At 39.1% G+C, this 68,855-nt stretch overlaps 3 pseudogenes; 2 read left to right on the top strand and 1 right to left on the bottom strand.

Moving 5' to 3' along the window:
• Positions 1-2,794: 2,794 nt before the first annotated feature.
• On the bottom strand, positions 2,795-12,328 carry LOC149255858 (putative carotenoid cleavage dioxygenase 4, chloroplastic pseudogene; annotated as a pseudogene).
• A 23,305-nt stretch (positions 12,329-35,633) lies between these two features.
• Positions 35,634-46,638, top strand: LOC149255857 (putative carotenoid cleavage dioxygenase 4, chloroplastic pseudogene; annotated as a pseudogene).
• Positions 46,639-66,719: 20,081 nt separating this feature from the next.
• LOC149255856 (putative carotenoid cleavage dioxygenase 4, chloroplastic pseudogene) lies at positions 66,720-68,503 on the top strand (annotated as a pseudogene).
• Positions 68,504-68,855: the final 352 nt, after the last annotated feature.

Below are 68,855 nucleotides of genomic sequence, written 5' to 3'. Positions count from 1 at the left end.
TTGCCAATTTCCATAGCCATTAATTAATCACAGGTGAGACCCATCACTATGTTTTTTCCCAACATTCAGCTTGGAATACGTGCCTCATGACCACGGTTATTAATTTTCCTTTATTAATTTTATTACATTGATTTTTGACCAAGGTTGTTACATGCAAGCACGTCAAGGAAACACCGATTTTTTTCTATGTGGTTGTTCCATTATACGCGACACCAAATTTTGCTCATTATGGAAACATCAAGTTTCTTTTCATCTTATCTACTATGCCCTTTGTTTCCTTTGTTGCTTGATTTGAGTTTGGATCCACTTGAGCCTAAGCATCCTTGTGCACTACAACACTTCCTTTAATGACCATACTTTACTACAGACTTGCACAACTCTACCCTTGATATCAAAGACATTGCAATTGACATCAATCACAACATATATACAACACTTATGGCACACTTATTTGGGTTTCAACTACATGATGAATTGAATATTGTAAAAGGGAAATTTTTATCATGTAATGAATACAAACCAATAAAATTATAATTAATTTTAGTCTTTATATATTAAATGAAAATAAAGAGAATTGGTTCTTCAATCTTATTTATAATCTTCATCATTACTATATAATACTAAAAATATAATGCTAATTCAAAGACCAATATTTAGTAATCATAATATTTATAAATTGTTAAAGAGAAAACCCTTCTTTTTAAAGGTCATAAAATTCTTGTTTTAGATGATAAAAAGATACCAACTATTTCAATATAAAACCAAAAATACATATAAAGGAACTATATGTTCATAATCATACAAGTCTAAATCACATAATACCTACAAAATCATTCTATATAATTCATTTATTCTTCGACATAATTATTTTAGCATAATCATGGCATCTCAATATTAAAGCTATAGCTATAACAAAAAACTTCACATATTTGCTTTTAGAAAATATAGCATAGCCATGTGGCTTATAAGACTATGAAGTTGCTATTATGACAAGGAATCATTTGATCATCCTTGAATTCATGAATGTATATGTTCACTAGAAATATCAAGGCGTCCTTAGATTTAGTATCAACCCACAAACTCCCTAAAGATATGTGTAAATTAATTTTTTTGATATTGTTACACAATTGATTTTATGGCACAATCTAACTCTTCTACATTTTAGCTTTCTATTTAGAATCCACAATATTTTTTTTTTGAGAAATCATGGGTTTTTGTTCTTTAAGATGTATCCTTCAATACATAAATAGATTCAACACCTTGAAAAACCTTTGTACCACTCATATTATACAAAGTTTATAACTCAAATTTGTGATTCCAACAATTCCTATAGTATATCTCGCAAAATATATCATAAAATATGCCAAAAGAAACAAAAGCATAAAAAAATTTATATTGATTTCAATAGTTATACAACTTGAAACAAGCTCAAATAATAAAATTACTAACCTAAACTCTATGTAACATGCAATGGCCAGAAAACTCCAAAATACCAAATATGTCGAGAGGTTGTATATTTCTTTCAACCACACATCTAAATATATGTGAACAATGCATTGAATACCACCATTTTATAATGCTATATACCCAAGTTAACCTTATAGAAAAGTGATTATTTTAAAAATTGTTATTTTTCAAACCATCTTAAAATTTTATTTTATTTTTATTAAAATAAATGATAAATTCTTTAAAAATAATGGGAAATTCAATTTTAATCGTTATATATTAGCATTTGATAAATCTAAATAATAGAAAATTTCTATCAAACAAAAATGAAAATAGATTTAATCGTTTTAATTTCAAGCGGCGTGATTGTTCCACTGCGAATTTGATAACTAAATTATGATAAGTTTTCCCTACTGTATAGTGATTCAATCATTTTACAACTTTCAAGATACTACATCTAGATAAATAATTAGTGGTCACTCAAATAATTAAATTAGATTATATATTTGTAAAACAATTAGGAAAAAATAATCAAATAGCCATTTTAATATTCTTGTTATGTATTATTAGTGTGTCTATATATGAGATTATTAAATGAATATATTCTTAAAATTTATTGAAATTTGTAAAAAAATTGTTTAAATATAAATATAAGACTTATTTTGAGGAAAATATGTCTTACATGTATAGGATGATGTAAATTCAATAATGTTTAAAGTTATTATAATAATGTTTATTTAATAGGTTAATTGTTAGAAATCACCCTAAAAGAGAGGGATAAGAATTATAATTATAATTAATTATATATATATATATATGATTTTGAATAAATGGTCAATAAATAAATGGTTAAAATATTCTTTATAAACAAATCATTAATTCAAATTAAAATAATATAATTATTATAAATTAATGAAAATTAAAAATAATATAATAAAATATAAATTAAATTAAATATTATATATATATAAGATTTTGAATAAATGGTCAATAAAAATAATTATAATAATATCATTATTATAAATTAAAATAAATATAATAAAATATAAATTAAATTAAATATTTTACTAATTTTATGAATAACATTTTGAAATTTTTCATTCCACATAAAATTAATATAAAATTTCACAAGAATAGTCCATGCTAGCTAGGACAAATAAATTCGACATAGATTTCATCATGCTAGCTAGGACAAATAAAATGTCATTTATATTTTTGGAACACATTATAAATTTAGAAGTTTCAAGTTTCTCATTAAAAGCCTAAAAATTATAGTTTTTCCTGGCAATATCATGAGATGTTTTTATTTTTAGTGAAAATTAATCTCCATGCGAGCTCGGAATTAGATTTAGTTTGCCAAGTCAGCATCGCTAACGAAGAGGCCATGAAAGCTATACGGAACTCTGGCACAGAGCTCAACGGAGGCCACGATTTCAAGGGTCAGAGATTGCGCGTCCATCACCAGAGAACTGGAAATCTCGGTGCCTTCGTTATGGGTAAAATCCACGATGTACCCGTCGTCCTCCTTGGCATTTGGATCCGAACTCTGGGGCACAAAGAACATCTCACCGTCAAAGCAACCTTCGCCATACGACCTCGAGGCAACCATGCACTCCATGGCAGCCATCGCGTCTACCATATCAAAGTCGAGTTTAACGACCCCGCAGAGTTTAGGCAACGGTGCTCCTATCGACATGTATGCGTACATGTTCTTCTTGGCAACGAACCGGGGATTGATGACGCCCAACTCCAAACACTTTGAAGACAATGGCTTTCTGGATACAATCCTATTTCTCAAATTTATGCGGACCTTCTCTACTATGGAATGGACCAGATGAGTTCTCTCCACAACGTGCTCCACCGGCCGTACAAGTTGGCGACAATCAACACGATCTCGTCGCCCTCGTCCCACGCTTTGAGCGAATGGAAGAAATTGAGGCCGGGGATATCGAACAATTTCATCGTGGCCTTATCTGTTGCGTAGTGCGGAAGAACGCCGAGCTGTGGGACCTTAGCGGGGTCGCAGCCCATGGGAGAGCTGTCGCCGACAATCATGTTCATGGGGTCCACCACGATCTGGGTATCGGGAAAGATGGAATATTGCTTTGTTATCGTAAAATTGTGAATAAACGATGGTTGCAACATCGACAGGATTCCGTTGTCCAGTTATTTTTCTCCGGCAGGCGACACTCCGAAATAATTGAGAAATGGAGGAATGAAACTGCAACGGAAAGCGAAAAGCTCTCGCGTCTCGGGTTTGATATTGGGATGTGCTGTCATGGCCATGAAGAGTTTCCCGTCGAAGTCATACTTGTCGACAGTGATGATGTCGCCGGATTACGTGACCTTCATTGCGTATGGCATATCTGATTCCTCTTCAGCCATCAGTGTGCCATTGAAATATAGGAGACTGGTATTTCCCAATCCCGCGCTGATGAAAGGATTAAAGAGGTCGGGAGCCACTCTAGCGTTGAACAGGATTCCCTTGGCCAATCTGACGGCGAGGCTGTAGAAACCGGAAAAGAAGTTGGGCACCACCTGGCCTCTCGCTGTCTCTTCTTGCACGAATTTGTGCGTGCGGATGAAACGGTTGCAGAACGTTAGTCTTTGATCATGAAGGCGTGAAGCATTCCGTTAAGATGGTGGCCGCTTCTGGGGACGTATCTCGGATTCAGCCCATTGCGGATATAATCACCGTCAATGCAGGCAGGGAGATTGCCCTGTTTCTTGTCGCACACCACTGGTGCAGTGTCTTGCACGGCAGTGAAGTTTCCAGCCAACAAAAATCTTGGATCCACGGAAGGCCTCAGCGGATTATCGATAAATTTATTTATAAGATCATCCACAACATTGCATAAAACTTCCGCTGAAGCAGCAGAAATGCCATTAAGCGGATTTTCTGAGGGAAGTGTAGCAGTGGGCGTGGGCGTGGATTTCAAATCATTACTTTGAGATCCAGTGCCATTGACAACGGTTTTGTTCTTCTGATATCTTGGATGACTTGAATATGTCTTAGCATGAAATTCCCTCAAGATAATCTTCTTAAGCTCACTTCCATCTGGAACATAGATCCGGTCCTAAAACTTGACCAAGCCATCTACTGTGAGATGATAGTCCCCATTCCAATCACCTATACCATGTTGATAAAATCAATATACTTGTCATCCTGTTGTCCTTCCTGGAAAATCTGATCTTGTAAATATGTACCATAAAAACTCATAGTTGTTATGTGATTTACCTGTATCCTCCTGCTAAGAGCATCTACAACCTTGCCCTCTTTACCTTTAATGTACCTGATCTCAAAGTCGAACTCACTGATCGTGGACAACCATATGGCTTGCTTGGCATTCAAATTAGGTTGGTAAAATATATACCTCGATCCACTGTGATCACTCATCAAGATGAACCTCCTACCAAGAAGATAATGCATCCACATCTTCAAAGCATGGATGATTGCTGCCAACTCAAGATCATGTGTCAGGTAATTCTGCTCATGCTCATTAAGTTTCCTTGATTCATAGCATACTACCTGTCCTTCTTGCATTAGGATTGCACCAAGCCCTCTCTTGCAAGCATATGTACATACCACAAGCTCTTTGTCCAGATATGCAAACAACTGCTTCAACTGCTCAAAACTAATTACACATTCCTCTATCCATTCAAACTCCTTACCTTTCCTTTACAACGATGTAATAGGATAAGAAATATGTGAGAAGTTATTGATGAACCTCCTGTAATAACCTGCTAACCTCATAAAGGACCTTACCTCATCCACATTCCTAAGAGTCTCCCACTCCATGATAGCCCTTATATTTTCTGGATCCACTGTTATGTCTTCCTTGGAAACCACATGTCCCAAGTAATGTACCTTTGTATGAAAGAAACTTCATTTATTGAGCTTATCATACAACTGATGTTCTCTTAGCAATCTCAATACTGCTGCTAAATGTTCGACATGTTCTTCCTCAGTCTTAGAATATACCAATATATCATCAATGGATACAATAAAAATCTTGTCCAGATAAGGACACAACAGACTATTCATCAAGCACATAAAGTAGTTGGAGCATTAGTCAAACCAAATGGAACTACAACAAACTCGTAATTCTCATACCTAGCCTAGAAAGCAATCTTGTAGATGTCTTCTTCTTTGATGCGTACCTCATGGTATCCTGATCTCAGATCAATCATCGAGAACACTGTTGCTCCCTTCAACTAATCAAACAAGTCACCAATCCTCGGAAACAGAAACCTATTCTTGATGGTCACTTTGTTAAATTGTCTGTAATCAATGCATAACCTAAGAGTATCATCCTTATTCTTCACAAACAACATTGGTGCACCTTAAGGCGATACACTTGGCCTAATGTATCCCCTGTTAGGCATATCCTTCAACTGCAACTTCAACTCAACCAACTCTGGTGTGCTCATCTTGTAAGGCGCCTTTGATGCTAGCCCTGCCCCTAGTACCAACTCAATAGAAAATTCCACTTCTGTGTGAGGTAGCAACTTTGAAATATCTATCGAAAACACATCCTAGAATTATTGTAGAACTAGGTACCTTCTCAAGACATTTGCATCCTCAACTTCCTTACCTTTGTCATCGAAAATATGCAATGCGAATAACACACACCCTTTCTTGCGATTGTAACTGATGTTTCCTTCTTCTTACCATGCAAGAATCTTTGTTCCCCATTGTCATCCAGACACTCAATAGCCTTGTCATAACATTCCACCTTGGTCCTACGAAGATACAACTAGTTCATTCCCAACAACATATTATATGATCCTAACAACAATACATTCAAATGTGATGATGTAGGCATACCATTAAAATCAAATCTAAAAGCTCCTACCTAGTGATAAACTCTCTTATTTGTACTTGTATCCAACTGCACTAACCAAGATTTTGCATGCACTTATTTATTCAAAACACAGTTATCCACCAGGTCAAGATTAACATAACTATAATTAGCTCCAGGGTCAATAAAAATAGAAACAACTTGACAATAAAAAACAAAAGCATAAAAAAAAATTATATTGATTTCAATAGTTATACAACTTGAAACAGGGTCAAATAATAAAATTACTAACCTAAACTCTATGCAACATGCAATGGCCAGACAACTCCAAAATACCAAATATGTGTAGAGGTTGTATATTTCTTTCAACCACACATCTAAATATTTGTGAACAATGCGCTGAATACCACCATTTTATAATGCTAAATACCTAAGTTAACCTTATAGAAAAGTGATTATTTTAAAAATTGTTATTTTCCAAACCATCTTTTTATTTTTTATTTTTTATTTTTTTTTATTTAAAATAAATTATAAATTCTTTAAAAATAATGGGAAATTCAATTTTAATCAATATATATTAGCATGCGATAAATCTAAATAATACAAAATTTCTATCAAACAAAAATGAAAATAGATTTAATCAATTTAATTTCAAGTGGTGTGGTTGTTCCACTGCGAATTTGATAACTGAATTATGATAAGTTTTCCCTACTGTATAGTGATTCAGTCATTTTACAACTTTCAAGATACTCCATCTAGATAACTAATTAGTGGTCACTCAAATAATTAAATTAAATTATATATTTGTAAAACAATTAGGAAAAAATAATTAAGTAACCATTTTAATATTCTTGCTATGTATTATTAGTGTTCCTATATATGAGATTATTAAATGAATATAATCTTAAAATTTATTGAAATTTGTAAAAAAATTGTTTAAATATAAATATAAGAATCATTTTGAGGAAAATATGTCTTACAGGTGTAAGATGATGTAAATTCAATTATGTTTAAAGTTATTATAATAATGTTTATTAGATTAATCGTTAGAAATCAACATGTGTAGGATGATGTAAATTAAATAATGTTTAAAGTTATTATAATAATGTTTATTAGGTTAATTGTTAGAAATCACCCTAAAAGAGAAGGATAAAAATTATATATATATATATATATATATATATATATATATATATATATATATAAGAGAGAGAGAGAGATTATTTTGAATAAATGGTCAATAAATACATGGTTAAAATATTCTTTATAAACAAATTATTAATTCAAATTAAAATAATTATAATAATATAATTATTATAAATTAATTAAAATTAAAATAAATATAATAAAATATAAATTAAATTAAATATTTTACCAATTTTATGAATAACATTTGAATTTTTTCGTTCCATATAAAACTAATATAAAATTTCACAAGAATAGTCCATGCTAGTTAGGACAAATAAATTCCACCTAGAACTAATAAAAGATTTCACCGTGCTAGCTAGGACAAATAAAATGTCATTCATATTTTTGAAACACATTATAAATTTAGAAGTTTCTCATTAAAAGCCTAAAAATTATAGTTTCCTGGCAATATCATGAGATGTTTCTATTTTTAGCAAAAATTAATCTCGATGCGAGCTTGGAATTAGATTTAGTTTGCCAAGTTAGCATCGCTAACGAAGAGGCCATGAAAGCCATAAGGAACTCTGGCAGGGAGCTCAACAGAGGCCACGATTTCAAGGGTCGAATATTGCGTGTCCATCACCAAAAAACTAGAAATCCCGATGCCTTCGTTATGGGTAAAAGCCACGATGTACCCGTCATCATACTCGACATTTGGATCCGAACTCCGGGTGTCACGCCCCTACACTGGCAGTACTCTTCCAACTGCACTATAGCGAGGTGTAGCACTACCAACCATTTTCTTTTCACTAATACTTACGATTGTAGACTACGCCTAACATTCCATAGTTTATTTTTCATTACCAAGTATTATCTTCATCCTTTATACAAATGAAAACCCATACATATTCATCATCAATAGCAATTAACACATATACAATTGCACAACAGTATAAAGGGAGGGGCAAATCCCTCCAATATGAGTCTGCCCGATATCAATATATATAATCTTCTTTTATAAGTACAAGATAAATCTTGGGAAACCCCAAATTTACACTTAGCCAAATTTCCAACTTTCGGCAAACTCGGTTGCCCAGCTCGTCGGCGCCTCCGCATGGTCGCTGCACGACTCTCCAACCCTTCGTTCACCTCGTCGCACGATTGTGTCATTTTCCCAACTTGGGCACGCCTCATCGTAACCAAGTCGCCACACACGGGTGCCTTCGCACGAGTCACACCTCCGTTCACAACTCCAACACTTCACCGCCGTTTCGTTGTGCACAACGTGCCGTACTCGAGTCGCCCGTCTACATGATTCTTCGCTTCAGTGTGCACGACGCGCCCTCGCCCAGACGCCCATTTGCACGTCCACCCGTTCACCCAAACTCGTTCATCCGAACAACTTCACCTGAGTCGCCACACGACTTCACCCAGGTGACCACACGACTTCCCCCGGCTCGCCTGAACGACTTCACCCGGGTCACCCGACGACCTCACTCGGCTCGCCCGAATGACTTCACTCGATGACCTTGCCCGGTTCGCTCGAACAACCTCACCCGAGTTTTCTGCCCGATGACCTCACCCGAGTTTTCTGCCCGACGACCTCGCCCGAGTTTTCTGCACGAGTTTTTCGCCCGAGTTTCTCACCCGAGTTTTTCACCCGACTTTCCTGCACCATTTTTTCACCTGATTTCCGCCCGTTGTGCGGGCTCATCCACGCACCATAGAAATCTTTGTTCGAAATCGTGTTGGCCGAATGATGATGGGTCATCTCCTCAAACGCTCCACCAATATATATGGGTGGGTGGCAGGTTATGTCACTCGGCCGACCCACGCCCAACGCCCAAGTTGACTCGTTCAACATGTTGCCTTCGCCCGAGTGGAGGGTCGGCCCGCCCAACTCATGGGACCGCCCTCTCAACTCGCCCAACATCATATAAACTCGTCTCTTGGTTGTTTTACTTCGCATTTTGCACAAGCTCCTCGCCTGTCCTTCACATGGTGAAGGTGACCCGGACCACAGGTGCTTACATCCTCCCCCACTTGAGGTCATTATCTTCCTCGACAATATCTCATTCCAGCAACCATCTATCACCAAGATCACCATACTAAGGCATACACCCCATTGGTATGTCATACATCGGAAAATCATCTCAATCCATGATCATAAACCACCCTGTCACAATATCCACATGCCGCTCCCCATCATGGAAGGCTGGCCCCTCCATCTCAAACTACATGCTTCCTGCAACATATTGTGTCGACCTCATCATGTGTCGTCCTCGTGTGAACTGCTGCCATGATACTCCAACACAATGCTAACACATCTCTGCACACTACGCATCCCCATGTTTTAACTAGTTGGGTAGCTAATCCAACCGTCACGTCCAAACAATGAGAGTGAACATCCTCATGCCATCATCAGTTATTTCTCAGAACATCCCGTCACATGCTCAACTCGATCAAGAATCCATTTCCATATAAGTATAAGCCATGCTCAAGTCCATGAAGTAGCTCTCATCTCATCTGCAACATGTTGTCCATGATGTTTGGTACCAATGTGCTGCATGAAATCAACCGCATCTATCCCAACATCATCCATTTGTAAAACATCCATCTCCTCAAAGTGAAGAGATCATCTCATCAAACTCCGACTCTCGATGCACCACATCCAGGTCCATGAAGCAACCACCATCATATCTGTATGTGCCATCCCTCAAGTCTGCCATAGAAACAAGTATACCCCTGTCTCATCTATCCATGTGCTGCCCATGATCATAGATCAATCAGCTCCCATGTGTCAAAAGTGGTTAAGTCTCGGCTCAACCCATGCCCAAGTGTTGCCACAACCGCATCACCATCGTTGTAACTCCATCACTCCTAAGTGTCTCATATCGATCCTCCTCATCAAGTCATTCTTTCAAGCTACACCCATACATGTACTCGAAAGTATGCATCCCATTCTACATCAAAGTCTCTGACCTTAGCTCCTCAGTGCCTCAGATCCTCCAAGTCCACCATATATGAAGTCTCCAAAAGTCACAACAATCTCATGTCATTGTCCTTGATTCAGTTCACCAAGTTTCCTGCAAAACTTGGACCAGCTCTGATACCACCTGTCATGCCCCTACACTGGCGGTACTCTTCCAACCGCACTATAGCGAGGTGTGGCACTATCAACCGTTTTCTTTTCACTAATACTTACGATTGTAGACTATGCCTAACATTCCATACTTAGTTTATTTTTCGTTACCAAGTATTATCTTTATCCTTTATACATTCCATACTTAGTTTATTTTTCATTACCAAGTATTATCTTTATCCTTTATACAGATGAAAACCCATACATATTCATCATCAACAGCAATTAACACATATACAATTGCACAACAGTATAAAGGGAGGGGCAACTCCCTGCAATATGAGTCTGCCCGATATCAATATATATATATATATAGATATAGATATAGATATAGATATAGATATAGATATAGATATAGATATAGATATAGATATATATATATATATATATATATATATATATATATATATATATATATATATATATATATAATCTTCTTTTATAAGTACAAGTTAAATCTTGGGAAACCCCAAATTTACACTTAGCCAAATTTCCAACTTTCGGCAAACTCGGTTGCCTAGCTCATCGGTGCCTCTGCACAGTCGCCGCACGACTCACCAACCCTTCGTTCACCTCGTCGCACGATCGTGTTGTTTGCCCAACTTGGGCACGCCTCGTCGTAACCAAGTTGCCACACACGGGCACCTCCGCATGAGTCACACCTCCGTTCACAACTCCAACACTTCACCGTTTCCATCGTTTCGTCATGCACGGTGCGCCCTACCCGAGTTGCCCATCCACACGATTCTTCGTTTCGGCGTGCACAGTGCGCCCTTGCCCGGCCGCCCGTCCGCACGTCCACCCGTTCACCCGAACAAATTCACCCGAGTCGCCACATGACTTGACCCAGGTCGCCACACCACTTCACCTAGCTCGCCCGAACAACTTCACCCGAGTCGCCCGACGACTTCACCCGGCTCGCCCGAACGACCTCGCCCGGGTCACCCGACGACCTCGCCCGAACGACCTCACCCAAGTTTTCTGTCTGATGACCTCGTCCAAGTTTTCTGCCCGACGACCTCGCCCGTGTTTTCTGCACGAGTTTTTCACCCGAGTTTCTCACCGGAGTTTTTCACCCGACTTTCCTGCACGATTTTTTCACTCGAGTTCCGCCCATCGTGCGGGCTCATCCACGCACGTCAGAACTCTTTTTTCGAACTCGTGTTGGCCGAGTGATGATGGCTCGTCTCCTTAAACGCTCCACCAATATATACGGGCGGGTGGCGGGTTATGATACTCGGCTGACCCACACCCAATGCCCAAGCCGACTCGTTCAACATGTTGCCTTCGCCTGAGTGGAGGGTTGGCCTGCCCAACTCGTGGGACCGCCCTCTCAACTCACCGAACATCATATAAACTCGTCTCTTGGTTGTTTTACTTCGCATTTCGCACGAGCTCCTCGCCCGTCCTTCACATGGTGAAGGTGGCCCGGACTACGGGTCCTTACACCGGGGCACGAAGGATGGCTTACTGCCGAAGCAACCTTCGCCATACGACCTCGAGGCAACCACGCACTCCATGGCAGCCATCGCCTCCACCATATCAAATTCGTGTTTAACGACCCCCAGACTTTAGGCAATGGTGATCCTATCGACATGTATGCATACCTGTTTTTCTTGGCAACGAACCGAGGATTGATGACGCCCAACTCCAAACGTTTTGAAGACAATGGCTTTCTGGATACAATCCCGTTTCTCAAATTTATGCAGACTTTCTCTACTGTGGATGGAATGGACCAGATGGGTTCTCTCCGGAACTTGCTCACTGGGTAAGAATTGGCCACAATTATTACGATCTCCCTAGTCTCCATATAGGATACTAGAGGCATTCGATATTCTTCTTTCTAATCGTCCCTGTACCAGTATACTTCTGAGCCTGATAGATAGAACTTTCGCTGAATAAAATCCTTGCCACTTGCCATTTGCTGCAACTGATAGTTGTTTCCCTGTTGTACCAGATTACTTTAACGGGCATTCCTTCTGGTGCCCAGTACTCTGGTACCCCAATACTTGTCGGTTAATGCCGTTTTCATATCCTACTTTCCAATCTTGTAGTCGATGCAAATTTTCTATTAACACAGGAACATCACATACTGAATTGCTCCATTATATGATTATTTCGACCTCTCGGTATTTAAGTAGCTTGGTATGGGACTCGCTAAGGGTGAACCTTGGATATTCATTATTTTATTGTAAAGCCTTGGTTTTTGGAGCCATTTTGGCCAAAACTAAATACACACAAAATCTTTGCAAAGCACGACTCTGGGGCAAGTGCTGAGACTCCTAGTATGCAACGTCATTCCATGGTGAACCAATTATGAAATGGCACGTGGTATTTTTTTTGGCCACCTCATCACTACTACATTACATCTGCCAAGTCCTACAAGATATCGGCCTTGGCTTCTTACATAAATGCCCGAAATTTTGGTATCCTAGTGAGTCATGAGTCGTTTCACTGAGGTTGAGGAATTGCTCGGAGGGTCATAGTGTTTGAATCATATTTTTGATGGTGGAAATAGATTCAGTACCATCAAAAACATCAAAAACGTCTAAAATTTTGAAATTTACCAACTATAACTTGAATTTACAAAAATCTTTACAAAATTTTCTTAAAATATAACTAAAATTTCCATAACTTTCAGGAAAAAACACAATCCCATTGCACTATGAATTTCGTAATATAAGACTTTACCTAACCTACCATGTCATTTTCTATGTCCTTTGCTTCGACCACTCAGAACCTATGATGTGTTTGGGCACTGATATGTTCCAATCGTCTAATTACCCTGTTAAAAGTGCTAAATCTACTTACCACGTGTCATTACTGTCCATCACCACGCCATCGAATCTACCACTTGACATCCACGTGAAAGTGTCGCACCATGCTAGCTTCCCTATCATATCAGTTGCCACATCATATTAGCGTAATGCTTTATGCTCCATTTGGTACCTGGTGCTCTAGTACCTCTGTATGGTTAAGCACTGCTAATCCTGTTTAGTGCATGCTATTTTTGTAAGGCAAAAAGTCACGGTAAAACACCAAATTTTAGCTACAATATTTCAACCATTATTTCATACAAAACTACATCATTGTATTGACTTCGTGTTTTTTTTTCATTTTCCTTTGCCCTGGAGAAACACCAAATTTGTTTAGTGCGGGCACGTCATAGAAATGCCAAATTTTGTTCCTTGTGGTCTTTCCATTCCATGAAACACCAAATTTTGTTCATTATGGAAACATCAAGTTTTTTTTATCGTATCTACAATGCCCTTTGTTGCTTGATTTTTTAGTTTGGATCTACTTGACCCTCAAAACTTCCTTGTGCACTACAACACTTCCCTTAATGAACATATTTTACTACAGACTTGGCCAACATTACTTTTGACATCAAAGAAAGACATTGTAATTGACATTAATGACAATGTATGTGTAACGTTTATTACAAAATTATTTAGATTTGAGTGACATGATAAATTTAATATTATAAAAGATATATTGTATTATATCATGAATAAGAACCAACAAAAAGAAAGACATTGCAATTGACCTTAATGACAATGTATGTATAACGTTTATTACAAAATTATTTAGATTTGAGTGACATGATAAATTTAATATTATAAAAGATATATGGTATTATATCATGAATAAGAACCAACAAAAATATAGATCATTTTAGTCTTTATATATTAAAATAAAATAAGGAAAATAAATTTAATATTATAAAATATATATTGTATCATATCATGAATAGGAACCAATAAAAATATAGATAATTTTAGTTTTTATATATTAAAATAAAATAAGGAGAATTAGTTATTCAATCTTATTTATACTTTTCATTTTTATTATATAATACCAAAAGTATAATGCTAATTCAAAGGGCCATATTTAGTAATCAAAATATTTATAAGTTTTGAACCCAAGACTTTCATTTCAATGAGACTTTATTTCCACAACCATTGCCAATTAAGTTACCACAAGAAAACTTTATTTGAACAAATTTATAAGTTGTTAAAGAGATTTTTTTTATTTGTTTGTCTATAAAGTTTCTTTTCCACCATAAAATGATACTTTCTATTTTGAGATAAAACCAAAAATACATCCAAAAGCACTATATGTTCATAATCATACAAATCTAAATCACACAATATCTACAAAATGATTCTATATGATACACTTGTTCTTCTACATAATTATTTGAGCATAATCATGACATCTCAAAGATAAAAGCTATAGCAAAAAACTTTACATATTTGCTTTTTAGGAAATCTAGCATAGCCATGTGGCTTACTACTATGAAGTTGTTCTTACTATGAGAAATGATTTGATCATCCTTGAATTTATGAACGTATGTGTGTCTTTGGAAAGATCAAAGGTTCTTTAGATATAACATCAACCCATATATTTAATTCTATAAAGTAGGCATAAAAGAATTTTTTGTAATTGTTGGACAAATATTTTTAATGGCACAATCTAACTCTTCCACTTTGTGGCTATTTATTTATAATTTCACAATAAATTCTGTTGGTGAAATTATGAGTTTTTGTTCCTTAAGATGCATTATATTCATAAATAGATTCAACACCATCATTGAAATTTGTGATTCCAACAATTCATATCGCTTATCTTTCAAAATATATAAAAAAAAATGCCAAAAAAACAACACAAAAAAATTACTGATTTCAATTACTATACAACTTGAAACAAATTCAAATAATAAAATTAGTAACCCATCCTCTAACATCCCATGGCTAAACAACTTTGAATTACCAAATATCTATAGAGGTTGTATGTTTCTTTCAACCATACATCTAAATACTCATGAAGAATGCATTGAATACCACCATTTTATTAATGTTAAAAACCCAAGTTAACATTATAGAAAAGTGATTATTTTAAAACGTGTTATTTTTCAAATTATTTTAAAATTTTATTTTTTTAAATAGATCTATATATATATATATATATATATTTATTTATTTATTTATTTTAATTTAAAAAAAAAAAAAACTTTTAAAAATAAATTCAATTCAATTCAAATTTTTATATATTAATGTTTGATTTAAATAATAGAAAATTTATATCAAACAAAAATTGATTCAATCATTTTTATTAGGTTTAGAGTATGTCTTAAAAGTGTTTTTTTCTTTTTTTCTTTTCGCCAGTAATTTCAGGTGGTGTGGTTGTCCCACTACTAATTTGACAACTGAATTATGATTAGGTTTTTTTATTTATAGAAATACTTTTTACAACTTTCAAAATACCACATCGAGATAGCAAATTGGTGGTCACTCAAGTAGCCATTTAGATTAGATTATATATAAAACAATTCTAAACTAGCAATTGCACCATATGTTGCAAAGGAAACGCCGCTAGGTATTGGAAAGAGTAGCATAGAAGAAAAATATGTGATATGTTATGCCATCTAATTATAAATATGAATTAAATGTAACAATAAGGTTTGTTCCCAACAAAACATGTTTAAGACTATTTAGATTGACATGAATCATACAAATAAGTTCAAATCCTTTCAAAATTTTAAATCAAATCCAACGCTTCTAATATATGTGTGCCCTCAAAGTGATGACTTTGAATACAAGGAAACATTGTTTTCTCATCTCTTCTAATATTAGTGTGCAAGTAATGACTTATGACCATGAACCAAATCTTCTTGCATGATAATCCTATTATACCCGAACCAAGACGTTGAATCCATTAGCAGTGATAAATTTGCAATGATGGAAACATATTGCAAGACTCAAGATGTGATAATCCATCATCTGTGATCTTCGTTAACGCTAAGCTTAGATGAGACATCTTACTCCATAAGTTCACAATACTGAGTACCACAAACATTATAGAACAACATACCTTGATTCGTATTTAGACTACTCAAATTTAGCAATTATTTTTTCATCCATAGTTTACAATTGTGGAATTTTAAACCATGATATTAACTCTAAATTTAAAATTTAACTTTTATGGCAAAATCCAGCATATCAATTTATGACATTTACAACAAAAACAACCTACAAATGTTGATAATTACTTACGAATATTTATTCCATAAATTTGTAGGTTTTAACCCCGTACAAAAATTACCTGCATACGAATTCTAAAACACAGAAAATAAATAATGCGAGAGTAGAACACATAAAACACATATACACAGAGATTTTCCCTTGGATCCCAAAACCGGGACTACCAGCTTGATTTTTCATTATGTTCCTTTCAATGTTATAATACATATTTATACATGCCGAAGCATCCAATACCATGGACTGAAAAACCATCGCGTCCAATACCTTGGAACGAAAATCACCGCGTCCAAAAAACATGTGCGAAAATCATGCATAAAACCATAGGTGGGTCTGCCCAACCTAACATAGGGTCCAAAACCAAAATTTTCCGGGGCGCTGCCCGGGACCCCATAAAGTGGAGTTACGGGTGCCCCTCAAACCCCCTGTTAACCACATGGAAAGAATATAACACAACCCAATATTCTCCCACTTCTTGTTTTTTTTCCACAGGGGGCCACAAGAGAGCTTAGTCATTTTTCCAGCCCTGAAATGCCCGTTGTCTCTCTACACCAAGAGAACTTCTCAGAGCTCACAAATTTTGTCAATGCATATGCAGTATTCTTCAAAGTTTCCACCTTTACCAGCAACACCTTTTTGTCTTCTATCATATCCCTTATAAAGTGATACTGAACATCAATGTTCTTTGTCTTTGAATGATATGTGGGGTTCTTTGCCAAGAAAATTGCACTTTGGCTGTCACACTCTATCCTTATAGCTTCCTGTACTAACCCCATACTTGAACACAATCTCTGCAACCAAACTGCTTCCTTGCTTGCATGAGTGGCTGCCATGTATTCCACCTCTATAGTTGACAGTGCCACTACAAATTGTTTCTTACTCATCCAACTGACTGCACCTCCAAATAGGTTAAATACATACCCACTTGTAGATATTCTGTGATCCAAATCTCCAGCCCAATCTGCATCAACAAAGCCATGAATATCCAACACTCTGTCCAATCCTAGTCTTCCTTGGTAACATAAACCATAATCACTAGTGCCACGCAAATACCTGAAAACCCGCTTCATTGTTGTCTAGTGCTCCTTCCCTAGTTTTGACATAAACCTGCTCAATACTTCCACTGCATGTGCAATGTCTAGTCTAGTATAGACCATTACATACATCAGGTTATCGACTGCACTTGCTTATGGAACATGGGACATGTCCTCTTCCTCTTCTTGTGTCTTGGGACACTGTTCAGCAGATAACCTCACACCTACAGGAATAGGAACCTTCACCGGTTTACTATCCTGCATATTAAACCTCTGCAATATTGTCTCGACATACTTCCTTTGGTTTAACGAGAGCTTCCTCTTTGCCCGATCTCTTTTAATTTCCATGCCCAAAATATAGTTTGCAGCACCAAGATCTTTCATGTCGAATTTGGAGGACAATTGGGTCTTCAAATCCTGGATAACTTCTTTGTCATTTCCAACCAACAACATATCATCCACATACAAGACTAGATAAATAACACAGTCACCAATTAATTTAAAATACACATAGTGATATGCTTTGCTTCTGGTGAAGCCAAGTCCTAGTATAAATGTATCAAATTTATGATACCACATCCTTGCTGACTGTTTTAACCCATATAGAGACTTCTTTAACTTACATACCATTTCTTTCTTACCCTTCACCACAAAGCCTTCAGGTTGCTTCATGTAGATCTCCTCTTCTAGATCCCCGTGAAGAAATCATGTCTTCACATCCATCTGTTCTACCTCAAAATCAAAAGCAGCAACAACAGATAAAAGTAATCTAATAGAAGTTACCTTGGCAACAGGAGAAAATATATCACCAAAATCAATTCCCGACACTTGGGAATAACCTTTTGCTACCAACCGAGCTTTGTATTTCTCCACTTTTCCTTCTGCATTTGTCTTCTTTTTGAACACCCATTTGTTGCCAATGGGTTTCCTTCCAGCCGGCAAATCCACCAGATCCCAAGCCTCATTTTTGTGCAAAGATGCCATTTCATCAACCATGGCTTCTATCTAGAGTTTTCCATCCTTTGAATCCACTGTTTCCTTCACAGTTCTAGGATCATCATCAGTAACAGACAAAGCAAAATTTGAATAGAAAGCAAATGGACTATACCTTTCTGGCTGCCTTCTTTCTCGAACTGATCTTCTCACAGCCGGAGTTTGTGGCTCTTCATCTTCTGATTCCTCCTATGTTGTAGAGTTTGATTCTTCCTCCTTTAGCTCAAACTCTATCTTCTTAGGTTCCTTTGGTTGGACTTCGTGTTTAATAACATCTTTCACCTCTCTGAACACCACATCTCGGCTGTACATAACCTTCCTTGTTACTGGATTCCAAAGCTTATAACCCTTTAAACCATCCTTATACCCAATAAAGATGGACTTTTCAGATTTACTATCCAACTTTGTTCTTTTCTCCTTGGAACATGTACATATGCATCACATCCAAATACCCTCAGCTGTGAAAGAGAGGGTTTCTTACTAGTCCATACCTCTTGTGCAGTCTTATCCTCCAATGCTGATGAAGGTGACCTGTTGAACAGGTAACATGCAGTATCCATTGCCTTTGCCCAGAATTCCTGTCCTAACCCAACACCGCTGAGCATGTTTCTTGCCCTTTCCATCAACGTCTTGTTCATTCTTTCTGCAACTCCATTTTGCTGAGGTGTATATGGAGTAGTCTTCTTTCGTGCTATACCACACTTCTTGCAGAATTATTCAAATTCCTTACTACAAAAATCTCCACCATTATATGTCCTTAGCACCTTTATCTTCTTCTCTGTTTGGTTTTCCATTAGAGCCTTAAATTCTTTAAACCTATCAAAGACTTCAGATTTCTTCTTAAGGAAATATATCCATGTATTCCTTGAGAATTCATCTATAAATGATACATAGTACACAGACTTACCCAGTGATGGAACCTTCATAGGTCCAAACACATCACTGTGCACAAGCTCTAATATATGTTTCACCCTTTTACCACCAGAGGGGAAACTCACCCGATTATGCTTCTCGTATACACAATTTTCACAGAAATCAAAATCCAGAGAGCTATTACTCATACCTTCTACCATACCTTTACCATGAAGTATTCGAAGACCCTTCTCTCCAATATGTCCAAGCCTTTGATGCCACAACATGGTCTTTTCTCCAGAGACCACTAGGTTTTCTGCTCCACTTTCAGGAACCACGGAACTGTTGCACTCATCAACAACAGTGCTACCTTGCAGCTTGTACAGAGTTCCAATCCAAACTCCCCACATCAATACCAGTGCTCCTCAAACCATCTTGCAGGTACCCTTCTCGAACACTGTTTTTACAGCTGCATCATCCAGCTTACTAATAGAAATCAGTTTTCTGGCTAATGCAGGAATATGCAGAACACCCAGAAGTGTTCTAACCCTTCCACCTTGCAGCTTCAACTTTACTTTTCCACGACCAATGATTCTAGCCTTCCTGTCATCCCCCAAGAAGACATCACCACCATCATATTTCTCATACTCACAGAACCACTCTCTGTGGGGAGTGAAGTGAAAGGATGCACTTGAGTCAATCAACCATGCCTCATGATCTACATGTGTACTTGAAGAAGCCAAGTACACATCCCCACCTTCATCTGAGGTGGTTTTTGCCTCTGCAGAAGGAGCATCATCAGATCCCTTTCCTTTGTCAGGCGCTTTAGATTTACAGTCCCTTTTGAAGTGCTCTTCCTTTCTGCATTTCCAGCACACCACCTTTACAGGTTTTCCTAGAGATTTAGATCTCCCTCTAGATTTAGCTCTCCCACTCGATGACTTATTTTTGTTTCTGTTCTGGGACCGTCCTCATATAGACAAGGCATCACCATTCTGGCTCTCCATATTTTTCCGTCTCATCTCCTCCGTCAACAAGGTTTGATTTTTCATTATTTTCCTTTCAATGTTATAATACATATTTATACATGCCGAAGCATCCAATACCATGGACCGAAAAACCATCGCGTCCAATACCTTGGATTAAAAACCGTCGCATCCAATACCTTGGACCGAAAACCGTTGCGTCCAAAAAACATGTGCGAAAATCATGCACAAAACCATAGGTGGGTCCACCCAACCTAACATAGGGTCCAAAACCAAAATTTTCTGGGGCGCTCCCCCAAACCCCATAAAGTGGGGTTACAGGTGCCCCTCAAACCCTCTGTTAACTACGTGGAAAGAATATAACACAACCCAACAAAATTTTCTATGAACAAGCTAAAATACTAATATCAACTCACTGACAAACATGAATTACTCTACCTTAAACTCTTTATATACCATACATTGAGAGTAGAGTGTAGAGTGAGTAAATAGTTTTAGGAAATGACCAACCTAAAATACTAATCACTACCCACAACACTCTTTTGAAGGATGTCGTCCATGTAATGTCAAGGCCAAACCTCTATACACTAAACTACAACTTTCACTATTAAATAAGGCAATCTTTCATTGGCTTTCACAAGGCTTTCACTGAACTAATGACAGTAGAACTACAACTTTCACTAGCTTCAATACAGTATGGCACCATATTATGCTGATTAACCTATTTCGGCAATGGGTTCTTTATACCCAAACAGATTGATTAGTCTTTCTTTAGAAAGAGATTTCAAATGAAATTGAAAAGAATGGAGAGACAATAAAGCTATTAAGGTTTCTTCGTTTCAGGTTAGTTGGAACCACCTAGCATGAAACTCTTTCTCTTCTGTTTGAATGTAATATATTCGTATGTAACTAAGCTTTCCTTCCCACTTATTCTCATGACACCGAGAAGCAAAGTCCCGAAAATTTCGACACTTGAAGCACTTGATGTGGATCAAGTCCTTCCTTCCCTGGTTAAAGGAACCTGAATCCTCTTTATGATAGGTCTGATGGTAGTGATGATGGGTTGATGCTGGGTTGATGGGCTGATGTTGGTATGCAGGGCTGATGGTATGTTGGGCCTACTAAGGAAGTCTAAAACAAAAGGCAAGTCATTCAATAAATCAAACTTTGTAAAGTCCCCATCTGAAGGTTAGTCTCCGTAGGGAAGGTACCACGAGTTCTTACAAGGAAGTGGTGCTTAAACTGTTGCTTCATCGATAGGATCTACGAGATCTACTTGTCCTTCTTCAATGACTGCTTCATCCACACCTGGATCTTGAACAAGCTCTGGATCTCGATCCTAAAAAGAACATTTTATCACTAAGCTTGTAGGAACAAATGCAGATGGTGGTCCATAACTTTTAGTAACACCGATGTGTTCCTTGCCTGTAAATAGAATACTAATGGCAAAGCTAAGTTGTATCGGTGTGGAGTAATGAGCAATAAAAAAAGAAATGAAATTGAAAATGACACTTGAGATCTTTGGTGAAGATATATAGGGTCATATTAAATAAACATTGACCTGACACATATCTCATTCATGAATGGCAGAAAATCATAATGACATCTATAATAGATCTCATTCATGACAAATTGAATAATGACATATAATAGCAACATATACTAAGCACAATCACTGATAAACAAGAATTACTCTACCTTAAACTCTTTAGATACCATATATTGAGAATGGAGTGAGTAATTAGTTTAAAAAAATAACTAGTAAAGTTAATCACCATAAATAATCATAACAAGTAATTAGTTTATGAACAAATGTAAATTATTGTGAATTTCTAAGTGAACATATAGTTTATAAACAAATGTAAATTACTATACTTTCTTAGGTTGTAGAAGGTCTAAATTTTCTTTTCAAGTAGATTCTCTAATTTAATAAAATTGGTTAAAAAAAGAGAAAGTGTTACTGATGAGCCCCAAAAATGTACAATTATTTGGGCTCATTCAACCTCCTAATTTGGCTTAGTCCACCATTCTCATTTGTTTATTGCATGTTTTTGATTATTTTTATGTTAATAGAGTGAATTTGGTTAGTCATTATGCCAACAAGTCTAATGGGTGCTTTGTGTAGCCTTGTTGGTCAACTTGGAGACAAAATTGAAGGTCTTAATGAGCACTTGGCAGCCAAATTCGTGGGAGAACAAGCTAGAGGATTTGTAGGAAGGTGTCCCCCTCATTTATGGACCCTTACCTCGAATTCTCCACCATCAGCTCGGAGTTCAAAGGCCACCAAATCAATGAGCACAAGGGCAACCAAGCAAGTCAAGTCGGACTGCTGTTAACTCCAAGTCTTGGGCAGCCAAGTCCCTAACTTTTAGGAGGACTGTTGGGTCCTCAAATTGTATAAATAAGAAGGCTTGGGGCCTCATTTTGGTTAGCTAGTGGTTGGTCATTTTTGGTAGCTAGTTAGTCATTTTGTTTTAGCCATTAGTTAGCTAGCTTGTAGTTCGATTTTTAGGCCATGGATTAGCTTTGCTTTCAGCTCATTCTCAAGCTCTCCTTATGGACAGTTTTGATGTACTTTTCATTTCTTGATTAATAAAGATGGATCCAGCTTTGCACCAGCTCTAAATCACTCTTGGGAGGCTGTAGTTCTTGGGGTTGGGCCCATCTCAAGCGCCCAGTACCTCCCTTGTGTATCTTTATGTGTTTGCTGCGTTCTTGAAATAAAAATCTGCTCTTTAGATTTAATTCGTGCTTTGTTACTTAGGTTTCTTTTGATGGTTCAAGTAGCTTCTCATGTTTATAATAGATTGGTAGGAGTTTGTATGCATTTAGATCTTTCGGCATGTTCTTTCTCATGTGATGTATATGGTTCTCTTTTCAAACAAGGCTGCTGTTTACTCATTCATTAACAGTTGGATTGAGTTAGCTAGGACTTGGTTTGTTTGCAAGAGTTCATTGAATTGTTTGAATAAGCATTGTGCAGGGCATCTCTATCACCTTCATCACCTCCTCGTTCATTTGAGCCTCGTTCAGATCAGCTACTCCATCACCAAGTCTGTTCCCTCATCTCCCATCTTCTCTTTTGCCAAGTAACCTTACCTTCTCCCCCATTGTTGTCTCAACTACCTTCAAGCCAAGTCAGCCTTCCACCTATCATCTCATCACTCCATCCATCAGTTCCTAGGTCACTTCAGACCCCCATCCTACCTCCATAACCATCCATGCATCTTCCATCAACCATCCATCCTCAAAAATCCAATTCGTAAACATCCTGTAGAAGACCTACAGGACTATCTTGTAGAAAACAGAGTATCCTGTAGGATCCTCCACAGCCATCCTGTAGAAGGCCACTCTCTCGGTTGCTGAGCATCTGAATGCGAGGAACCTCTGTGGATGGATGCTAAGGATCCCTAGGAACCTCTCCTAGCCTCCCCAACCTATCCCACGCTTTCCTTCCTTCTCCATCCCATCTGCACAACCAAACCCTAGTTAGCACAAGATCACAATCATTCCACATACTTAAAGGAAAAATACAAAAACATAACTTTCATGATGCAAGTAGTTTAGATCCATGCATTCTCACTTATTAGAGGTAATGACAGCATTGGTAGAAGTTGCATTTACATTCCTTGCATTGTAGAGGTCAGACTAGTTAAATTAGGGTTTCCTAGGTTTACATGCTTTGATTTGCTTTCGGTTCATTTTTGTCAATTAAAGTAGCTTTCCTTTGAGATTAGCTTTCATCCATCAATTAGCAAGCTTCTTCTGAGAGCCTATAGAAGTTGGCTTGAGCCCTAGCGGACTTGTGCCAGCTGACCAAGTGACAGCTGCGACAAGAGCTAGTACTTGTGCATATAGCACCGTCGCTTCCAAGTTTGTACGAACTACCGGGTTGATAAAATGAGAGACAGGAAGCCCCAGGAGTTGTAGCATTATTGCTACAATACTGGAGCTCACCATCTTTTTGGCGCCGTTGCCGGGGAAGCGGCAGAGTATTGGTGATTGTTGCTATTCTTCTATTTTCTACTACAACCTTCTTCTAAGTAGTTTACTTCATTTCCATTATGCAATTTCATTTATGCAAAAGTAGATTAGCCTTTCTTTCTTTCCTAGATTAGCATTTCCTGCTTTCATAGATTAGCATTTCCTGCTTTCCTAGAATAGCCTTTCAATTCCGCATTTCAATTCTGCAAGCGTAGATTAGCATTTCAATTCCGCAAGCGTAGACTAGCATTTCATTCTTGCAATTTCATTTGAGCAAAATAGATTAGTCCTTTCAATTTCGCAAGATAGTTAGTTGCAGTTCAATCTATTTCATGCTTTGTAAGAGTATAGATAAGTTAGAAAAATGATTGCACAACACCCCCACTGCTTCACACAGCCAACGTTCTTCTTCGATGGCTGTGATGAAAGGACCCCTGGGTGGACATCAAGACATATCTGAAGAATCTCTAGGGGAGAAGAAGAAGAAACATTCCTCTGAAGCAAATGGCTACAAGTCGAGATGTTGGGAGCAACATCTTGTCCAAAGATGAATTTGAAAATCAGATCAAAGATTTCAAGAGTGATATGAGGCAGTTTCTTGCCATGCAACTGGATACCTTGCGGATCCAAAAGAAGCAAGAAGAAGCCAAGAGGGCTTTGGTCATTTTTTGTCCTAGGTGCCTTAAAAAGCATCCTAGGAACGAATGTCCAATGCACTCCCTAGAAGTGTGTTTTGTATGTGAAGAATACCATCCTACAAATCAGTGCCCTTCCTTGCCCAGAATCAAAGCTGCATATCAAAGAGCCAAGGGAGCCACTGAATCACTCTATTATATGAACCAAAGGAGGCCACATGGACCTAGATCTTACCAGCAGGAGCTGCAAGGGATACCCGAGACCTATTATGACCCTTATCAAGCCACTTTCATGCCTTCTTGGGATCCCCCTACTCATCCTTCCTGGTCTACACCTCCTCCTTGGTCATATCCTCCTTGTTCCTTCACAGATCCATATTATGCCCAACCAGCTGCTCATTCATTTCACTCTTATGCTCAGCCACAGCCTCAGTGGAATGCACCTTATCAGGAGTGGAGGCCCCAGTACAACTCTCATCCCGCTCATTTTCCTCCACCACCTGCTCATCCACAACCATCGCCTCCTCCTCCACCAAGGCAACCTCAAATGCCTGCCCAACCACAATGCCATCCATCTCCATCTCACTTTCACACCTCCACTCAACCACCCGTACCACCATTTCCAAAACCATGCAATGGAGCAGCTCAACCCAATTGCAAATCTGAGGCACAACATGTGCAAATGACTCCTCTTGAGCTCAATGATGTTCACCAAAGCTCAGGAAAAGCATTGCAAAAAAGAGATCATCTTGAAAGCATTGAAGGATCACATCCAGCAAAAGAAGATTCAAAAGAGGAGATCAAAGAACCATGGGCTGCACTTGATAAAGAGAAGACATCAGAAGCAGAGATAAAGAAAGATCCCTCATGGTTACCATTAAATCCTCCATGTACTCAAGAGAAAGATCAGCAAAAAGAGGAAGATGAGAAAGTCATGATAGAAAGTGACATGAAGAATGATCCAGATCAACAAAAGGACCAGGGATATCAAAGCTATATTGAGACATGGTTCCAGACAGTCACTAAGTTGCAGCAGTACTCTCTTCCTCAGCTATGTTTTGTACTTTCAAAGTCAGATCATTTTGTCTCTGAAAGTTGGATAGTTGTCAAAGCACGCATTCTGAGCCTTTACATCATCTTGTCTCTAATCTCAATGTGCACATGGCTCCATTGGAAGTATTCTTATACTTGAAAATGATTTTGTTTTTCAAGTAGGGTAGGGTAGAAAAAAGAAAAAAAAAAAAAAAAAAAAAAAAAAAGAAAAAAAAAAAAAAATGAAAAAAAGGAAAATAGAAATCTAAGGTGAAAACCTCCTCGGAGGCGCCTTAGGTTGGCTCATTGATTGAAAACCTCCATGAGGCGGTCAATGGGTTGAAAAAAAAGAAAAAGAGAAAAAGATCTTTGGGTGAAAACCTCCCTTGGAGGCGCCCAAGGCAGGCAATTAGGGTGAAAACCTCCATGAGGCGCCCTAGTTGTTTTTCAAAAAAAAAGAGAAAAAGAAAAAATAAAAAGCTAATCTCCATTTCATGTTGCAGCAGTGACATTGCAGGTTGCAAGAAGGACATTGTAGATCAGGTGGATCACTCAAAACAAAGACAAAGGAGTTTTTGTGCCTTCTACAGGAAGTTTCGTATCTTCTACAGGAAGCTTACAAAAAAGCCAAATTGATCTCCAAAGAGGACAGGAAGGCTTGGAATATGTCCATGAGGCCTACACTCATCTATGTTTCCACTCCTCACCCCTTTTCCATCATTCTTTTCATGTCATTATGCTTCTTTCCTCCAAACTGTGTTTTCTACAGGATGCTCTATATTTCTACAGGAAACATCCTGTAGAACCTTTGGACGAGCCAAATTCAATCTCAAAAATGAATCTAATGGTGGGAATCTGTTGATTAGGCCTACAAGCACTGGTGTGTCCATCCCTTGCCTTTCTCCATCATTCGTCCACCTCCTTGTGCCTCTCATTGTGCTTCTACAGGATCTTCCTGTAGAAATTGTGGGAAACTAGGCATGCATTTCAAAAAGTGGTTTTGCAAGCATGGTAGCTTCCTCAAAGGTTCAAGAGTCCTCCTGCAGTCTTCCAACTCATCCTCCATCATCTCCATACCTGCATCACAGCAAAAATTCATTTTGTCATACCATGCAAACACATGCAAAATGCCTTGAAGCCAAAAACACATAGAGCAGAATTTGTTTTTGCCATAACTTGAGAAACATGCATCCATTTGACAAACCATTTTATGGGGGATTGTACAAGGTCGATGACAACATGCCTGAGCAGTTTCATGCAATTCCGGTGCACGGTTTCCAAGAAATCAGCCTCCATCACCATCAGCCATTTTTGCATTTTCTCTATGACCGTGCATCCGTTTCAAAACCTGTTTCATGGGGAGATGCACGTGGGTGATAGTAGCCTACCCAAGCAGTTTCAGCTAATTCCGATGCACGGTTTCCGAGAAATCGAGCTCTGAAATCTTCAGCCATTTTCCAATTTTTTCGAAATCCGTGCATCCATTGATCACGAATTTGCTATGGGAGATGCATCATGATGGTAGGAACATGCCCACCAAGTTTCAGCTCAATCCGGTTTTCCGTTTGGGAGAAATGGCAAAAAGAAGTTCTGGTTTGGTGAAGATGCAGCAACAGCAGCTTGAATGTGCAAATCTGAACGTGGAAATGAACTTTCGTTGCATGCATCCGTCCAGAGGGCACCTGCACAAGAAAACCAGCCATGGATTAGCAGCCCAGCCATCATGCAACCATAAAATCAAATGCATGCAGCAATGACAGCCCACAGCAGCTCACGGCAGCCATTCAACTTCGAGGTATGTGACAAACCCATTCTTCTATTGCATAAAATTAATTTGGAAACTGCATGAATGAATGAAATGGTGAGATTAAGCCACGGATGTAGCAAGGTTAAGCTGATTTCCTTCTCTAAGAACTCAGCTGGCAGTCACGTAGTACACGTGGACGGTTGACTCACGTGGAAATTTAAAAAACAAGAAGTGTTGGCCGTTTGAGCTCCAGTGCAACTAATGGTGAGTGATTACAGGCAGAGAACTACAGTTCATAATTACACTGCAGTGGAGACAACAGTTTCATGTGGCCACGTACACTTGGCCACTTCACTCTCTCACGTGAATCAGGCCGTAATTGAAAAATGCTCGGCTGACTTCCAGTTTTGAACTCGAATGATCATCCGGATCCCTCTGCAGTTCAACACTCCGAGCTTTGGCCATTAGAACGCCTGTGAAGTAACACCAAGGGCGCAGACCAGCTGCAGTCTTTCCCAGAAATCACGCGCTGCTCCTACAGGAACGCTGTTTCTACAGGAAGGTGAATTCCTCACGTAAGAAAGGGTGGCAGAAAAAGGGTAACCCTGAAACTCCTTCCGCAATTGGCTTTCAAAGGTGGCAAGATCATCATTCACAGCCTGGTCATAAAAATATCGGATTGTTGTGCCTATACTATCGCTTCTCAAGGATAGCAGTATAACTAGACTGTGTTTTGTGAATTGTATGCATGCCCTGTCTAAGATAGACCGAATCTCCTTTGCATTTGTCACCTTTAGTCAAAACCCCCGTGTTCATCATGCCGGGTGGGCTTATCAGGCGGGAAACCACAGATTCCACCAAATTAAGAGAAAACCAGGAGGTGGTAGAACTATTCACAAGGGTTCAATGGATGTCTTTTTGTGATAATTTGCAGGGTTACGATGATGAAGTAGCTGAAGAATTTCTGCAGGCTTTAAGGCCGAAATCTAAGACACTGGCTACAGTAAACTTCAGAGGTCTGAGCCTCAAGCTCACCCCAGAACATATCAGTAGAATCACAGAACTCCCTATGGGTCTGTCATGGGACAAGGAACGGAAGATGAGCCAACAGGCCCAGGAACAAATGGATTGCTTCTCCACGGCAGAGTTTGGACAGAACTGTATATTTTGAAGTGATTCAGTTGATACATACCATTCAAAGTTATCCAAAGCAGTAGAGGGAAAAATGACCAGTGAAGTTCTTAGTTATAGACAGGCTTGCATTGAAGGATATTGATGGAAGTTTATCCTTCTTGGAGAAAGCCCCCTGCTTCATTGATCGATATGGAAATCAAAGAGTAAGAATACCTTTGGTAGGTTCTTTCATCTCTTAGGAGTTGTATGAGATTTTCTTCAAAATAATTTGAATTTATCTTAGACCAATATGGAACATGGGGAGAATTAATTGTTGAGGAAAGATGCCATCTCTGCAATATGATCATGAAGTCAAAACAGAGCATTAGAATGTTGATAACATGAATGAATTCAGCAGTGTCCATATCTAAAATTGTTGACATGAAGTTCTTATTTTCCTTGACACACATGCAGAGCCTTAAATGAAACAATTGACTGCCAATTTTGTTGTCGAAGTTTTGCTAGATGACCAGGAAGAAAGTAATTAATATCTGCTGAGTTTTTCTAGTAATTATACTTTTACAAGAAGTAACCCATGAATAAAGAAGGAATATATTTTTCAAAAGGGTCAGATGACGCAAAGATTTTGTATCATATACTTCAATAGCTGACAAAGATTATTCTTTCAAACATAGATATGGGACAGCTCATGAAACAGGGAATCAGCAGATTACACCTCCAGGCAGTTGAACAGGAAAAGGTGTATATAGGCAAACAACTAAAGGTCAAATTTCACATTTGAAAGACATCCAAATCATAGGTCAAAGGCAAGAACAGAGAAGGCACCCTCAGCCAAGCAGGCCGAAACAGTGGAGACTGTTTCTACAGGAAGACAGAACAGTTTCTACAGGAAAGTTTGAAAAGAGGGAAGCCAAAGGAGGAATCGGCCGAAATGCTAGCCAAGAAAGTCACCAAGGCCATCAAAGACAAGGGGAGAGATTTGGTTGCTCAGAGGATGAGCAACACTTTCAGTAGGGGGGTGATGATGAGCCCCAAAAATGTACAATTATTTGGGCTCATTCAACCTCCTAATTTGGCTTAGTCCACCATTCTCATTTGTTTATTGCATGTTTTTTATTATTTTTATGTTAATAGAGTGAATTTGGTTAGTCATTATGCCAACAAGTCTAATGGGTGCTTTGTGTAGCCTTGTTGGTCAACTTGGAGACAAAATTGAAGGTCTTAATGAGCACTTGGCAGCCAAATTCGTGGGAGAACAAGCTAGAGGATTTGTAGGAAGGTGTCCCCCTCATTTATGGACCCTTACCTCGAATTCTCCACCATCAGCTCGGAGTTCAAAGGCCACCAAATCAATGAGCACAAGGGCAGCCAAGCAAGTCAAGTCGGACTGCTGTTAACTCCAAGTCTTGGGCAGCCAAGTCCCTAACTTTTAGGAGGACTGTTGGGTCCTCAAATTGTATAAATAAGAAGGCTTGGGGCCTCATTTTGGTTAGCTAGTGGTTGGTCATTTTTGGTAGCTAGTTAGTCATTTTGTTTTAGCCATTAGTTAGCTAGCTTGTAGTTCGATTTTTAGGCCATGGATTAGCTTTGCTTTCAGCTCATTCTCAAGCTCTCCTTATGGACAGTTTTGATGTACTTTTCATTTCTTGATTAATAAAGATGGATCTAGCTTTGCACCAGCTCTAAATCACTCTTGGGAGGCTGTAGTTCTTGGGGTTGGGCCCATCTCAAGCGCCCAGTACCTCCCTTGTGTATCTTTATGTGTTTGCTGCGTTCTTGAAATAAAAATCTGCTCTTTAGATTTAATTCGTGCTTTGTTACTTAGGTTTCTTTTGATGGTTCAAGTAGCTTCTCATGTTTATAATAGATTGGTAGGAGTTTGTATGCATTTAGATCTTTCGGCATGTTCTTTCTCATGTGATGTATATGGTTCTCTTTTCAAACAAGGCTGCTGTTTACTCATTCATTAACAGTTGGATTGAGTTAGCTAGGACTTGGTTTGTTTGCAAGAGTTCATTGAATTGTTTGAATAAGCATTGTGCAGGGCATCTCTATCACCTTCATCACCTCCTCGTTCATTTGAGCCTCGTTCAGATCAGCTACTCCATCACCAAGTCTGTTCCCTCATCTCCCATCTTCTCTTTTGCCAAGTAACCTTACCTTCTCCCCCATTGTTGTCTCAACTACCTTCAAGCCAAGTCAGCCTTCCACCTATCATCTCATCACTCCATCCATCAGTTCCTAGGTCACTTCAGACCCCCATCCTACCTCCATAACCATCCATGCATCTTCCATCAACCATCCATCCTCAAAAATCCAATTCGTAAACATCCTGTAGAAGACCTACAGGACTATCCTGTAGAAAACAGAGTATCCTGTAGGATCCTCCACAGCCATCCTGTAGAAGGCCACTCTCTCGGTTGTTGAGCATCTGAATGCGAGGAACCTCTGTGGATGGATGCTAAGGATCCCTAGGAACCTCTCCTAGCCTCCCCAACCTATCCCACGCTTTCCTTCCTTCTCCATCCCATCTGCACAACCAAACCCTAGTTAGCACAAGATCACAATCATTCCACATACTTAAAGGAAAAATACAAAAACATAACTTTCATGATGCAAGTAGTTTAGATCCATGCATTCTCACTTATTAGAGGTAATGACAGCATTGGTAGAAGTTGCATTTACATTCCTTGCATTGTAGAGGTCAGACTAGTTAAATTAGGGTTTCGTAGGTTTACATGCTTTGATTTGCTTTCGGTTCATTTTTGTCAATTAAAGTAGCTTTCCTTTGAGATTAGCTTTCGTCCATCAATTAGCAAGCTTCTTCTGAGAGCCTATAGAAGTTGGCTTGAGCCCTAGCGGACTTGTGCCAGTTGACCAAGTGACAGCTGCGACAAGAGCTAGTACTTGTGCATATAGCACCGTCGCTTCCAAGTTTGTACGAACTACCGGGTTGATAAAATGAGAGACAGGAAGCCCCAGGAGTTGTAGCATTATTGCTACAATACTGGAGCTCACCAGTTACCATTTTTGTGACTTAAACATAGATTCTTTACTTTAATACAATTGGTTAAAAAAAAGAAAGTGTTACCATTTTTGTGTCTTAAACATCTTTTTATTTTTGAAATTTTACATTTATAAACATGGTTGTAATATTATATAATATATTATAAGATATTTATAATAATAATATTTTTAACACAAAATTATATATATTAATATTATTTTTTAATAGATTTGTAATAATATTTAGCATAAATCAATAATATGACAAAATATTTAGATACAAAAATATTATATATGCATACATGTTAACCACCAAAATTATTTATTGCAAAATATATTTTAAAATTTAAAATTTATATAACAGATTAATTAATAAACCAAATATTTTTTTTGTAAGCTAAGGAGTGACCATTCATATTCATTAAATCGAGTTGAAACCTCTATATACACATGGTGGCCTCAACCCGCCCCAATGGGGAAACCAGTTCTGTTGGCCATCTAAAGTTTTTAACAGCCATCCAAAAACAAAAAATGCTGAGTCTCCTTGTCCAAGCTAAGTATACTAGACATTTAAACAGATTACTACTAGTTCTTATCTCCATTATGAATAGTGTCCAAAATCTAGGAGCTATCATTCTACATTCAAAAACTAGAGAATTTTCTACTTATCTCCATGTATCAGTCTGCCATGGCCTTCTGCTGGTCTCCTTCTTTCTTTATTCCAGAGTTAGTCTCCCTTATCAGCTGCTTGATCTCTTCCAGTTTGTTGTCCTGCATTATGAGGGTTACCTGCATGTTTTGTATCTCTTTCTTCATGTTAGGAATTCCCTGAGCCAGTTCCGCCATCTCCATGGCCACCTGCTCCATTGCTTTTGCCAACAGTCTCTTCATAACCCAGTAAACATGTAATGCCTGTTTGTACAGTGTCATGCGCCCTCTGGTGTTTCCTGGATCCGGCGGCAAGTATTCCCAGTCCTCCATTTCTGAACCCAATTGACCCTGTGTGGCTTCCTCTTCCATTCTCTGAATTATTCTCCGGATATCCTCATCTGTGTTTTCGCTGTAGGCTCGTTCTGCATACTGGACCCTTTTCTTTAAAGTTTTCCTATACCTCCTTTTCCCCACCGTGGCTTGCTCACTGTTCTCCCATTGTCTGGCCGGTCTTCCTCTCCCTCTACCACCACAGGTCCTTCCTCTTCCCATTCTTCTTCTGTTATCCTCCTTAATTCCATCACCCTGATCTTTCATTCCAGAGGTGTCTTCCTGGTCGCCTCCCGCTCTTCGCCCTCTGTCCCTCCTTACTCCATACTTTCTTTCTTCCTGAATATCAACCTTAGGGGGCCCCTCTGTCTCCAATACACTCTTCCCTGGCCGCTCCCGATCGTCCTGTTCAGAGTTATACATTTCCTCTTCGTCTTCCGCCTCTTCCATGCCTATCTGGTATTGCTCCATGGCTTCCCACGACTCCATATTTTTCCCTTTCTTCCCTAGTCCCTTTCCGTCTCTGCTCTCCTCAGCCACTTCCTTTCTCGTTCTTCTCACCGTTGCCATTCATCTCTTCCTCTTCGTAGTATGTGGTCGACCTTTCTGCCTTCCCTGTTTTATCTTAAGCTCTGTTATGGTCTTCGCCACCCTGCCTCCTTGCGCTCTCACTGTAATTGCTGTGATCCCATTCTCTCCTTCGCACCTCTTCTCTCCTTTATGATTTTTCCTTTGCCGCTCCTCCTCATTCCTCTTCACCACCTCCCGCTGCCGCCTGTTATTTCCATCATCTCCCACTTCTCCACGTCTATCTTCTGTACCATCTTGCCCACGTCCCATCGCTGCAGCATTTCTACCACCTCTTCTGCCTTTCTTTACTTCATCTCTAAACTAAACTAAACACCATTACTGTCCATACTAGGCAAGGCAAAAAAACTTGATGTTTCCATAGTGAACAAAATTTGGTGTTACATGGAATGGAAAGACCACAAGGAACAGAATTTGGCATTTCTTTGACGTGCCCGCACTAAACAAATTTGGTGTTTCTCCAGGGCAAAGGAAAATGAAAAGAAAAACACGACGTCGATACAATGATGTAGTTTTGTATGAAATAATGGTTGAAAATATTGTAGCTAAAATTTGGTTTTTTACCGTGACTTTTTGCCTTACAAAAATAGCATGCACTAAACAGGATTAGCAATGCTTAACCATACAGAGGTACTAGAGCACCAGGTATCAAATGGAGCATAAAGCATTACGCTGATATGATGTGGCAACTGATATGATAGGGAAGCTAGCATGGTGCGGCACTTTCACGTGGATGTCAAGTGGTAGATTCGATGGCGTGGTGATGGACATTAATGACACGTGGTAAGTAGATTTAGCACTTTTAACAGGGTAATTAGACGATTGGAACATATCAGTGCCCAAACACATCATAGGTTCTAAGTGATTGAAGCAAAGGACATAGCAAATGACTTGGTAGGTTAGGTAAAGTCTTATATTACGAAATTCGTAGTGCAATGGGATTGTGTTTTTTCCTGAAAATTATGGAAATTTTAGTTATATTTTAAGAACATTTTGTAAAGATTTTTGTAAATTCAAGTTATAGTTGGTAAATTTAAAAATTTTAGACGTTTTTGATGTTTTTTATGGTACTGAATCTATTTCCACCATCAAAAATATGATTCAAACACTATGACCCTCTGAGCAATTCCTCAACCTCAATGAAACGACTCACGACTCACTAGGATACCAAAATTTCGGGCATTTATATAAGAAGCCAAGGCCGATATCTTGTAGGAATTGGCAGATGTAATGTAGTAGTGATGAGGTGGCCAAAAAAAAGACCACGTGCCATTTCATAATTGGTTCACCATGGAATGACGTTGCATACTAGGAGTCTCAGCACTTGCCCCAGGGTCGTGTTTTGCAAAGATTTTGTGTGTATTTGGTTTTGGCCAAAATGGCTCCAACAACCAAGGCTTTACAATAAAATAATGAATATCCAAGGTTCACCCTTAGCGAGGCCCATACCAAGCTACTTAAATACCGAGAGGTCGAAATAATAATATAATGGAGCAATTCAGTATGTGATGTACCTGTGTTAATAGAAAATTTGCATTGACTACAAGATTGGAAAGTAGGATATGAAAACGGCATTAACCGACAAGTATTGGGGTACCAGAGTACTGGGCACCAGAAGGAATGCCTGTTAAAGTAATCTGGTACAACAGGGAAACAATTATCAGTTGCAGCAAATGGCAAGTGGCAAGGATTTTATTCAGCGAAAGTTCTATCTATCAGGCTCAGAAGTATACTGGTACAGGGATGATTAGAAAGAAGAATATCGAATGCCTCTAGTATCCTATATGGAGACTAGGGAGATCGTAATAATTGTGGCCAATTCTTACCTAGTGAGCAAGTTCTAGAGAGAACCCATCTGGTCCATTCCATCCACAGTAGAGAAAGTCCGCATAAATTTGAGAAACGGGATTGTATCCAGAAAGCCATTGTCTTCAAAATGTTTGGAGTTGGGCGTCATCAATCCCCGTTCATTGCCAAGAAAAACAGGTATGCATACATGTCGATAGGAGCATCGTTACCTAAAGTCTGGGAGGTTGTTAAACACGAATTTGATATGGTGGGGGTGATGGCTGCCATGGAGTGCGTGGTTGCCTCGAGGTCGTATGGCGAAGGTTGCTTCGGCAGTGAGCCATTCTTCGTGCCCCGGTGTAAGGACCTGCAGTCCGGGCCACCTTCACCGTGTGAAGGACGGGCGAGGATCTCGTGCGAAATCCGAAGTAAAACAACCAAGAGACGAGTTTATAAGATGTTGGGCGAGTTGAGAGGGTGGTCCCACGAGTTGGACAGGCCGACCCTCCACTCGGGCGAAGGCAACATGTTGAACGAGTCGGCTTGGGCGTTGGGTCTGGGTCGGCCGAGTGACATAACCCACCACCCGCCCGTATATATTGGTGGAGCGTTTGAGGAGACGAGCCATCATCATTCAGCCAACACGAGTTCGAACAAAGAGTTCTGTCGTGCGTGGATGAGCCCGCACGATGGGCAGAACTCGGGTGAAAAACTCGTGCAGGAAAGTCGGGTGAAAAACTCCGGTGAGAAACTCGGGCGAAAAACTCGTGCAGAAAACTCGGGCGAGGTCGTCGGGCAGAAAACTCGGGCAAGGTCATCAGAAAGAAAAATCGGGTGAGGTCGTTCGGGTGAGGTCGTCAGGTGACCCGGGTGAAGTCGTTTAGGCGAGCCGGGTGAAGTCGTCGGGCGAGCCGGGTGAAGTTGTTCGGGCGAGCCAGGTGAAGTGGTGTGGCGACTTGGGTCAAGTCATGTGGCGACTCGGGTGAAGTTGTTCAGGTGAACGGGTGGACGTGCGGACGAGTGGCCGGGTGAGGGCGCACTGTGCACACCGAAACGAAGAATCGTGTGGATGGGCAACTCGGGTAGGGCGCACCGTGCACGACGAAACAATGGAAACGGTGAAGTGCTGGAGTTGTGAACGGAGGTGTGACTCATGCGAAGGCACCCGTGTGTGGCGACTTGGTTATGACGAGGTGTGCCCAAGTTGGGCAAACAACACGATCATGCGATGAGGTGAACGAAGGGTTGGAGAGTCGTGCGGCGACTGTGTGGAGGCACCGATGAGCTAGGCAACCGAGTTTGCCGAAAGTTGGAAATTTGTCTAAGTGTAAATTTGGGGTTTCCCAAGATCTAACTTGTACTTATAAAAGAAGATTATATATATATTGATATCGAGCAGGCTCATATTGCAGGGAGTTGCCCCTCCCTTTATACTATTGTGCAATTGTATATGTGTTAATTGTTGTTGATGATGAATATGTATGGGTTTTCATCTGTATAAAGGATAAAGATAATACTTGGTAATGAAAAATAAACTAAGTATGGAATGTATAAAGGATAAAGATAATACTTGGTAACGAAAAATAAACTAAGTATGGAATGTATAAAGGATAAAGATAATACTTGGTAACGAAAAATAAACTAAGTATGGAATGTTAGGCATAGTCTACAATCGTAAGTATTAGTGAAAAGAAAACGGTTGGTAGTGCCACACCTCGCTATAGTGCGGTTGGAAGAGTACCGCCAGTGTAGGGGCGTGATAGGTGGTATCAGAGCTGGCCCAAGTTTTGCAGGAAACTTGGTGAACTGAATCAAGGAGCTGATTCTACGAAGACCGAAGACTTGGCAGGAAGTTTAAGCTTTGCAGGTGACAGGTAGAATATCAAGGTGATTCAGGTGATTGGTGAAACAGGTTTAGCAGAGGTGAAGCTTAGTGCTTGGGCCAAGATGAACGACAAGGCATGGCAGGTTTGGAAGAATGCGAAGGGAAGCTCTTGCTTACCTTATACAGGTTGAAGTGGATGAAAGAAGAGAATCCCCGGATTCGAAAGGAAATTGAAGTTTTGGAAACGAATGTTGAAGACAAACTTCTTCAACTTGGTTGGACAATGGAGCACGATGAAGTTGCAGATTGTGCTAACAAGGAAGAGGAAGTTGTGATGATTGGGGATGTTGCAGATATGACAACGATGGAGGATAAACTTGAGATTGATCAAGTTGGACCAGGATCGTGTAGTTTGCAAACATGGATGGATGAGGATACTCACATGGAGAAGCCTCACAATGATGATGTAAGTATTATTGATACTTGTGTTTCAATTGAGCATTTGGTAGATGAACCGTATGCAGGGAAGAGCAAAATCAGTTTGCCGATGCAAGGGGGCATCTTACCATGGATGTCTACGATGAGACCTTGTATGGAGAAGCAAGGATTGTTGACTGTTGCAGGACTTGTTGGGGTTGTTTGTGACCTTATGGTAGAAGGTACAAAGGTCCGTGACAAGGGAGGAACATGATGATCGTTGCGGAGGAATACGTCATGCTTTAGCCACATGGAGAATTGGCTAAGTGCCCAGCATGACTCATGGATAGATTGGAGGGCACACACTTGAGTATGATGATACTTGGGTGGACTTCTCATGGCGGAGACCAAGAGCAAGTCTTGGTGGAACCTTTAGTGGGGGAGCTATGGTGGAGAGACTCATGTGATGATGATATGGTTGGGTGACCGAGTTCACTAGACCGAAAATTGTAGACTTGGATGAGGATGACCGATTGTCGTGATGGGTCTACTTGGTTGGACTACATGGGAAACTTAGTCATGGAAATCAGGTTGGAGACATGGAGCATGGCAGTCTTATGCAGGGACATTATGCAGGAGCACTCGTAGAGGTGTCACTTATGGGTATCCAATGAGGAGTGCCAAGGCAGGGATGTTGTGCAGGTGGATTTGCTGGTGTGACATGGAGATGTTTTTCTTATGAGCTGATGGAGAGGTTGTGCACTTATGTACAACAAGGCCATGGACATGGATGGAGTTGTGAGTAAACTATGGAGCATTCCTACTACATGGAGAGCTGAGGCATCTTGCAGAGACCTTTGGGCCGAGACTTGTATTGTTGCTGGATGTTGGTTGGAGATGACTCGTGGAGCTCACAATGACATGAGATTGTTGTGACTTTTGGAGACTTCATATATGGTGGACTTGGAGGATCTGAGGCATTGAGGAGCTAAGGTCAGAGACTTTGATGTAGAATGGGATGCATACTTTCAAGTACATGTATGGGTGTAGCTTGAAAGAGTGACATCATTAGGAGGATCGATATGAGACACTTAGGAGTGATGGAGTTACAACGATGATGATGCGTTGGTGGCAACACTTGGGCATGGGTTGAGCCGAGACTTAACCACTTTTGACACATGGGAGCTGATTGATCTATGATCATGGGCAGCACATGGATAGATAAGACAGGGGTATACTTTTTTCTATGGCAGACTTGAGGGATGGCACATACAGATATGATGGGGGTTGCTTCATGGACATGGATGTGGTGCATCGAGAGTTGGAGTTTGATGAGATGATCTCTTCACTTTGAGGAGATGGATGTTTTACAAATGGATGATGTTGGGATAGATGCGGTTGATTTCATGCAGCACATTGGTACCAAACATCATCGACAACATGTTGCAGATGAGATGAGAGCTACTTCATGGACTTGAGCATGGCTTATACTTATATGGAAATGGATTCTTGATTGAGTTGAGGATGTGACAGGATGTTCTGAGAAATAACTGATGATGGCATGAGGATGTTCACTCTCATGGTTTGGACATGACGGTTGGATTAGCTACCCAACTAGTTAAAACATGGGGATGCGTAGTGTGCAGAGATGTGTTAGCATTGTGTTGGAGTATCATGGCAGCAGTTCACACGAGGACGACACATGATGAGGTCGACACGATATGTTGCAGGAAGCATGTAGTTTGAGATGGAGGGGCCAGCCTTCCATGATGGGGAGCGGCATGTTGAGATTGTGATAGGGTGGTTTATGATCATGGATTGAGATTATTTTCTGATGTATGACATACCGATGGGGTGTATGCCTTAGTATGGTGATCTTGGTGACAGATGGTTGCTGGAATTAGATATTGTCGAGGACGACAATGACTTCAAGTGGGGGAGGATGTAAGGACTACGGTCCGGGTCACCTTCACCATGTGAAGGACGGGGGAGGAGCTTGTGCGAAATGCGAAGTAAAACAACCAAGAGACGAGTTTATGATGTTGGGCGAGTTGAGAGGGCGATCCCACGAGTTGGTTGGGCCGACCCTCCACTTGGGCGGAGGCAACATGTTGAACGAGTCGACTTGGGCGTTGGGCGTGGGTCGACCGGGTGACATAACCTGCCACCCACTCGTATATATTGGTGGAGCATTTGAGGAGATAAGCCATCATCATTCGGTCAACACGAGTTCGAACAAAGAGTTCTACGGTGCGTGGATGAGCCCGCAGGATGGGCGGAACTCAGGTGAAAAACTCGTGCAGGAAAGTCGGGTGAAAAACTCGGGTGAGAAACTCGGGCAAAAAACTCGTGCAGAAAACTCAGGCGAGGTCGTCGGGCAGAAAACTCGGGCGAGGTCATCGGGCAAAAAACTCGGGTGAGGTCGTTTGAGCGAACCGGGCAAGGTCATTGGGTGAAGTCATTCGGGCGAGCCGAGTGAGGTCGTAGGGTGACCCGGGTGAAGTCGTTCGGGCGAGCTGGGGGAAGTCGTGTGGTGACCTGGGTGAAGTCGTGTGGCGACTCAGGTGAAGTTGTTCGAGTGAACGAGTTTGGGTGAACGGGTGGACGTGTAGATGGGCGGCTGGGCGAGGGCGCGCCGTGCACGCCGAAGCGAAGAATCGTGCGGACGGGCGACTCGAGTAGGGCACGTTGTGCACGACGAAACGATGGTGAAGTGTTGGAGTTGTGAACGGAGGTGTGACTCGGGCGAAGGCGCCCGTGTGTGGCGACTTGGTTACGACGAGGCGTGCCCAAGTTGGGCAAATGACACAATCGTGCGACGAGGTGAACGAAGGGTTGGAGAGTCGTGCGGCAACCATGCGGAGGTGCCGACGATCTGGGCAACCGAGTTTGCCCAAAGTTGGAAATTTGGCTAAGTGTAAATTTGGGGTTTCCCAAGATTTATCTTGTACTTATAAAAGAAGATTATATATATTGATATCGGGAAGACTCATATTGGAGGGAGTTGCCCCTCCCTTTATACTGTTGTGCAATTGTATATGTGTTAATTGCTATTGATGATGAATATGTATGGGTTTTCATTTGTATAAAGGATAAAGATAATACTTGGTAATGAAAAATAAACTATGGAATGTTAGGCGTAGTCTACAATCGTAAGTATTAGTGAAAAGAAAATGGTTGGTAGTGCTACACCTCGCTATAGTGCGGTTGGAAGAGTACTGCCAGTGTAGGGGCATGACACTCGAAGTTCGGATCCAAATGCCGAGGAGGATGACGGGTACATCGTGGCTTTTACCCATAACGAAGGCATCGGGATTTCTAGTTTTCTGGTGATGGACACGCAATCTTCGACCCTTGAAATCGCGGCCTCCGTTGAGCTCCCTGCCAGAGTTCCTTATGGCTTTCATGGCCTCTTCGTTAGCGATGCTGACTTGGCAAACTAAATCTAATTCCGAGCTCGCATCGAGATTAATTTTTGCTAAAAATAGAAACATCTCATGATATTTCCAGGAAAAACTATAATTTTTAGGCTTTTAATGAGAAACTTCTAAATTTATAATGTGTTTCAAAAATATAAATGACATTTTATTTGTCCTAGCTAGCACGGTGAAATCTTTTATTAGTTCTAGGTGGAATTTATTTGTCCTAGCTAGCATGGACTATTCTTGCGAAATTTTATATTAGTTTTATGTGGAACGAAAAAATTCAAATGTTATTCATAAAATTGGTAAAATATTTAATTTAATTTATATTTTATTATATTTATTTTAATCTTAATTAATTTATAATAATTATATTATTATAATTATTTTAATTTGAATTAATGATTTGTTTATAAAGAATATTTTAACCATGTATTTATTGACCATTTATTCAAAATAATCTCTCTCTCTCTCTCTCTCTCTCTCTCTCTCTCTCTCTCTATATATATATATATATATATATATATATATAAATTTTATCCTTCTCTTTTAGGGTGATTTCTAACAATTAACCTAATAAACATTATTATAATAACTTTAAACATTATTTAATTTACATCATCCTACACATGTTGATTTCTAACGATTAATCTAATAAACATTATTATAATAACTTTAAACATTATTGAATTTACATCATCTTACACCTGTAAGACATATTTTCCTCAAAATAATTCTTATATTTATATTTAAACAATTTTTTTACAAATTTCAATAAATTTTAAGATTATATTCATTTAATAATCTCATATATAGGCACACTAATAATACATAGCAAGAATATTAAAATGGTTACTTAATTATTTTTTCCTAATTGTTTTACAAATATATAATCTAATTTAATTATTCGAGTGACCACTAATTAGTTATCTAGATGGAGTATCTTGAAAGTTGTAAAATGACTGAATCACTATACAGTAGGGAAAACTTATCATAATTCAGTTATCAAATTCGTAGTGGAACAACCACACCACTTGAAATTAAATTGATTGAATCTATTTTCATTTTGATAGAAATTTTGTATTATTTAGATTTATCACATGCTAATATATATTGATTAAAATTGAATTTCCCATTATTTTTAAAGAATTTATAATTTATTTTAAATAAAAAAAAAAAAAAAAAAGATGGTTTGAAAAATAACAATTTTTAAAATAATCACTTTTCTATAAGGTTAACTTAGGTATTTAGCATTATAAAATGGTGGTATTCAACGCATTGTTCACAAATATTTAGATGTGTGGTTGAAAGAAATATACAACCTCTACACATATTTGGTATTTTGGAGTTGTAGAGCCATTGCATGTTGCATAGAGTTTAGGTTAGTAATTTTATTATTTGACCCTATTTCAAGTTGTATAACTATTGAAATCAATATAATTTTTTTTTATGCTTTTGTTTTTTTTTGTCAAGTTGTTTCTATTTTTATTGACCCTGGAGCTAATTATAGTTATGTTAATCTTGACCTGGTGGATAACTGTGTTTTGAATAAATAAGTGCATGCAAAATCTTGGTTAGTGCAGTTGGATACAAGTACAAATAAGAGAGTTTATCACTAGGTAGGAGCTTTTACATTTGATTTTAATGGTATGCCTACATCATCACATTTGAATGTATTGTTGTTAGGATCATATAATATGTTGTTGGGAATGAACTAGTTGTATCTTCATAGGACCAAGGTGGAATGTTATGACAAGGCTATTGAGTGTCTAGATGACAATGGGGAACAAAGATTCTTGCATGGTAAGAAGAAGGAAACATCAGTTACAATGGTTACATCTATGTAGGCAAAACGCAATCGCAAGAAAGGGTGTGTGTTATTCGCATTGCATATTTTCGATGACAAAGGTAAGGAAGTTGAGGATGCAAATGTCTTGAGAAGGTACCTAGTTCTACAATAATTCGAGGATGTGTTTCCGACAGATATTTCAAAGTTGCTACCTCACACAGAAGTGGAATTTTCTATTGAGTTGGTACCAGGGGCAGGTCTCGCATCAAAGGTGCCTTACAAGATGAGCACACCAGAGTTGGTTGAGTTGAAGTTGCAGTTGAAGGAGATGCCTAACAGGGGATACATTAGGCCAAGTGTATCGCCTTAAGGTGCACCAATGTTGTTTGTGAAGAATAAGGATGATACTCTTAGGTTATGCATTGATTACAGACAATTTAACAAAGTGACCATCAAGAATAGGTATTTGTTTCTGAGGATTGATGACTTGTTTGATTAGTTGAAGGGAGCAACAGTGTTCTCGATGATTTATCTGAGATCAGGATACCATGAGGTATGCATCAAAGAAGAAGACATCTACAAGATTGCTTTCTAGGCTAGGTATGAGAATTACGAGTTTGTTGTAGTTCCATTTGGTTTGACTAATGCTCCAACTACTTTATGTGCTTGATGAATAGTCTGTTGTGTCCTTATCTGGACAAGATTGTTATTGTATCCATTGATGATATATTGGTATATTCTAAGACTGAGGAAGAACATGTCGAACATTTAGTAGCAGTATTGAGATTGCTAAGAGAACATCAGTTGTATGATAAGCTCAATAAATGAAGTTTCTTTCATACAAAGGTACATTACTTGGGACATGTGGTTTCCAAGGAAGACATAACAATGGATCCAGAAAATATAAGGGCTATCATGGAGTGGGAGACTCTTAGGAATGTGGATGAGGTAAGGTCCTTTATGAGGTTAGCAGGTTATTATAGGAGGTTCATCAATAACTTCTCACATATTTCTTATCCTATTACATCGTTGTAAAGGAAAGGTAAGGAGTTTGAATGGATAGAGGAATGTGTAATTAGTTTTGAGCAGTTGAAGCAGTTGTTTGCATATCTGGACAGAGATCTTGTGGTATGTACATATGCTTGCAAGAGAGGGCTTGGTGCAGTCCTAATGCAAGAAGGACAGGTAGTATGCTATGAATCAAGGAAATTTAATGAGCATGAGCAGAATTACCTGACACATGATCTTGAGTTGGCAACAATCATCCATGCTTTGAAGATGTGGATGCATTATCTTCTTGGTAGGAGGTTCATCTTGATGAGGGATCACAGTGGATCGAGGTATATATTTGACCAACCTAATTTGAATGCCAAGCAAGCCATATGGTTGTCCACGATCAGTGAGTTCGACTTTGAGATCAGGTACATTAAAGGTAAAGAGGGCAAGGTTGTAGATGCTCTTAGCAGGAGGATACAGGTAAATCACATAACAACTATGAGCTTTTATGGTACATATTTACAAGATCGGATTTTGCAGGAAGGACAACAGGATGACAAGTATATTAATTTTATCAACATGGTATAGGTGATTGGAATGGGGACTATCATCTCACAGTAGATGGCTTGGTCAAGTTTTAGGACCGGATCTATGTTCCAGATGGAAGTGAGCTTAAGAAGATTATCTTGAGGGAATTTCATGCTAAGACATATTCAAGTCATCCAAGATATCAGAAGAACAAAACCGTTGTCAATGGCACTGGATCTCAAAGTAATGATTTGAAATCCACGCCCACGCCCACTGATACACTTCCCTCAGAAAATCCGCTTAATGGCATTTCTGCTGCTTTAGCGGTAGTTTTATGCAATGTTGTGGATGATCTTATAAATAACTTTATCGATAATCCGCTGAGGCCTTCCGTGGATCCAAGATTTTTGTTGGCTAGAAACTTCACTGTCGTGCAAGACACTGCACTAGTGGTGTGCGACAAGATACAGGGCAATCTCCCTGCCTGCATTGACGGTGATTATATCCACAATGGGCTGAATCCGAGATACGTCCCCAGAGGCGGCCACCATCTTAACGGAATGCTTCACGCCTTCATGATCAAAGACTAACGTTCTACAACCATTTTGTCTGCACGCACAAATTCGTGCAAGAAGAGACAGCGAGAGGCCAGGTGGTGCCCAACTTCTTTTCCGGTTTCTACAGCCTCGCCGTCAGATTGGCCAAGGGAATCCTGTTCAACGCCAGAGTGGCTCCCAGCCTCTTTAATCCCTTCATCAGCGCGGGATTGGGAAATACCAGTCTCCTGTATTTCAATGGCACACTGATGGCTGAAGAGGAATCAGATATGCCGTACGCAATGAAGGTCACGGAATCCGGCGACATCATCACTGTCGGCAGGTATGACTTCGACGGGAAACTCTTCATAGCCTTGACAGCGCATCCCAAGATCAATCCCGTTGCTGTTTCATTCCTCCATTTCGCTTTCCATTGCGGTTTCATTACTCTGTTTCTCAATGGGCCGAATCCCAGATACGTCCCCAGAGGCGGCCCGCATCTTTTAGAGGGTGACGGAATGCTTCACACCGTCATGATCAAAGATTGCCGAGTAACGTTCTGCAGCCGTTTTGTCCACACGCACAAATTCGTGCAAGAAGAGACAGCGGGAGGCCAGGTGGTGCCCAACTTCTTTTCCGGTTTCTACAGCCTCACCACCAGATTGGCTAGGGGAGTCCTGTTCAACGCCAGAGTGGCTCTCGGCCTCTTTAATCCCTTCAATGGCACGGGATTGGAAAATACTAATCCACTGTATTTCAATGGCACACTGATGGCGCTCGAGGAATCAGATCTGTCGTAAGCGATGAAGGTCACAGAATCCGGCGACATCGTCACTGTCGGCAGGTATGACTCCGATGGAAAACTCTTCATGGCCATGACAGCACATCCCAATATCAAACCCAAGACGCGAGAGCTTTTCGCTTTCCGTTGCAGTTTCATTCCTCCATTTCTCAATTATTTCAGAGTGTCGCCTGCCGAAGAAAATAACTAGACATCGGAATCCTGTCGATGTTGCAACCATCGCTTATTCATGATTTTGCGATAACAAAGCAGTATGCCATCTTTCCCGATACCCAGATCGTGGTGGACCCCATGAACATGATTGTCGGCGGCAGCTCTCCCATGGGCTGCGACCCCGCTAAGGTACCGCAGCTCAGCGTTCTCCCACACTACGCAACAGACGAGGCCATGATGAAATTGTTCGATATCCCCGGCTTCAATTTCTTCCATTCGCTCAACGCGTGGGACGAGGGCGACGAGATCGTGTTGATTGCCGCCAATTTGTACGGCCGGTGGAGCACGTTGTGGAGAGAAATCATCTGGTCCATTCCATAGTAGAGAAGGTCCGCATAAATTTGAGAAATAGGATTGTATCTAGAAAGTCATTGTCTTCAAAGTGTTTGGAGTTGGGCGTCATCAATCCCCGGTTCGTTGCCAAGAAGAACAGGTACGCATACATGTCGATAGGAGCACCGTTGCCTAAACTCTGCGGGGTCGTTAAACTCGACTTTGATATGGTAGAGGCGATGGCTGCCATGGAGTGCGTGGTTGCCTCGAGGTCGTATGGCGAAGGTTGCTTCGACGGTGAGATGTTCTTTGTGCCCCGGAGTTCGGATCCAAATGCCAAGGAGGACGACGGGTACATCGTGGCTTTTACCCATAACGAAGGCACCGGGATTTCCAGTTCTCTGGTGATGGACACGTAATCTCTGACACTTGAAATCGTGGCCTCCGTTGAGCTCCGTGCTAGAGTTCCGTACAGCTTTCATGGCCTCTTCGTTAGCGATGCTGACTTGGCAAACTAAATCTAATTCCGAGCTCGCATGGAGATTAATTTTCACTAAAAATAAAAACATCTCATGATATTGCCAGGAAAAACTATAATTTTTAGGCTTTTAATGAGAAACTTCTAAATTTATAATGTGTTCCAAAAATATAAATGACATTTTATTTGTCCTAGCTAGCATGGTGAAATCTATGTCGAATTTATTTTTCCTAGCTAGCATGGACTATTTTTGTGAAATTTTATATTAATTTTATGTGGAATGAAAAATTTCAAATGTTATTCATAAAATTAGTAAAATATTTAATTTAATTTATATTTTATTATATTTATTTTAATTTTAATTAATTTATAATAATGATATCATTATTATAATTATTTTTATTGACCATTTATTCAAAATCTTATATATATATATATAATATTTAATTTAATTTATATTTTATTATATTATTTTTAATTTTCATTAATTTATAATAATTATATTATTTTAATTTGAATTAATGATTTGTTTATAAAGAATATTTTAACCATTTATTCAAAATCATATATATAATTATAATTCTTATCCCTCTCTTTTAGGGTGATTTCTAACAATTAACCTAATAAACATTATTATAATAACTTTAAACATTATTGAATTTACATCATCCTATACATGTAAGACATATTTTCCTCAAAATAAGTCTTATATTTATATTTAAACAATTTTTTTACAAATTTCAATAAATTTTAAGAATATATTCATTTAATAATCTCATATATAGACACACTAATAATACATAACAAGAATATTAAAATGGCTATTTGATTATTTTTTCCTAATTGTTTTACAAATATATAATCTAATTTAATTATTTGAGTGACCACTAATTAGTTATCTAGATGTAGTATCTTGAAAGTTGTAAAATGATTGAATCACTATACAGTAGGGAAAACTTATCATAATTTAGTTATCAAATTCGCAGTGGAACAATCACGCCACTTGAAACTAAAACGATTAAATCTATTTTCATTTTTGTTTGATAGAAATTTTCTGTTATTTAGATTTATCAAATGCTAATATATAACGATTAAAATTGAATTTCCCATTATTTTTAAAGAATTTATCATTTATTTTAAATAAAAATAAAATAAAATTTTAAGATGGTTTGAAAAATAACAATTTTTAAAATAATCACTTTTCTATAAGGTTAACTTGGGTATATAGCATTATAAAATGGTGGTATTCAATGCATTGTTCACAAATATTTAGATGTGTGGTTGAAAGAAATATACAACCTCTAGACATATTTGGTATTTTGGAGTTTTCTAGCCATTGCATGTTGCATAGAGTTTAGGTTAGTAATTTTATTATTTGAGCTTGTTTCAAGTTGTATAACTATTGAAATCAATATAAATTTTTTTATGCTTTTGTTTCTTTTGGCATATTTTATGATATATTTTGCGAGATATACTATAGGAATTGTTGGAATCACAAATTTGAGTTATAAACTTTGTATAATATGAGTGGTACAAAGGTTTTTCAAGGTGTTGAATCTATTTATGTATTAAAGGATGCATCTTAAAGAAAAAAAACCCATGATTTCTCAAAAAAAAATATTGTGGATTCTAAATAAAAAGCTAAAATGTAGAAGAGTTAGATTGTGTCATAAAATCAATTGTGTAGCAATGTCAAAAAAATTATTTTACACATATCTTTAGGGAGTTTGTGGGTTGATACTAAATCTAAGGACGCCTTGATATTTCTAGTGAACATATACATTCATGAATTCAAGGATGATCAAATGATTCCTTATCATAATAGCAACTTCATAGTCTTATAAGCCACATGGCTATGCTATATTTTCTAAAAGCAAATATGTGAAGTTTTTTGTTATAGCTATAGCTTTTAATATTGAGATGCCATGATTATGCTAAAATAATTATGTCGAAAAATAAATGAAATATATAGAATGATTTTGTAGATATTATGTGATTTAGACTTGTATGATTATGAACATATAGTTCCTTTATACGTATTTTTGGTTTTATATTGAAATAGTTGGTATCTTTTTATCATCTAAAACAAGAAGTTTATGACTTTAAAAAGAAGGGTTTTCTCTTTAACAATTTATAAATATTATGATTACTAAATATTGGTCTTTGAATTAGCATTATATTTTTAGTATTATATAGTAATGATGAAGATTATAAATAAGATTGAAGAACCAATTCTCTTTATTTTCATTTAATATATAAAGACTAAAATTAATTATAATTTTATTGGTTTGTATTCATTACATGATAAAATTTTCCCTTTTACAATATTCAATTTATCATGTAGTTGAAACCCAAATAAGTGTGCCATAAGTGTTGTATATATGTTGTGATTGATGTCAATTGCAATGTCTTTGATATCAAGGGTAGAGTTGTGCAAGTCTGTAGTAAAGTATGGTCATTAAAGGAAGTGTTGTAGTGCACAAGGATGCTTAGGCTCAGGTGGATCCAAACTCAAATCAAGCAACAAAGGAAACAAAGGGCATAGTAGATAAGATGAAAAGAAACTTGATGTTTCCATAATGAGCAAAATTTGGTGTCGTGTAGAATGGAACAACCACATAGAAAAAAAATTGGTGTTTCCTTGACGTGCCTGCATGTAACAACCTTGGTCAAAAATCCATGTAATAAAGTTAATAAAGGAAAAGTAATAACCATGGTCATGAGGCACGTATTCCAAGCTGAATGTTGGGAAAAAACATAGTGATGTGTCTCACTTGTGATTAATTAATGGCTATGGAAATTGGCCAAAGAAATGGCAAAGGATTTGGAAATACAAAGTGGCATTAATTGGAATTTTATTTATAAAAATAATGGAAATTAGGAGAAAAGGGAGGTGAAAGGTCACAGGTTGCATGTGAGGAGGACAATGAAAGAAAATAATGGAAATTGAAGAAATTAGAGGCCTCATTAATAAAAAGGATTATGAGGATCAATTTGTAGCTTTTTATCAGTTTTAGCTTGGAGCTCTCTATTATACTCTTTCTCCCATACTCTTGGACACTTAGAGTTTTCTTGGAGCACTCTTTGATCCAAACTTAAACAGGAACGCAACAAATTACAGAGATAACCATAAACACAGATATGCAGCGGAAATAATACTTCATTTCATTAATGTAAAATACTGAAATATGCTTACAAACAGTAATGGAAATAAACCATCTAGGGCGATGGTAGCTTATCTCTAAGCAGAGATGTGGTGGCTACATGCCTCTGAACTGTCTTACAATGAGGCTCAAGGGCCTTTTTATTATTGAACAATAAGAGAAAACCCTAAACAACCAAAACCCTAACCCGAGGAGATGTAACACCAAGAGTTTGTGGGCCCCATTGGGGTGAGTTGGACAGCCAACTTCCCGGGGTCGCGAATTGGTCATATTATCTCTGTTTGACGCGCATGATAGCCCATTGGAAAGATCTCTCCGAGGACTACGATGAAAAAGACGATTTTTTGATAGAAAAATCGCTGGCAGTAGATTTCCCAAAAAACGTCGTTTAGGGCCTCAAAACGGCTCCAGAAGTTTAGGACCCGAAAAACTGCTAAAAATAGTAAACTATGCTATAATTAAGGAAACTGAAAAACTGAAAGAAGCAATGGTAGGGCTCCAAGTGGAATTAGCGGGTGGCCACCAATATCCACCTGGATCACTCTTGGAGGAGTGTGGCATACCTTGGATTTGGAGCAAGAAGGAAAATGAATAGCAGGAAAGCGCAACAGGACATTTGGATCAAAAACTACCATGGGTTTTGCTTGCAAGTACCGAGTTGCATGTATGATTTCCTTGTTAGTTTTGGAATGCATGACACATGCATGTGGTTTTTTGGTTATGATCTATCATTGGCATGGAGGATTTCCTAGATTGATGGTGGATTTTCCTAGCCTTGCCATTTCCTTGATAGCCATGGTGTTGTGTGTGTCTTTCCTTTTGTTTTTTTGTTGGTTCACATGTTCCTTACGGTTGTGGGTTGAGTTATTAGTTCCTGGAAGCTTTGGTTGGACAAATGATCTGGAAGCCCTGTAACAACTTGGGTTGAGTTACTAGTCCTGGAAGTCTTGGTTGGACAAACACTTTGGAATCCCTTGGTGGGTTGAGTTATTAGTCCTGGAAGCCCGGCAACAACTATGGGTTGAGTTACTAGTCCTAGTATCCATGGTTGGAACAAACACTTTAGAACCTTGGACAACTTTGGTAGAGACCAATCTGGTGATGGTTAATGATGTCCGACTGTGGGGTGGAATCACTAGTTGAGGGTTGAGGTGGTTTGGCCTCTGGAAGCTTTGGTTTGTTTTTTTTTTTTTTTTTTTTCCATGAGATCCCACATTCAGGCTTCGAATATGGCACATGGATGATTGAATGAAAGAAATATTTGGTTCAACCAATCTATGGTCGGGTGATACGTAGAAATCCCAGACCTGGTTGCATTTTGCATATGTTAATAAGAGATTCTTTCCTCATGTATTTGATGGCTAAATATACTTTTTCATATGTGGTTCTTATGGTTGTTATATCTTTGTTATTTTTGTTGAATATATATGTTGGTTATGAGGATGTTTTACGACAGTCTTGATGTATGACTCTCATCACGTTTTGATTAGTAAATGAATGATCAATGAATATATGACCTAATAGACGATAATGTAGCTATTGTGATAAGGCATCAATAATTATGAATCTCAAATAAGTATGAGACCCATATTCACATATCTGTTGTTATGACCTGTAGATTGCATATTTGTGATATGTTTGACGAAATTCCTGTCATGGCTAGTAGGGCTCCAATCAAGTCATTGAGAAAATGTTTGCAATAGTATTCTTGTTTCAATGTTATTTATCATTTCTAAAGCTTTCATGAAGTTATGGGCAGTGGCCTGAGTCTTGGCCCTAAAAAGTGGCACAGAATCTGGGGTTGATGGCACAGAACTACTTGAAAAATGCCACAATCACATGGATGCCTTGTTGTGGGAGAAACTGGAGGGTCTCAGTGGCATGCATGCCTTGTCATGGGGGAAACTGAGGCTCTAGGGCAGTGAAAAAACAAGTTTCCTTAGGGGTTGGTCACCTGGAAGGGTTGTTTGGCTACTGAAGGTTTTGTAGCATGTGTGGAAGGTCAGAATATATATATATTTTATCGGTTCCACTTCTTTAACTTTACATGGGGATTTTAATCGCATCATAGTAGCCTCTCGTCACATGTTTACCCCAAAAAATCGGTTAAATTGGGTAAATGTGGGAGGAGGGTGTTACAGAGTGGTATCAAAGCATGGTTCACCTCTTGGATTGGATGCCCGGTGTGTGCTGAGAATGCATACATATCAGTTGTGTATGTGTTCTTCATGCTTGTGGTATATGTGCTTGTGTTGAATGCATGGTGTTGGGCATGGTTGCATTTATGTTGCGATGTAAAATTTGATGGTGTTGTTGTTGGGTGTGGCCATCTTGAGTGCATGCCGGTTGTGCATTGGTGATGCATGTCAGTGTTTATGTGTTGTTATGAGTACATTGACATGGTGATAGTTTTCGTGCATGAGGTCATGGTATGTGGTTGGTATGGTCATGCATTGATGACTGGATAATGGTTGAAATGATGATTAAATGTTGACGTGAGATATCCTCAGTTTATATATGTATTGCATTAATCTGGTTGGTCTTGCAGATGAGATATCCTCCCCTGAAAATAAACTAAGGTACGTTGGTTTGTTTATGATTTGGTTTGGCTGACATGATATACCTTGCAGGAAGAGAAGATCAAAGATGACTAGCAATATGGTAGACTACAACTCATGAGATTCTCCCTATAGATCAGATGAGCCACATGGTGAGGGATATTCTCGTGACATAGAAGACACTTTGAGAAGTTTGAAGGTGAAATAAGGATTTTCAAAGAAGATAATGACCAAATCATTCAATCACAAGAGAGATTTTCTAGGGCACATGAGAAATAAGAAAAATTCAATGCAACTATTCTTCAAAGCTCGTCAGACTTGCAGAGACAGGGACCTCTTAGAATCAGTCATGGATAGGAGGATAGGACAAATGGAGCATATGGTAGCAGGTGACATGGTGGACACAAGTTGGATAGAGATGACATGGTCAGAGATGGAAGATTCTTGGATACACCTGATAGATGAGGTAATGGACATGGACTTTACTCTAGTTTTGGTTCATACAGGTATCATAGTCATCATCATTATCATCCTTACAGGAGGAGTGATGGGGGATATTTTTTGGATGAGTTCAAGAAATAAAAGCCACCTACATTTGATGGGGAAATTAAGAAGTCATAGGATTTTGAAGCATGGTTGCTTGGGATAAATAAGTTCTTTAGGTTGCTTGATTACTCAGCAAACATGAAGGCCAGGATAGCGACATTCAGTCTTAAAGGTAAAGTAGATATCTGATGGGAAGATGTAAAGAATGTCAGAGGTCTTCATGAAGAGGAGTTGAATTGGAGTGAGCTCTAGAGATTGTTCAGGAAGAAGTATTCATTGGAGAGCTACTATGACGAGGCAAAAGAGTTTTATGAGTTGAAGATGGGATCTATGACTAACGAGGAGTACACTTGTAGATTCTTGGAGTTATTAAGATATGTGTCTTACCAAGGAGGAGAAGGCCAAGACCCAGCGATCCATCAGTGGATTGTCAGTAGCGTTCAAGGACAAGATTGAGTTTAATGATCCTAGATCATTAAAGGAGGCCATCCGGAAGCTAAATCATTGTTTTGAGAAATCAAAGTGCAGATCTGAGGTAAAGCCAAACTGGAAATGTAACAAGGAAAATGAGACAAGAAGCAAACAAGACCTGAAGATACAAGTAACAAAGAGAATGTGACACCATATAAGAAGTTCAATGCATCTGATAGAGGATGGGATTTTGGTCTGAGGTGCAGAACGAGGGTGCAGGTTGGAAGCCTTTACAGTGTTGGAATTGTGGTGGAGAGCATCATAGGAGATATTGTCCACAACATCACGGTGTCACACCACATATCTATAGTGCTCACAAGGCACAGACAGTCGAAGATGTTGGACAGAGTATTCCATGGATCTATGCAGTATTGGATAACAGGTAGGTAGATGATGGGAAGAGAAATTTTGGGGGTTAACCAAAATCCCTTTTCCTTAAAGAAATTGATCCTAAGGCCTGTGGGTTATGGCCCACAAACCCTTATTGAAAGCGTTCATAAGGCTTTAAGCCTTTAAAATCATGGACCATTTAACATATTGGAGCCTTTATACTATCGGAATCTTCTATATAAAAAAAAACGGGAATCATTCATTAACGTTAATATCGGGATATATAGGTTTTCATGGGATACACGGGAAACACACCCCAAACACATAACCCGGATATCAAAATTTATAAAACCACCTCTATAAATATCGACGGGTCTGCTCTTATCGATTTCCGCTGCACTGATCTCCGCCTTCTCCGAAACTCCGACTACCTAATCGCCAATTGGTCTATCAACGACATCGCCACATCACTCATCGGTGTATCGGCCATCGCTCCTCCACTACTCTTTGACCTCTCCGACATGCGATCGTTGATCGCATCTGGACCGTCAATCTGAACTCTCAATCCGACGATCCAGGGTCCATCGCTTTATTGCTGATCGCTCTATGATGATGGTCTGGTTCGATAACACCCTAAGGGCTTCGCTGATGCGATACAATCTTAGCAATTGATCTATAAGATCCAATGACCCTGGTTTTTCGAGGCTTCATCTCTTCACTATTCTTGCTTGGTTTGATCTTTCCGTTTGGATGGAATATACGCTTTAAAACCATTTTCTCTGCCACCTGTGTTCACAAACGATTCCACATATAACAATATTCCATTGGATTGTCATTGATCCTACCATGATCGATGGTCGATCAACGCATTCTCAATTTGGGATTTAAGCCCTTAGCACATATATACATAACAGAATTGAAAGGGAACATACTACACAAACACGTAGAAAGCCCACAAAACACATATCAATTAACCATAGCATAGTTACAATTCTAAGGCATTTCAGCCTTAGCACGGGTTCTCCTCTCGACTACATTGCATCTATCTCTGATTTCACCATTTCAATCTATATCACTCTATCTCCTCCTATTGAACGCGCAGGTTCATCACACACATGTATATATGGAAACATTGGTTCATCGTTATAGGAATATTGGTTCGGATCACTACGAAGGATCCGATCAATTCTCTAACAAACCACTCCATAATGCACACATGGCAGATTGCATTTAATAACAAGTCTTCGAGAGACTTATACATTCCATCTTTTTCTCTACTTTAAAACAGATTTGTCCCTGTTTTTCTCCCTGGTCCACGTCCTCCTCCTTCTTCGCTTTGGATTCCTCCTTTTGACTAGGAGTGCTGGATGCTCCTGCATCAGACTCCCGAGGCACAAAAATTTATGACCTCTTGGTCATATGCTTCCCCTTGTCCTTAGCTATTCTACCCACTTCACTTCTTCAGTGGAACTGCCTTCATGGTCTTCTGTGAGCTGCAACCAAACCTCTATAGTAATAGTCTATGTCTGCTACATGATACCTCACCAAGCTCTCCTCACTCTGTCTTTTGGCACCCTTCAGGTTCTCTCCTCTGGAACCATATGAGCACTCCATGCTCTAGGTTTGCTGCAATCTTCTCACCTTCGGCTGTCGTTTTTTGTGCGACAATAAGACCATAACTCTCCAGCTTTATCAACTATACCTCCTCTCCTTCTGCTTGCACTCCTTCTTCCTTCTCACAGGAAAACTTTCCCTGCTCTGATACCAAATGATGGGAAGAGAAATTTTGGGGGTTAACCAAAATCCCTTTTCCTTAAAGAAATTGATCCCGAGGCCTGTGGGTTATGGCCCACAAACCCTTATTGGAAGCATTCATAAGGCTTTAAGTATTTAAAATAATGGACCATTTAATATACTGGAGCCTTTATACTAGCGAAAGCTTCTATATATAAAAAAAAAACCGGGAATCATTCATTAACGTTAATATCAAGATATGTAGGTTTTAACGGGATACATAGGAAACACACCCTGAACACATAACCCGGATATCAAAATTTATAAACCCGCCTCTATAAATATCAGCGGGTCCGCTCTTATCGCTTTCCACTGCACCGATCTCTGCCTTCTCCAAAACTCTGACTACCCGATCGCCGATTGGTCTATCGGCGACATCGCCACATCATTCATCGGCGTATTGACCATTGCCCCTCCACTGCTCTTTTACCTCTCCGACATGTGATCACTAATCGCATCCGGCCCATCGATCTAGACTCTTGATCCAACGATCTAGGGTCCATCGCTTTATCGCTAATCGCTCTGCGATGATGGTCGGGTCCGATAACACCGTAAGGGCTCTGCCGATGTGATAAAATCCTAGCCGTTGATCTATAAGATCCAACGACCCTGGCCTGTCGAGACTTCATCTCTTCATTTTTCTTGCTTGGTTTGATCTCACCTTTTGGATGGAATATGTGCTTTAAAACCAGTTTCTTTGCCACCTGCGTTCACAAACGATTCCACATATAACAATATTCCATTGGATCGCCATTGATCCTACCATGATCGATGGTCGATCAATGCATTCTCAATTTGGGATTTAAGCCCTTGGCACATATATACATAACAGAATTGAAAGGGAACATACTACACAGACACGCAGAAAACCCAAAAAACACATATCAATTAACCATAGCATAGTTACAATTCTAAGGCATTTCATCCTCAGCACAGGTTCTCCTCTTGACTACATTGCATCTATCTCTGATTTCACCATTTCTATCTATATCATTCTGTCTCCTCCTTTGAACGCGCAGCTTCATCACACACACACATATATGGAAACATTGGTTCATCGTTATAGGAATATTGGTTCGGATCATTATGAAGGATCCGATCACTTCTCTAACAAACCACTCCATAATGCACACATGGAAGATTACATTTAATAACAATTCTTCGAGAGACTTATCCATTCCATCTTTTTCTCTGTTTTAAAACAGATTTGTCCTTGTTTTGCTCCCTAGTCCACATCCTCCTCCTTCTTCGCTTTGGATTCCTCTTTTTGACTAGGAGTGTTGGATGCTCCTGCATCAGTAGATCACTAAGCATCTATTATTGAGATGGATGTTAAACTTTGTGGTCAAGTTGTTTGTATTTTTATTGACCTTGGAGCTAATTATAGTTATGTTAATCTTCACTTGGTGGATAAGTGTGTTTTGAATAAATAAGTGCATGCAAAATATTGGTTAGTCAAGCACTAGTTCTATCATTAATGAGTTTGCAACATATCTTCAAAGTGGAGATAGATGTGAGGGGGCATACTATGGGAGTGATCTTCATGTAGGGAGAAATTTCTATATGCTACCATTATGAAGTATTTCATTGGGAAATTTTTAACTACCCTACCTATGACAAGGAGCCCCATGCCCTAGTGCAAGATGTAAGAAAGTGAAAACATTATCTGATGGGAAAGGAGACAATAATCCACATAGATCACTAGCCCCCACATTTTCCGCATGCCCTAAGCAAGCTAAAAAAACCAAGTGTTACAAGTGGATGAGGTTTAAAAAAAAAAAAAAAAATTAGCATTGTATAAGAGGGGCAACACAAACAAGTTGGTCAGCATGATTTCAAGGCCACCCACATCAAATATCACAACTTTGGGAAATTTTATGCACATGAATCCAATCAACCATGATTATTATAAAGAGGCATATTCATAGGATGGGGACTTTAAGGAGGCGTTTCAATAGTTGTAGAGCCAAATACATGTGCATGATGGCAACAAAACAATTGAGTACGACCTCTAGGATGAGTTACTCTCCAAGTTGAATAAGTTATGTGTTTTTAAAGGTGAGTGATTGCAACTGCTTAGAGAGGCTCACACCTCAAATGTTGCAGGACACTTTGGTATAGGGAAGACAATGGCCAACTTGTAGATCTATGTGTATTGGCCTAAGATGCAAGAACATGTAGCTAGGTTCATAAGAAGATGTGTACATTGTTTTACCAACAAGCCTAGTAACAAGAATTAGAGTCTATATCATCCCTTGGCTATACCCACTCATCCTTGGGTAAGCATTTCCATGGACTTTTTGGGAGTTTTACCAATAATCAAGAAGGAAAATAAACAATGAACGTATTCATTGAATAGGTTTGGGTGCACTTTGGGATACTGGGAAGCAATTTTTAGATAAGGACACAAGATTTCTAAATGTATTTTGGACTACATTGTGGGAGAAGATGAATAGAAAGTTAAAGAGCATTCCATCCGCAGACAAATGGGGATACAGAAGTAGTCAACAAGACATTGGTATAAATTTTTAGGGGTTAGAATCAGATGTATCTGAAGACCTGGGATGAAATTATGGTATATACACAACACTCTTATAATAGAACAATCCACACTTCTACTAGTAAGTCCCCATTTGAAACTTGTTTAGGTTGTCTGCCACCTTCACCTTTGGATATGACATATGGATAGAAAGGAGGAGTGAGAGGGGATCTTACAGGGAATGCCTTGAGGGCTGGAAACTTGCTAAGAAGATCAAAAAGATCCATATACATATATAAGAAACACTACAGAAGTCATGGGAAAAATATAATTCCAGGCATGAAGTCATGGGAGATACAGTATGGTTATAATTGAACAAGGAGAGGATACAAGGCCTTGGTAAGAAAATTAAAGCTCTGGTATATGGTCCCTTTGAGATATTGGAAAAGGTGGGAGATAATGCCTATAGAATCAGTAAACCCCCTTCCATGCACATTCACTTAGTGGTGAACATAGAGAATTTGAAACTCTATGAGCTTTTCATGTTAAATCAAGAAGATGAACATGTCCTATCTTCTATAGAGGATTTAGCCCGAGATGCTCATGTAGAGTTGATAGAGAATAGACTTTCGTAGAAGAGGTCCAAAATTACAAGATAGGGGAAACCTTTGGCATATTGGGTTGAAAGGACAGCTTCTAGGCAAAGCTAAATTAGACACTTGAGAGAAGGTGGAGAAATTTTTTTCTAACCTCTTTTAGTAGAAGTTTTTGGGGACCAAAATCCTCCAAAAATTGGGAGGTATGATCTAGATTAGATCATTACATTGTTTTTCATCCATCTTGATGATTTTAGAGTCAAGAAAGTGGAGGGATTGACTCATAGGACCATTTTTAAAGGTGGCATGACCCAGTTTGGCAAATTGAGGTTTGAAACCTCTTAGCAATACTTTGAGGCATCAACCAACATTTTTTGGGTATAAATTTGTTCCTTCAACATACACCCTTTTATGTTGTTCTACAAATACAAACCTTTCCAACGACACAAGGATTGCCTCGACGAGAGTCCATAAACAAAAATTATGCAACTCGTAAGTTAACTTTCTTTTTTTTTTACCACCATAATTTTAGAGGATGACACATTAAGCCCCATTATTCTTGAAAAATGGGGTAGCCATGTGATCATGATGAAAACGACTCTAGAAGAGTCAGTTTTGTAACTCTAGTTAAAAGCTGAATGAGTCAAACCTAACCACTAGTAAGTTATAGAGCTATGTTATAACTGGACCATTAGGAGGAAAAGGGACGTCATTCTATTGAAGTGTATTTTGTTCCATAAGTAAGAGCAAAAATAAAATTAAAAATATTTTTATATATTGAGATGTGAAATTTATTAAGAATTAACATAAATCTAAAAAATAAATAAATCTATATATAGAAATATGAAATCTAATGTAAAGAGATTTGATCTCTAAACACTTAATAAATTAAAAATTAAATGTATAATTTTTTATTTTTTTTTTAAGTTTAAAATAAGATTAACTATATAAATAAATGAAATGAAATTGAATTGCAAATTTTATAATAATTTGAACTTTTTCCAAAGTAAATAAAAACCATTTTGAATGAAATAGTTTCTTTGAAAACTAGATTAATCAACTTTAGCCTTTCACTTGGAATCTCAAACTGAATTGATTGATAAGGATTACCTATTCATCGAATTACATACACAGAAAAAGTTGATAAGAATAATGCTGCTACTCAGCCCACTAGTTACGGATAAACCATAAGAATTGGATTGGACAGGATTTAAATTGAAAAATGTCAGGATAAAAAACAATAATTTCCCACGCTTAAGATTTTCCCATCCATTTGTTGAAATCGTAATTTCAACGCTGCCTACGTACACATCCAAAACCGCCAGCATGAAACCACAAACCGCCCAGACGATATCGCACCACCTTCCAGCGAAAAGCAGTTTCCGTATATTGGCCTCCGATGCGTTTTGGTGCAGGCACGTGGCTCTCGCCTGACGTAAGCAGCTCTGACATATCGGGAGCTATCGTTCACTCAAGTGAGGGCTTCCGATATCTCTCTCCACCGTCGGATTTACTCCATCGCTCTCCACCGTCGATCAACCAAAGCTGCTCCAAACCTGCATACGGCAAATATTAAATGTTGCGTGGAGTAATTTAAAAACTTGGTTGACCATACCCTTCTTTAATGCATTGTCATAAGCTTAGGTGAATAAGTTAAGTTAAGTTTTTTTATATATATTTATATACGGCATGTATTAAATATGAACTCGTATGTAACAAGTTTTTTTATGTTTTGAGTGTTGACTTTTTTTTTAATGTATGTATGGCACACGGGAGGCAATGAAAAAGGTGTGTGTTCGCAGCAGCGAAAAAGAATGAGAGAGATGTATGCACAGCAGTGCGAAGAAATTACAATGAACAGGTTGTAATGTTTTTGGGTGGCATTTTGTAAAACAGAGGTGTAAGAGAAAACCATGTGTGGTTTTGCACAGCAGTGCATAAAGAAAATGGTGGAGCGTTTTTTTTGTAAGTCTGTGTAAATTTTATTACAGCAGTAAACTTATGTAAACTTTTATTACAGCAGTAAGTTGTTTTTCACACCAGTGAATGTAAATGGAGGTTTTACAGCAGTAAATGTTAATGGGAATTTTTCCAGCAGTGTAAATTCTCATATGGAGACAGAGAGTGAATTTTTGTTTTGTTTTAATGAATAGAAATCTTTTATGGTGGTGAAATACTCTGTTTCTCAGTGAAATTTTTTTAAGTCTTCCTGTGCACAAAAAGATCCTGGAGTAAAGTAAAACAGAGCATTGCCTCTGTGTTTTGTTTGAATCTTGGTTTTTGGTATTTTCTCCATCCATTGAAAAATACCCAACAGTGGTATCAGAGCAGGCTCAGGCTCTTTAAAGAAGTTAAAGAAGATGAAGGGAGAAGGTTGTTGCTGCAGCAAAACTTCTCAGGCAGACAAAAGACTCAGACAACAAAGGATTCAGGTATTCTTCACAGCTATCTTGTTTGTTACTAAAGAGACAGTCAGTTTTAAATACATAGTCAAGGAATGGCTAGCACAAGCACTGGTATGGGTATGTTTAACACCCAGCTCCCACAGTTTAATGGGAAGAACTATGAATACTGGTCAATAACTATGAGAGCCCTGTTTGCCTCTCAAGATTTATGGGAAATAGTTGAAGATGGTTTTGAAGAACCAGCAGATGAAACTGAGTTCAATGCATTAACTCAGGGAGAGAGAGATCTCCTGAAGAGCAATAGGAAGAAGGATGCAAAGGCCATTTTATTGTTGCATCTAGTAGTAGACCAGAGTATATTTCCAAGGATAGCAGCAGCTAAAACATCAAATGAAGCATGGCAAACCCTCAAGACAGCCTATCAAGGCATGGAGAGAGTGAAGACAGCAAAACTACAATTGCTGAGAAAGGATTTTGAAAACTTGAACATGAAGGAGTCAGACAACATTGAGTCATTCTTTACTCATGTGATTGGTGTAATCACACAAATGAGAAATCATGGAGAAACCATTGAAGACAGAAGGATTGTGGAGAAAATATTGAGGGTCTTACCCTCAAGGTTTGATGCCATAGTCACCACCATTGAAGAGACAAAGGATCTCTCAAACTATTCAGTTGATGAGCTACATGCATCACTGATAACACATGAGCAGAGGTTGAGTAGGAATGAAAACTCATCTCTTGAGCAAGCCTTCAAGACCCAGATGTCCTTTGGAAGAGGAAGAGGTCAAGGCAGAGGAAACCGAAGAGGAAGAGGTAGAAGCCAGAACAGAGGTGGAAGGAACATCCCATCAAATGCACAAGGAAGAGGCAGCAATCCAAATCAGAACCAAGGTCAAGGCAGCAGCCAACAAAGAGATCAGCATCAGGCTCAAGGACAAAGGTATGATAAATCTAATGTTCAATGCTATTATTGCAAAAAGTATGGACATTATGCTAGTGATTGTAGAAAGAAACAACATGATAAGAACAGCAGACAAAATGCAAATGTTACAAGAGAAAACAGCAGTCAAGAAAATGTCCTGTTAGCTTGTAACATGGCTGAAACACATAGCGAGGACATATGGTTTTTAGACTCAGGTTGCAGCAACCATATGACCGGAAACATAGCCTTCTTTTCTGCCCTAGATAAAAATGTGAAATCAGAAGTCACACTAGGAACTGATAGTAAAGTGTCTGTTATGGGAAAAGGAGAAGTAAAAATATTTTCAAAGCAAGGAGAAAGGAAAACCATAGCAGATGTATACTATGTCCCCGGAATGAGATGTAATCTCTTGAGTATTGGACAGCTTTTCCATAAGGGGTACAATGTTTTCTTTAAAAATGATGTATGCACCATCATGGATATACCACCCAGCAAAAGATGCATTGCTGAAGTGAAGATGACAAGGAACAGGATGTTCCCTCTCCGGATCAGGGCAGACATGAAAAACAAAAGGGAAATGGCAGCAGTCACCCAAGAGGCCTTCCAAAGTGTGCCAAAGGATGAGAACTGGTTATGGCACTTGAGATTCGGGCATCTAAATTTTGGAGGCCTAAACTTATTGAGCAGAAAAGGAATGGTAAAGGGATTACCATTGATAGAGAAACCGGACAGCCTATGTGAAGGCTGCATTTTGGGAAAACAACACAGAGAAAGTTTTCCATCAGGGAAGAGCATAAGGGCAAAGACACCCTTAGAGATCATCCACTCAGATTTATGTGGACCGATGCAAGCTCCATCATTAGCAGGCAGCCAATATTTCTTGACATTCATTGATGATTTTACAAGAAAGACTTGGATATATTTCCTCAAGAACAAAAGTGAAGTCTTTGAGAAATTCCAAAATTTCAAAGCACTTGTGGAGAACCAAAGCGGGCTGCACATAAAAGTATTGAGAACTCATAGAGGAGGTGAGTATATCTCAAATGAATTCCTAAAGTTTTGTAGAGAAAATGGAATTCATAAACAGTTTACAACTCGGTACACCCCACAGCAAAATGGAGTTGCTGAAAGGAAGAACAAGACCATCATGGATATGGCGAGGAGCATGCTGAAGGCAAAGCATTTGCCAAATGAGTATTGGGCTGAAGCTGTACATTGTGCAGTTTATATTTTGAACAGGTGTCCTACAAAGGCAATCATGAACAAAGTGCCAGAAGAGGCATGGAGTGGGAGAAAGCAAGGAGTCACCCACATGAGAGTTTTTGGGTGTCTGGCCTATGCACACATACCAGATCAGCTAAGGAGGAAGTTGGACAGCAAAGGGGAGAAATGCATCTTCATTGGATACAGTGATGAATCCAAAGCCTACAGGCTGTACATCCCATCTACCAAGAAATTCTTTGTCAGCAGAGATGTTCAATTCATTGAAGAGGAAGCTTGGGATGGAAGCATAGAGAAAACAGTGAACATTAAAAGCTGTTTGCCTCATGATGAAATGAAGAGGAAGTGGCTGAAATGAATCCCCAAACAGCAGCACCAACACAAGGATAGCAAGGTACACCATTGAGGATCACTGAGAGTGCTTCTCCAAGCACACCACAAGGAGGAAATTCAAGTGCATCTTCAAGCACTTGCACACCAAGTGAAAGAGGTAAGAAATTTAGAAATCTAAGTGACATTTATGATGAAGGAATGAATTCCTTATTTGCCTTGTATTGTCATGTTGATGATCCTATTCATTTCGAAGATGCAATTAAAGATAGGAAATGGATAGAAGCTATGGATGAGGAGATGAATGCCATAGAGAGAAACAAAACATGGGATTTGGTTGAGCTACCAAAAGGCAAAGAAGTCATTGGTGTGAAATGGGTCTACAAGACCAAGAGCAATGCTGAAGGCAAGATAGAAAGGCACAAGGCAAGGCTGGTTGTCAAAGGCTACAAGCAGCAGTATGGAAGAGATTATGAGGAGACTTTCGCCCCGGTTGCAAGAATGGAAACCGTGAGAGCAGTGCTGTCCATAGCAGCACAAAACAAATGGAAAGTCTACCAAATGGATGTGAAATCAGCATTCCTAAATGGAGTGTTAATGGAAGAGGTCTATGTGGAACAGCCTCTCGGATATGAGAAGAAAGGTGAAGAGCACAAAGTGTGCAAGTTGAAGAAAGCTCTTTATGGGCTGAAGCAAGCGTCAAGAGCATGGTACAGCAGGATAGATTCATATCTATTGGATAATGAATTTGACAAATGTGAAGGAGAACCCACAGTCTACATCAAAGAAAAGGATGGTAAAATTTTAATTGTTGTCTTGTATGTAGATGATGTTATTTTCACTGGAAATGATATTTATCTTATTGAGAATTTTAAATCAGTCATGAAGGATGAATTTGAAATGACTGACATGGGTTTGTTGAGATACTTCTTAGGCATAGAAGTAGATCAAAATGAAAAAGGAATTTTTATATCTCAAGCAAGATATGTAAATCAAGTTTTGGGCAGATTTAAGATGGAAGAATGCAAGGCAGCAATCACTCCCACAGTGATGGGATTAAAGCTCAGCAGAGAGGACAGCAGCAAGGATTTTGATCCTAGCTTGTATAAAATTATTGTGGGCAGCCTTATGTATTTAACAGCAACTAGGCCTGATTTAATGTATGCTGTTAGTTTAATTTCCAGGTTCATGGAGAGGCCAAAGGAGGCACATTGGCAGGCAGCAAAGAGAATTTTGAGGTATGTCAAAGGTACCAAAATGTTTGGAATTTTATATAATGTCTCAGAAAGTTCAGATTTGGTTGGATACACTGATAGCGATTGGGCTGGAAGTGTAGATGATCGGAAGAGCACTTCCGGTTATGTATTTCATATGGGTTCAGGAGCCATTTCATGGGCTTCTAAGAAGCAGTCCATTGTAGCATTGTCTACAACAGAGGCTGAATATGTGGCAGCTACAGCAGCAGCATGTCAAGCAGTGTGGATGAGAAGAATGTTGAGAAGCTTAGGCCAAGAGCAGGCAAAAGCGACAGTGATCTTTTGTGACAATAGCTCAGCTATTGCATTGTCAAAGAATTCAGTGTTTCATAAGAGGACGAAACACATTGATACAAGGTTTCACTACATCAGAGAATTGGTGAACAATGGAGAAATTGTCCTAGAACATTGCAGGACACAAGAACAGGTTGCAGACATCTTGACAAAGCCACTGGATCAGAAAAGCTTTGAATTTTTGAGGAAGTGTCTCGGTATGACCGAATGCCCAGCTGTTGAAATTAAAGGGGAGTGTTGAAATCGTAATTTCAACGCTGCCTACGTACACATCCAAAACCGCCAGCATGAAACCACAAACCGCCCAGACGATATCGCACCACCTTCCAGCGAAAAGCAGTTTCCGTATATTGGCCTCCGATGCGTTTTGGTGCAGGCACGTGGCTCTCGCCTGACGTAAGCAGCTCTGACATATCGGGAGCTATCGTTCACTCAAGTGAGGGCTTCCGATATCTCTCTCCACCGTCGGATTTACTCCATCGCTCTCCACCGTCGATCAACCAAAGCTGCTCCAAACCTGCATACGGCAAATATTAAATGTTGCGTGGAGTAATTTAAAAACTTGGTTGACCATACCCTTCTTTAATGCATTGTCATAAGCTTAGGTGAATAAGTTAAGTTAAGTTTTTTTATATATATTTATATACGGCATGTATTAAATATGAACTCGTATGTAACAAGTTTTTTTATGTTTTGAGTGTTGACTTTTTTTTAATGTATGTATGGCACACGGGAGGCAATGAAAAAGGTGTGTGTTCGCAGCAGCGAAAAAGAATGAGAGAGATGTATGCACAGCAGTGCGAAGAAATTACAATGAACAGGTTGTAATGTTTTTGGGTGGCATTTTGTAAAACAGAGGTGTAAGAGAAAACCATGTGTGGTTTTGCACAGCAGTGCATAAAGAAAATGGTGGAGCATTTTTTTTGTAAGTCTGTGTAAATTTTATTACAGCAGTAAGTTGTTTTTCACACCAGTGAATGTAAATGGAGGTTTTACAGCAGTAAATGTTAATGGGAATTTTTCCAGCAGTGTAAATTCTCATATGGAGACAGAGAGTGAATTTTTTTTTGTTTTAATGAATATAAATCTTTTATGGTGGTGAAATACTCTGTTTCTCAGTGAAATTTTTTTAAGTCTTCCTGTGCACAAAAAGATCCTGGAGTAAAGTAAAACAGAGCATTGCCTCTGTGTTTTGTTTGAATCTTGGTTTTTGGTATTTTCTCCATCCATTGAAAAATACCCAACACCATTTCCACGTGCAAAATTTTAAAATAAAAAACAATAATTTCCCACGCTTAAGATTTTCCCATCCATTTCCACGTGCAAAATTTAAAATAAAAAACAATAATTTCCCACGCTTAAGATTTTCCCCTCCATTTCCACGTGCTCTGCAAACATGTATCTTTCTGTAAACCAAATGGTCGATGGTGAACATCACCATATGTATCTCTCACTTGAAATATTTTAACTTGAACATCACCATATTTTAACTTGAAATATTTCAGCTTTTAGAATATTTTAGAGTTGGATGTAGATTTGCAGATTTTGGAATAGTTAGAATGGGTGCCAGATTTTGGAATATCTGGAATTATACCATCAAAAAAATCAATCAATAAGTTTTAATAAATTGGAAAATATTTCCAAAATCTACCATACAAATTGAGAACGAAGTATCACATAGGGTTCTCCGCTGGAAGGAAATAGAGTCGGTTCACAATGAAGACCTGCAGTATCTCCTACTCCGCTGTGTCCATGGCAGCTAATTGCTCCATAAATTTGTCTTCTGTATTTAACATTCCGACAAGATCATACTCGCATACTCGCCATTCTCACCCTATAGTTTTATTCTCTGTGAAAACCGAAGAAAAGCTCCTGGCTCCTAAGAACAAACCCGCTATCAGTGGCACCGGATCTCAAAGTAATGATCTGAAATCCACGCCCACGCCCACTGCTACATTTCCCTCAGAATATCCTCTTAATGGCATTTTTTCTGCTTTGGCGGTGGTTTTATGCAATGCTGTGGATGATCTAATAAATAAGTTTAATGATAATCCGCTGAGGCCTTCCGTGGATCCAAGATTTGTGTTGGCTGGAAACTTCGCTCCAGTACAAGAGACTGCACCAGTGGCGTGCGACAAGATACAGGGCACTCTTCCTGCCTGCGTCGACGGTGTTTATATCCGCAATGGGCCGAATCCGAGATACGTCCCCCAGGCTGCCACCATCTTTTCGAGGGCGACGGAATGCTTCACGCCGTCAGGATCAAAGACGGCCGAGTAACGTTCTGCAGCCGTTTCGTCCGCACGCACAAATTCGTGCAGGAAGAGACGGCGGGACGCCGGGTGGTGCCCAACTTCTTTTCCGGTTTCTATAGCCTCGGCGCCGGATTGGCCAGGATAGTCCTGTTCATCGCCAGAGTGGCTCTCGGCCTCTTTAATCCCTTCAACGGCGCGGGATTGGCAAATACCAGTCTCCTGTATTTCAATGGCACACTGATGGCGCTCGAGGAATCAGATCTGTCGTACGCGATGAAGGTCACGGAATCCGGCGACATCGTCACTGTCGGCCGGTATGACTTCGACGAGAAACTCTTCCTGGCCATGACAGCACATCCCAAGATTGACCCCGAGACGCGAGAGCTTTTCGCTTTTCGTTGGCGTTTCATTCCTCCGTTTCTCAATTATTTCAGAGTGTCGCCTGCGGGAGAAAAAGAACCCGACGTCGGAATCCTGTCGATGTTGCAGCCGTCGTTTATTCACGATTTTACGATAACAAAGCAGTATGCCATATTTCCCGATACCCAGATCGTGGTGGACCCCATGAACATGATTGTCGACAGCGGCTCTCCCATGGGCTGCGACCCCGCTAAGGTCCCGCGGCTCGGCGTTCTCCCGCGCTACGCAACGAACGAGGCCGCGATGAAATGGTTCGAAGTCCCCGGCTTCAATTTCGTCCATTCGCTCAACGCGTGGGACGAGGGCGACGAGATCGTGTTGATTGCCGCCAATTTGCACCCGGTGGAGCACGTTCTGGAGAGAACCCATCTGGTCCATTCCACAGTAGAGAAGGTCCGCATAAATTTGAGAAACGGGATTGTATCCAGAAAGCCATTGTCTTCAAAATGTTTGGAGTTGGGCGTCATCAATCCTCGGTTCGTTGCCAAGAAGAACAGGTATGCATACATGTCGATAGGAGCACCGTTGCCTAAACTCTGCGGGGTCGTTAAACTCGACTTTGATATGGTGGAGGCGATGGCTGCCATGGAGTGCGTGGTTACGTCGAGGTCGTATGGCGAAGGTTGCTTCGGCAGTGAGCCGTTCTTCGTGCCCCGGAGTTCGGATCCAAATGCCGAGGAGGACGACGAGTACATCGTGGCTTTTACCCATAACGAAAGCACCGGGATTTCCAGTTTTCTGGTGATGGACGCGCAATCTCCGACCCTTGAAATCGTGGCCTTCGTTGAGCTCCCTGCCAGAGTTCCGTACGGCTTTCATGGCCTCTTCGTTAGCGATGCTGACTTGGCAAACCAAATCTAACTAGTCTCCGAGGTGTGTTTCAGAAATACAAATGACATTTATTGGTACAAGCTGGCATGGACTATTATCGTCAAGTTTTAGGACTATTCTGTCCAGTTTTAGGAATTTTTTGTTCCACTCGAGATCCCTCCCATAGGCATGTGTTTTGATTCTTCTATTGTTTTAATATTTTTGACCCTCCCATAGGCATGTGTTTTGATTCTTCTATTGTTTTTATATATTTTGATAGTGTCACTCTGTGCTAACTTTTGTTTTTGTATATTTTGATAGTTTCACTTTATGCTTTACCTCTAGATACCAGGAATGTTTCAATATTTAATACTCTCTGTAAAATATTTGGTTTGAGAACAAT

Source organism: Pinus tabuliformis, chromosome 7, assembly GCF_031772625.1.
Source record: "Pinus tabuliformis cultivar Carrire ecotype Pingquan chromosome 7, CPIR1, whole genome shotgun sequence".
NCBI classification, from domain to species: Eukaryota; Viridiplantae; Streptophyta; class Pinopsida; order Pinales; family Pinaceae; genus Pinus; species Pinus tabuliformis.
Note: the sequence above shows the minus strand (reverse complement) of the source record. Positions and strands in the feature narration are given on the sequence as shown.